Here is a 56213-nt window from a genome sequence, read left to right on the forward strand (position 1 = left end):
CATATCAGGACCTCACGAATGAAGCTATTCTTATCTGTTTGAAAAACTTTCACCAGTTCAACCTGTCCTAGGATGCACTGCTTATGCAGACTGCTGTATGGGCCCTCTCAAAGGCAGATGAAGGATATCTCGGTGACAGCTTTTGTTGCCCTAATATAGAGGTCTGTGGCTGGGAGGCACTTGAAAGGTATCAGTGGGTTATTTTTAATCTCTGCAGACTGTTCTTAATAAAAAATCATTTGTAAGGAGACAGGAATGGCTTTATTTCTAACCATGCTCCGGGACACCTCAGTGCCAAGCTTATCTCCTAAACACATACAAAGACTTTAAATTGAATACATTCTGTGATAAAGGCAACATAAATGACTTGTGTACCTTCCCAAAACACCTTTTCCTTTATCGATCTCATTTGAGTGACCATTGAAAGACTGAGTTAAGGAGGAATTGCCATTGATTTGTTATTTTCTTCCATTTGTATCCATTCTACTCAATGGCAGATCTCTCACAGGATGGCTTGCAAAAGAGCACTTCCTTAAAGGAATGATTCCTGCAGGTGAGACATACAGAGGCTATCTTCGATACCTACCTTAACCTGCATAGAAAAGCTTTGTTGCAATAACGTGGAAACCTTCTGAGCTCTCACTGTAATCTTCAGCGAGTCAAATTCCATTTTATCTATTGTTTGAAGTAATAAGCTTTGAGAAATTTGAAGCAGGCACTACAAATTACTGTTGCCTTTTGTAGGAGAGCAGTATCAAGTACCAAGCAGTCTTGTGGCTTTTCTTTTTAACTGACTGAAAGCAAAGGTGCTGAGGCACTAACGAGCTGACCGCTGCTCTTCCCCCTGCCACGTGGTCCCAATGAATGTGTATGTCCTCTGGGAACGGGATGAACTCGTGCTGGTAAGGCACTTCATACCATTTAAACGTTTTGATAGGATGAAATGTGTCAAATTTACCTTAATGCTCTATGCTCAACTTGCAGCAACTCTGTTTAGCCTTTGCAAACCTCGCAGCGGGTCTCCTAAACAAGAGGGGCCTCCTAAAAACCGTAGTGCTAAGGGAAAATGCTAAGCGCGAGTTGCGTCCGAGCAGCGGCTTGTAGCAGGAGCGCGCGGTGCACGCTCGTGCTCCTTGGCACGGCCAACCCGACGCTGCCTGCTGTTGCAAAGCGACTGTGGTCCGATATTCCGCTGCACGAGGCGGCCGGCAGGAGCGCCCCGACGGCTGCGGGCGGCACGCGGCGCTGCCGGGCGGGAAGCGCTGAGGTGATGCTCCGGAGGGCGCGGAGTCCAGGGTCTCCCCCTTGTCCCTACGCTACCTAAAAGGCAGGTGCTGGCATTGAACGAGGACGGGTAAATAATTAAATAAAGCATACACGTCCCCGCCGTGAAGCGAAGCCTGCGAGTGACCTGAAGAGGAGCTCCGTTTTGTAGCTTTAACGTGCGATTCGGGTAGCGCTTTGTAACGCCAGAGTAATTAGTAAGACGGTCACTGGTGTTTGCAGTCCTTTGTCCCTGAGGAGTTCACTGCGTTTTAGCATTGCACCAGAAGGAGGGATTTCTTGTTAGGTGTGGTACCCTTTGGCTTTTGATTCTTTCTTTTTTCCTCCTCCAATTGTTTCTTCTTCATCTTTTTTTTCTTTCGTTGCGTTATTTTTTCGAGTGCTGCTCTTCTGTTGTATTTACAAAGTGCTGTTCGGCAGTTAACTCGTTTTGCTTTTATTTTTTCTCTTGCAGAGTAACAGTCAAGATTTGCACTATGAGTAACCAGAAATATAAGGAGAACCGGTAAGGTTTGCTTTCCTTCGACAGCTCAGTTTTGTGATGACAGTTAAGCAGAGCTTCCCTTTGCTAGGATCAAACAGATCCTTATCAGTTTAAAATGCAACACTTAGCAGCAGTTAGTGGATTTATCTTATTAAATTGTCTAGCCCCTGTTAATAATGTTTTCACGACTGATCTTACCTTGCATATTTGCAAAAAAGAAAATAACGGCAGTACTGCTGGTAGTTCTTAACAACTGCAGCATACAAATACTTGCCACGGCGTTTAGAAACCGTGAGCCCATGTCATTTTGTAGCAGGGGGGGTCCCACACGGGAACATTAGTCGTGTAGGTTTTCTGGTGTGTTGGGGGAAATTGAGATGCTAAACTCTTCCAATTCAGTCTCTGCTTTTCCACAGCTGTTGTCCCACAGGTGCTGGGTTGGTCCTGTAAATCCATTTTACATTCTAGTAGTAGGCAATAAAATGATTAGTGATGTAGGACATCTCTGACTTCTACGCCTTACTTTTAGATTAATAGTGTTGCTCTGAAGAATAAAGAAAAAAACAGGGTAAACTTCTTTGTGTATTTTCCATTACTTTTACTTTTATTTATTTGTAGAGTAACAGCAGTGTATTGCAGACAAATGTTGACACTGGTGTTCAAAATCTGTCCTTATTCTGACACTGTAATAAAATAACCAAAATACACATCTCATTACATAAGTGTTTTAATTGTGAAGATACAATTGCTTGTTTAGTGCAACTCACGTGCTGTGTCAGACACGCTTTACCTTCTCAACTGACACGCTGGAGGTAGGGAATAGTGTTACTTTAGCTCTTTCTGTTGATCCTTCCAAAGCACGCTGTTTCCTGCATTAATTTCATCTTCCTGCTTTCTCTGCTATTGTGATTTCATGAAAAAAATGCTTTTCCAGGCAGAAACTAATGCAGGTCCAAAAATCCCCAACCCGCAGATCCTATTCAAACTGATGGGTGAGAAACAAAAAATGCTACAATTTCCCCAATTTCTCATGATTAGATATAATTATCTGCAATAATACACATAGCATTCATAGACTTTCAAAAGCCACCAATGATATCTGATGACAGTAAATTTATTGCATTTATAACAAGCGTTTTGTTTTGTTTTTAAAGCACAAGTAGTATTTCTTTGCATCTTTTATTGTTTCATTTGATGTACGACCCTTTCTCTGTAGGTGAGGGTGATGTCTATGATTGGATGCAGAAGCATCTAGTAACTGAAGGTCTATGTGGGTGTCTTTTCAAAAACTAGGAAAACATTAGTGAGCAATTATCAAATAAACCACTTCCAGTATAAAAAGGAGCAGTACCTGAATCCATGGATTCTCATACAGTGTATTTCAGGCATCCTTCTATAAATATATGCTCAAAGCATGGAAGTGGGTATTTCAAGCCTTGGCAGTAAAAGCAGAAGGGCTGGAAGTTACTTTCTACCGTGCAGAGATCAATATAAAGAAAGGTGATTCAATATTAGAATTAATTTGTTTGTATGAGGGCTGCTCCAAAAGCAATGCCTCCTATTTTGTGATGTCAGCCCGTGACATTGGGGTGGATGTTAGTGCTATGGTGGTAAAGGCTGAACCTTCCCACCAATATCCCATTACATTTTGTTGCTGTGTGACAGATGGCAGCAGAGGGGCAGTCTGACAAAATGGCGTCTGCCATGAAAGTGCGTATGAGGCAAAGGTGTGCAATTGAATTCCTCCATGCAGAGAAAATGGCACCCATCGTTCCTCATCACTGCTTGCTGAACGTTTATGGAGACCAAACAGTGGATGTTTGTGAGTGCAGTGAGGCAGCGGGTGGTGCGTTCCAGCAGTGGCACAGTGACAGTCTGTCACCTCTTCTGATGTGGACTGTTATGAGCGCAGCATACAGGCTTTTGTTTATTGCTGGTGAAAATGCTTAGCTAATGGTGGTGACTGTGTTGAAAAAGAAGTGTTTTGTAGCTGAGATTTTTTTCTATCAGATCGGATTATTGTGCTCTTGTATCTGTTGTATTTTCCCTTAAAATAAATAGGAGGCATTACTTTTGGATCAGCCTACATTAAATGACTTTTAACATGTGCAGAAATCTTAAGTGCGAGCAAAATTATCCTTCCTTAATTTCTTCATTTTTCATCTCTTCGAATTCCATTCCAAGGCTGTGACAGAAAACAGGGAGAAGGATTTAGTGTCAAATACATCCATTTCATTTTTGAAATGTCTACAGTGTGTGTTACGCTGCATCTAGAAATGTAAGATTAACCACGTCTGGTTAAAGTAATGCACACACATTTCTGACAACGGTTTTCTTCATGTTAATAAGTAGGAAATGGTCTCATAGAGGAGGTGCTTTTAATGAGTTAAGGAAGAGAATCAACAAGGTGCTCTGTTAGTTTTATGGGTTTGTACACTGCACACAGTGTAGTGAAGGTTGGGGCCTGTGAAATATTGACTTAAATACCCAAACAAACTGTTTTGCAAGAATGTGATCACATGATAATTACAAATGGAAATCAGAACATGCACGTGACCCCAGATTATGAAAATTCCATTAGGCCTAACAAAAATAAACAATGTTTAATCTTATATATAAGCAAGCAGCCATTGTTCCTTCATCCAGATGGATTATTTTGATTCATACCTTGACGTGTGAGTGAATTGAGATTCAGAGTCCTATTGAGGTACTGGAAATGGGGGGGTGAAAAAAAAAAGAAAAGAAAGGTGTTATTAGGAAGCTAATTTTAAAATAAAACCATGATGTGTGACCTGTTGCTGAAACATAAATATGGAATTATGGAATCTCTGTCCTAGTAGTTTTTTATCTGTGGTTGTTCTAAGGAGATATTAATGTTCCTAAAGCAGAATTGGAAAGGTGATGAAAATAAGTTCTGAGCCATTTTGGCAGTGTGCGCTGTGGTACTGAGCAGAAGTATGTGAAGTTACTGTTGAACTGAATGTAGCATACGTGTCTTAATAAAGGGCCACACACATCAGCTGAACTTCTCAGAGCTCTTAGACTGAGTTCAGCAGATCTGCGGTGCCAGCTTCCAAGACTTGTGTGAGCATCTCAGACCCCACACTGCATGGTGTGCTGCGTTCATATCCCTGACTGCACCCTAAGTGAAATACTAAGCGCTGTAGAAATATCTTTAGGCTTTCTGTGCCGAAGACAGATCTCCACCAGTGTCTGTTAATAGAGGTCACTTTGCCAATGTGTGGGAAATTGGTAATCACAGACTGACCCTCTGATTAACCAGCTGAGGTGAGTGTTGGGTCAGCTGTGGGAGCACAGGTGAAGGTAATTCCAGTGTGCTCCCAGAAGAGGTGGAGCCTGACTCCACCACTCCTAGACTTCATTTAAGGGCTGACCACCACAATAACAGCATCTCTTTTGGAGATCATTCCTTCATGGAGTTTTGGTACCGGCCTCTGCATTTTCCATCTAGATTGAAGGCATCAGAATTGGTGAGTCTTTCCTGATTTATAACCTTTTGAATATCTGTTACCATCTTTGTATCATTCAACCTTACAGCTAACTTGCTCTGATAAGCATTTAGAGTGATGCTATATGGGTTCATATTGTCAAATATGAAGTTGATATTCCTTACTGTGGTGCTGAACAAATTTTCATTGTCCACCTGGAAATTGTTTGCAATGTAGCATATGTTATCTCTTATGTATATCTAGCAGCTCATAACTTTGGAGTCATAGTGTGGAAGTTCAAACTTCCATTGCAGAGTACAGCTCACCAGATTAGAGCAATTACACAATGCAGTGTTTCTTGATAGACCTCCATTCCTCTGCTGTCTTCTTTAGAAACCCAGCTCACAAATGTGTTAGCATGTTAAGCTCCGTGTTGCCTAACAAGTAATTTACTTACATTTTAACAGTTTAGCCTGAAAAAACGCCATCTTGCTATTATGCGTTATTAACAGATGTAGATTAATTTAGATGATGTTAGATAACTGTAGTGGAAATGCTTGGTCAGGGCCTGAAGCAGTGATTGAGCACCTGGTGGGAGGCAGGGTCAATCCAGGGGTACTCAGGTGCATGCAATTCTCCTGAGTGACTGGAAGGGCTGGAGCCAGGATCCACCCCTTCCCAGACCTCATTTCAGGGGTGGCAGCAGAAGTGAGGGAGTCTTGTTAGAGATCCCTGTGTACCTGAGGCCTTCAGAAGGTAGGCAGATTCTTTCCTTTGTTTCTGTGTCCAGGACTGACTTTTTTGAGTGTATCCTCACTTGCTGCAGTCTAAGACTTGGCTACTATTGCTGTTGTTGCTGCAGTTTTCATCACATTACAGTGTTAGAATAATGGTTTGTTTATTTTTAAAGTATAGTTATTGTTGTGTTTTTTCCCTGCAAAGTTAATCTCATTACCTCTGACATCCAGTCTGCACTCTATTTCGGCTTCACCACACTCGTTAACAGCTTTACAGGTGTAAAAGCCTCCATCAAATGGACTGGGTTTCCGAATCTCCAAGGTCAGCACACCCTGTTTACTGAACATGCGGTATTTGGCATCCCCAGAGAGATCCACTTTGTTTTTGTACCAGAATATCTTTGGCTGAGGGACACAAAAGAAGAATTTTAAGAAAGGAGGCAGAGAATGAAACTTACTGCTGGTCTAACAATGTTAGTTTAGCCATCAAAAGTGTATGTGTTGTAAGGGCTGTCCACTGCGCGGCAACATTGTTTTTCAAGAAGCCCCTGCTCATTCCAAGTACAGACTCGTGAAGCTAATAAGTCAAGTGTTAAGAATATTCTTTTACTCTCAGATAGCATGTAGAATGCGTAGCTCTGTATCACAAGTTAGTGTAACTTAAAAAACCCTGCACTGGCTACAAATCCATTCCTTCAAGGATTATTTCACTGAGTGTATTAGTGTATTTTCAGTGCTTCAGGTACCTTACAAAAAGTGAATCAAACTGCAGAGATTATCAGAGTGGAATTATAGAATGTGGCCCACATGGGATGACTTGTTTAAAACTGGGAAAGGATTTTCCAAACCACTTAGCACATCTTTAGCAATTTTAGTGTTCAAAATCAAGTTCCTGCTCAGCTGGTTGGTTTGGTAGCAATTGGAGTCGTTGTGTTTTGCTTCCAGTGTATTGTACTTTTGTAAATGAAATTTTTAAAATGAAAAACATCTGTAGGGGGCTTGTTTATTTCTCCACTGTTCTTGTTTATTTCTCCACTATGTGTATTGGTGAGCTTGATATAGACTTTAAAGTGCTTGATAACCTACAGTTTTTCAGAGTGGCAACTCTTGCGTTGACATCAGCTACTCTGAAAAATCCCTGTTGGTGAGTTTCATGTTAGGTATAGAGCTTTTCATTACAGTTAATTTGGGCAATGCTAGTTCAGGAACATATTTGGAAAAGCTGCTTCAAGAGTGTGAGTGTGCTGAAGGAGGAAGACTCTATCTTTTGGGCTAATGTGGAAGGAAGGTTCTAAAGCTTTGGTCTACTGTATTGAGCAGCTGTAAGATAGGAAGTGTTAAAATGTTACGTAATGAAGTAATACAGAAAGTCAAAAGGGTCAGATCACTGGGAGGGAACATCACTGCTAGCACTATAATTACATCATGGATGTAGCCTGAGGCAGCTGCAGGGAGATGGATTTAGTCTGTCTGCCCTTGCTCTCATTTCTTCTGTGCTGTTTTTGTCATTTTGCAGCTGCTTGTGTGACTGTGCTTCCTGAGTTAAACAAGCAGCGATCTGATGTGTTTTGCTTCATAGCTATCAAATCCTTGCACTGGCCTGAGAGATGGAGAAGAGGTGTAAATTAGCAGCCAAAAGGGGGAAGGAAAGGGGTCCTGCTTTTTTATTTTTTGTTGTTATTTAAATTTCTGACAAGATTACATCATACTGTGGTAAATTCCTTCACTGCAGTCAAAAAGTCTGTTTCCCGTTTTTGACAAGCCTTAATTTAACTCCTGGCTGGTACAGTTTTTACTTCTTGTTCCTGACTCAAACAAAAAACATTGTTTTGTTCTCTCTTCAGAGACTTCAACAAATATATTTAGGGTGAGAAAATATTCTCATGAGAGTTAAAACAAAAGCAAAACCTTCCGAATGGCAAGGTTAGCATAAAGCTGCAAGCCATTTTTTTCCCTTTCCTCTGTCTCCACTGCTGCATTGCCTACCTACTCATTTGCCCCATTCTACCTGTGCTTGCTTGTTCACTGGGTTTGGTGAACTGGGGGTGAGGCATAACAACTGCAAAATGACCAAGAAGTCAAAAAGATACTCCTGTAGATCTGGTTCTGTGTACAGCCATTAACTCTAGGGGGTGATAATTCAGGGACATGTACTTTTCCTTAATATAGTTACTTCAGTTATACTGAACTGGCATGAATTCCAAGGCAGCATCTTGGCTTGTATCTGTATCAATGATACTTGATGTATTCTGTACCTTGGGGATTCCTCTCACGGCACAGCTGAGCGTAGTGTTGTATCCTGCAATCACAGACCGGTTTACTAAAGGGTGGGTGAATTTAGGAGGTTCGGAGAAGTCGTGTTCTTTGTAACTAGGTGGCTTGTAAGTGGTGCCTGCAATTCAAGGAAACAAAACAGTAATAACTGCTTTCAGTTCCGGTGAGTACAACCTAACTGCCACATTACTGTCAGTGCCCTCAAATGACAGGTAAAATAATGATGCAGCAAGTTTTAACACTGAGTTTGATTGAAAACTCAATACTTTAGTTGAGAGGTTCTCCCAGTGATTGAATTCCTGCTTATGTTAAAAATGTGATAACCATGTCTGCAGTCTTCATCACGTAAATCTTTACTTTTTAACCCTGGAATATAAGTGTAACCCCACAGTTGTATTATTTTTCAGGAAAAATGTCTAAGTATTTTTTGCAAAATTATTCAGTTTGTACAGAAGTCTGCCTTGATAAAGGCTGTTGATGCTAAAATGCCTTGTAAGCGCTAGTTACTAAGTAATGAAAATACCTCTGGTTGTGCATCTAGTAGTATTACGTTTTTCATTTACAAATGTATTTCTGGTGCTCAGAAGCTTTTCTTATGTTTGTTTTAAAAACATAGTAGTAGTACATACAAACATAGTAGTAAATGTTACCTGCTTTTTGGATATAGGCAGGATTTTTGGTAGTTGCAGCAGTTTCGCTCAATCCACACAAATTTTCACTGAAGACCCGGAAGAAATACTCATTGCCCATAATCAGGTCTGACACTACGCAGTTTGTACGACGGTAGTGGTCATAAACAGTGTACCATTCCTGCAACAAAACTGCACTGTTTAGAAAGATACCTGTAAGAGGTCAGAATGGTATGGAGAGTGTATTTGCTAAAAGAAAAAGACTGGATATTAATGAATGTTAATGTTCTTTCCTGTGAAGATCAACTGATCTGATTTCTTCTCTTTTCTGGCTGGTGTAGTTGTATGAATATTTGCACTTTGGAAAAACAATAATGGCAACATGAAAAACCTCTTTACACTTTAGCCCTACTTGTATCTGGGAGCCTGATGAGAACACATCAACTTGATGGGGCCTTCCCTGAGAGAGGCATTTTCCAGTCTGCCTAACAAAACTGCTTGTCCCAGTACATTCCCTAAGATGCCCAGCACTGAGCTCCTCCCTCCCCTTCAGATTATCTCTGCATTGTTAAAAATGTGATTCAAAACACCTTCACAGCATCAGTTACCACCAGAGATGGGGCAGGCTATGTATGCTTCTCTTTTCCGCTTTGTGTTTTGGCTCCTTTTAGATTATATTCTTAAATGTTTATCTGCCTATGTCATACCATAGGACACCCTGGACACACAACTGAGGGTCATTAGTTTAGCTGTTTTCAATAAGTGTCTGTGTTCCTAAACAAGAAGGTGTTAAAGCTCCTTAGAAATGCAAGGACTCAGTGCAGCTTCTTACCATTGTCTTTTTGTCAGCTTTCTGGACTGTGTAGCCCAAGATCTGTGCATTACCATCATCTTGGGGTGGTGTCCACTCCAGGGCAGCATTAAATCCCCAAACATCTGCCAGTTTTATATTCTGAGGAGGGCCGGGTTTATCTGCAGAGGAGACATCAAAACAAAACAAAAACTTTAGCTTCTGCTTCAGGAGCTGAAAGTGTTGTCATTTCCTCCCATGCAGGGTAAAAATAGAGCTTGATAGCAATCTATAATTGTTCTGCAGCAGTACACTCCATTTATGTGAAGTTGAAACCATAAACAGGAAAGCTGGGAAGTTTTCAAATGCCCTCTTTAATACTTTCCTGGGATGCCTGGAGCCTACTGAAATGTATAGGCAACACAGTAGATGTTGGCAAGGTAAACTCTTCCTTACAGTTAAATAAGAATGTTATGATGAGTGTGATTGCTCTCTTTGCTACAGTTTTATTATGCACTTTATAACCTTATTCAGGTACAGTGAGAGTAAAAATAAGAAATAACCTGTGTTCCTGTTCACTAAGGAAAGCCAATCATTTGAGGCTGTCTGGGCAAGGAAGGGGTTCTAGCCAAGTAGGGTGAGGTGGTGCCAACAAGGACAAAGATCTAGTAAACTGATTCTAGTCCTGTGCTGAGAGTATCTGTCCAGCTGTTAGGAGTGTCAAGCAGACAAGACTGCTAGAGTTGTTTAATAGCAATAAATGATGTGAGATGTTCTGAGGAAAATAGATTAAAATTCTCTTTGCTCAGCTTATCGATGATTATCTGTGCCTTTTTGACTACATTGCTTTGTTCTGATGTTGGTGGGTTCTTACCTATGATTTGAATTGTTATTGCAACTGTATCTGTCATATTTTCAATTTGAAGAGTGACTTCATACGCTCCTGAGTGATGAAGTTCTGCCTTTCTAATGAAAAGGATTGTGTCCGTGTTGCTGTTCCGAATTCCCACATCTTTGGAGTCTAGAGTCTGACCATCTTTCGTCCAGCTTATTTTGGGTCTAGGTTTACCCTGAAGAGAAAGAATTAATTAATTTTTTTTTTTTTAGACTGTTATAGGTTTTTATTTTCACTTTTCTGGTTTATCTTCTAAGTCTAGAAACCCTAACTTAATATGCAAAGCTGCAAGAATTAGAGTTTCTAAATACTTTAAAAAAAATAATGCTTGTGCTGGTCTTGTCCTATTTTTCAGGCATCTGCTAAATAGTAGAAATCTTTGCTTGAGGAGTTAACTAGCTGTTTGTTCCTTCGCACTAACTTCCCTAAAAAAATTAATTCTCTATCCTGAGGCATTTTCAATATCTTTCAAATAATTTCTTTAAAAGTTATAATTTTGAGTTGTAAAACATATTGTATAATTGCTCCCACATGGCAAAAATTGTTTGTGTGACCATCAACCTAGACAAATTGTGGTGCCACACCTCAACACTGAAAAATGATTTTGTGAGTTTAGTGAGCCAGTGTGGTTTATGTTATTGTCACTCAGCCACCTGTGGGAAAACTTGTAGATAATAGTTCTCTAGAAGTTCTGAGTGATACTTTTACAGTATGTTTCCACAGCAGAAATCCCAATAAAGCATAAGTAGGCTATATCGTATTTATTAACTGCATTTGTAGTCAATCTAGCAGAAAAAATATATGTATTTTAAAGTTTCTGTCAGATTAATGTGGTGAAACAGTGAAGCACAGTGCTACAAATACTAGAAGTAGATCAAATGGCTGGGGAGAGAGAAAGTAAGACCATCTGGATCAGGAATTAGGTCAGCTTAGGCTGCCCTGGAACCAAAGCCCAAGGCACTAAAGATAGGACATGTATTGCTCTCCATCTCTAGAATGAGAGAGATCCTCTAGAAGGCTCTTCAAATCACAGCCTGGAATCTACATTGTAAGACTGTGTCTTAGGCTACCAAGGGAGTTTATGATAGTCAGGCTTACATACTGAAGTGCAGTCAGAATGAAAAGAAATATCTGTGCCTTCATATGCCTCTATTTTAGGTTTCTCTGCTACTTGCTCTGAAAGTCTGCACATCTAATTTGTGTAATATTTGGGGAAAAAAAGTAATGCTTTTATAAGAGGCAAGCAAAGATCTGTCCAATTTTACACTTGAAAAGCTTCTAAACAACCTAAACGTTGCTATTCTTTAAGGAACAGTCATGTATCTGGTTTCTGTATCATTTGATTTTGTATCATAGTTGATGTATTATTAACCCTGATGTGATCAGGGTTAATAGTGAACCTTGAATAAATAGTGGGTTTGGATCTTCCTTTTTCCCCATTGGTAACTGATTTTTTTGTTTGTTTGTTTTATATTTTCTGTCAAGGAGTATAGTCACATCAGAACTTTAGCACTGAAATATTAGGCATAAGGTTTTTTTGTCCACTTCCAGTATACTTTTGCCATACTTTTCTTATGCTTTCTTAGAATGTTCTTACCAAATACTAATAGGGAAAGAGACAGCTTCTCTCCTTCAGAAGGAAGCTATAGTAGAAATTCATGAGCAAGGCAAAGGAAAAAAATATATATCTGATCGTTGGTGACCCTGTCAAGTAAAGTCCTCTATTGTAGGGTAAATTTTAGAGGGAACGTTCACTTGTATGGAAGTAAATTTTCCATAGTTGTTTGGTTTTTTTTTAAGGTTTTGTTTGCTTAAGTGTCTAATTTGTCAAAACAAATACTTGGTTGGTTTTTCTGACTGAGTACAAGATTGAGTAGCTCTTCTTTGATTTAATAAGTTGAGCACAGAATCTGGTCCTAAATATCTTGGTAAAAATGATTACAAGAAATTGTAACATTGTAAGGTATCCTTTTTTGTTGGCTGACTGGAAGAGGTATCTCAATTATAAATTAAGCTTTGCAACTGCTGCTATTCTGGTGTGGTTGATCAGCTACTTTCATTATAGGTCTTTCTGAGTGGTAACCATAGATTACAAGCATTCACAGTGTTGGTTTTCATATACTCTTGTATTTATAGGCTGTGAAAAACATAAACAGATAGAAAACACGTTTCTAATACCTATCTCAGAGGGTTGTATTTCTGTAATGTGTTATAGGTAATCTGAGACAACAGTGAGTGATAAAGGAGATAAATAGTGCACAGAGTTGCTTCAGAGGGAGTCTACTGATAGTGAAGAACAAATTTAAGTGCTTTCTCATGTTTATATTCACATATAAATGATTCACAAGGAGTTATAATATCGTACACACTAGGAACATGCAATACCCCTTCAATCATTTGCCCACATAGCTGAGTTTGGTATAAGAATATGCTGACTCCCCTCTTTTCTGCAGAAATCCCACCTGCCTGTTGCATAAGTAGGGCATAGGTTAGTAATAATATTGCATGTGTGTTTTTTTTTTTTTCTTATCTACTTTCTTATCTAAAGTTTGGGTAGAATTGGGAATAGAATTCAGCTCAGGATACCATGGCAACATATTTGATAGAAATACAGTGTTAAATGAGTAAGAAGTGGCCACAGAAGTCAGGCAGTTTTGACAGAGTTGTGAAAAAAAAATATAATAGAAGATACTGGCTTACGCTTTGTCTGGGTACTGTCGTACTGTCCTATTGTGTTCCATGGTTCATGGTCTTATAACTAATGCTCTTTGTAATTTGAAGGTTGTAATTATATCTATTTATATTTTTCCTCACTAAACAACGTTCAATGGAAAGGACTTTTAAAAAATAGAAATAGCAAAGTGTGATTTTTTGCTATGCTTTTTCTGAAAGATGCCCAGTTCTGAGTGCCCTAAGAAGTTTTAAAGTATTAGGAGTTGTCTAATAGTTCTTAATGGCTGAATGGCTGAAAACAACTTTTTTAATTAAGAAAATCCCATTTTTCTTCATTTCAGACATTAAAGCAGCAAATTTATCAGTTTAATTGTTTTTTATGAGTTTAAACAAACTTACATAACTGAAGAGTGGTTAACAAGAAAGGGCTTTACAATTACAGTAGTTAACTTTTCTTCTCCAAGAGGAAGGATTATGAAAAATAAACAAAATCAACTAGGACTTTAAAAGCAAACAAAGAAAAACAAATGAAAAACCCTTCTGATAGTAGGGTGATTTTTAATACTGCTCAACAAGTGGAGCAGTGGGAGCTTACATAAGGGAAACTACTTTAACGAAGTCACGATAAATACCTATGAGTAAATAGAGAACAGTACAAACCTGAAAAGGTATCATTATATTGATCGTCTCACCCACTTTCTTCACCAAAGTCTGTCTGAGATGGCGTGGCAGCCAGATTTTGGGACGTTCTGCAGTTAAGCAATAGTATCTTAATACAAAGCGTTCGATTATTTGAAATATTACTTATAGGGCAAATAGGACGAAATACTGAAGAGGGAGGGCTTGGATACTTGTAAGCATAAGAAAATGGTGTAGACTATTTTTACAGTTGCAGAGCAGGTAATTCTCTAAGCATTTTCAGATGTATTTGACTACAAGATACAGATCTAGTAGCAAATCTGTTATATATTTACAACAGTGCGGGTTGTGTTGATGGTAGAACTTCTGAGACAGTGTTGCATCCGGAATGACAGATTTGGGTGACCTCTGTTGGATGTGAGCCTTATGTGTGGACTTAGTTTCTTTGGAGAACTTTGTCATATAGTAGAAGTGACAGAACAATGGGTATATTTGATTGAAAATGTAATTATAGATGATGATTAATCTGTTGCTCTGTTGTTACTACAGCCCCTTGCAAACTGCCATTTGGAAATGTTTATGGATTTAGAAAGTAAAGCAATCAGTGAATTGCCTTTACCTCTCTATGGTAATTCAGTTACAGTACTTTGAGGTTCATAGCGTAGCACTCCTTCCTTTTCACTAACAAAGGAAGGACTGCAGTGCATGCTCTTTCTTCCAGCCCCCACTTTTCTAAGTTCTCCTTGTGTCCCTTTGTCTTTTCTCGGTCATTTTTAGAAGAGTATATTAGCCTACAGTTGGAGTACCTGTCATCATGTCCATTTAGTTTTGAGCTGCATCGCAGCTCTCATTTACACCGAGTCAGCTTGCTGTTAGTGAGACTCTGGCAGACACTTTGTGTGAGTCAAGGCTGAGCAATCCATTTTTAGCAGCTCTTGATATCTTTTGGACTCCAGTCAAGTGACTTGTAATCCTCTACTACTGGGTGATAAACATGGTGTTAATTAATAACCCAGAACAATCAAGTTCAGATAACTACTTTCATTTGAAGAGACCTTGCCTCAGTGAATGTGGTTGTTTTGCAGTAATGCAACAGCTTTCCTAGCAGAGAGCCAGATATTAAATGATGGTCCCTTAAATGCTGACAGTGACATTATCTGAGGTGAGAAATACATAGTTCTAAAGTTGGATTTTTTTTGTTTTAATAGCTATGCTTTAGAAATAGAAGAGCTGGACAGGATGGCAATATTCTCAGGTTCAGAAGGGTTTTAGCTCACAGTCAAACTGACAGAACTGTTTGGGTGTTATTTTCAGAAAGCAGCACAGCCTTGTCAGACCCAGGATTTTAATGCAATGTGTACAGTTGGAATTTTGACCATAGACAATAGATGAGTGAGACTTATTCAATCTAAATACTCACGCATGATTTCTTGAACAGTAATGGGCTCTTTGATTATTGCTGCTCCACTTTCACCAGCCAAGTTTATAGCCTTTACACGGAAATAAAGTTTGTCACCTGTGACCAGGTCTTTAATCAGTGCAGAAGTACGCTCAGTTAGGCCAGGAAGAGCTGGAGTCCATTCTGCAGCTGCAAGTACAGGATTTTTAGATTGTAATAGTTTATTGATTTTTCCAAACTGATGCCTTTTTTACAACTGAAAGAAAATTTGTATGGAGCTAACGCGAGTTCAACTTGCAATACCACGCTTAGAATGGAATGCACTGAATTGGAAGAGAACTCTCAATCTAAGGGTACGGGATCAACTTTGGGTAGTTTCCTCAGCATTCTGTTTCACAGAGCTCAGGGCAGTGAGGTTTCTCCACATTTATTTTCTTAGCAGAAGATGGGGGGAGCATTTTGGAAGTATTTTTAGCTAGAAAGTGAAGCCTCAATTTATTTTTCCCCAAGGTTTATTTTCTGTGGGTGTCCAAAACACAATAGTTTTTGCAATGCGTTCTTACTTTCTCATTTGATGCTGTAAAACAAAGTTTGTAGGGCCTACTAAGTTTCTTTAATGTCATAGAAATACTACCAATAAAATTATGCTTCTAGTGTAATGACTTCAGGATTCTGATATCTCATTAAAGACTAGAAATGAGTTCTGGGTAAATTAGATCGTCTTAAAGCCCTTGCTTGATAGTTGAGTTTCCTGTCAGAGAAAATTCCATGGCTGAAATTGTTAGTTGATTTTTATTTATTTTTAAATGAGTGTTGTTTTGTAGCATCATAATACAGTACACTGAATGTTGCAGATATGATGCGCTCATAGGTATTCCAAGAGGTAACAGTTACTTGCAAATATGACTAATTTCCTTACAATCGTGGTATTATGCTGGTTTTAGAGAATACACAATTTGAGTATGACAGAAGTATAAGAGCGACTATAGAACAACGCTGGTATTCTTGTTAGTACTTTATCATAGTTTATGATGCTTGTGAATATGACGATATGGTGGATGTGACTATCGTGGTTTTAGTGTCATGTCAGGTAAATCTGGTGGTAAATGCCAAGGATGTTAGTCGCAGGTTAGAGTTCAAATTTAGTGATACTGGATGCAGTTACTTGTTGTAATATTGCAGTGAAACAATTGCAACTGTAGTACTTTAATAATACTTATTTACCACTAGCTGGTAGTTTTGCTTACTTACATCCATCTTTGCAGTATTCCACTATGTAGCCATCTAATCCCCCTGCTCCAATCCGTTCAGGGGGTCTCCATTTCAGGGCAACAGTGGTGTCAGAAACATCCTCCACTGTGAAGTGTGTTGGTTCACTTGGAGGAGCTGTAAGGCAACATTTAGAAGTAAATTCTGAGAAACAGCAATGTTACTGTCAGAATTCAAAGGCTGTAGAAGTTATATCTGAACTATGTACTGCTATTTTAATAAATTGAATTTAGCTGAGGCTCAGCTGTAAAAATGCGACTACTAATACTTCATAATAGATGTGTGGCATAAGATTCCTGTAATGGGGAGAAGAACAAAAAGGTTCTTGTATGATAGCATAGAGACGTTTGTAATAATAGTTCCTGTGAAAGTAAAATAAATAAGAAAGAGAATTGTAAGCAATGCAGTCAAATAACCGACAGAAGTCCTCAGTGACATTTGGAAATCCAAATGCATACAATTCGTATGCTGTATTTTCATCCTGACTGTAATTAGACAAAATTCATCACCTGATAAATTTGACGTTACTTGTTTTGATCGAGAAGTGAAGAACATGATTAAAAGTTTTGACTACGTGTTTACTGAAACACTGTCTCTGCATCGCTCGTTTGTAACAGAGACATATCTGAAAAAAAATACTGGGCTGAAAAACCTGCAATTCGGTGACATACGGGTATTTTATGTATTTTCAGAACAGAAATCTCATAGTTCAGAATGACCACTGGCTAGATTCAATCTTTTAAATATGTTTCTTATCTACTAATCATTAGTGGAGAACCCCAAATTGTGAATACGCACAAATGCTGCTACCAAATCATTGATTCCAAAAAGCAAATGGAAAGATAACTTCAAAATAACATTTGCGACTACTGGAAGGAACATAGCATTTAGTATGCATGGAATAAAAGCAATCATTAAGAATTAAAGAAATTTGACACACTCTGCATAGGTATATATTCTAATCTAAACCTTTTGAATAAACTCGAGAGATTTTACATATTAAAAGATTCTTGATAGATAAATACAGCATTATAAATTGTGCAACGGATTTAAACTGATCTTAATTCCTGAAGTAACTGCAATAATAATACAGTTTCCTCTCTGTAGTTATGTCAAAATTTTTCGTATTCATATGGAATCAAGGACTGTGAACCAGAAACAGGAGATGAAGGCAGCTGGGAGCATACAAAACCACAGTGTACCCCCACCAGAACCTCAAACCTCTTTTCTGAAGCAGTAAGTGTGAGCTTTATCCTTAATCAAGTAGAACTCTACCTATCCCATGAAAACTTTGGACCTTTTTTTTCAGTAGCTCCGCTTGATGGTTTTTTGTTGCCTTCTTTTCTTGCAGACCAGTTGTTTTGTATTTGGAATCCAGAATTAAAAGACCCTTCTTGCAGTACATCCTTTCCTTCTGACCCCTTCACTGCATCATCTGCTTTTGCATTATTTCCTTCAGCAGGTTGTCCCCCTTCACTGATATTAGAAGATTTAGCAACTCTTGTCATTTTAATGTCCAGCTAGTTGTATTTTTGTGGCTCTTCTTTCTAAAGCTTTTAGCAGGGAGGCTTTCTGTGGACTCTCTTAGTTTGTTCTGGCTCAGAGGTTGCAGGAGACACTGTCTTGCTGCGATGGGGTGGATTATTTATAGAAAATCGTTTCCCTAAATATTTTCTTAATCAGCTATCCTTTTTGGCTGCAGAAGGGGCCAGGATTAAGGGAGGACTGGATGGGATACTGTGATATTTGCACCCATAAGGCAGCAGGGGAAGTTGAGAGGGTTGGGCAAATTTCTGTCAATTAGCTCTCCTCCTTTCCAGATCCAGTTTGACTCTCACACTTCTAATTATAACAACTAAATGTTCATCAGCAGTTTCATGAAACTGGAACCTCAGTGCTTTGCAGGAAGGGAAATGAGAGAATGGAGGAGAGGAAGATGACAAAGGAAAAAAGCTGATTAAGTATAGAATAGCTTTTTCCTAACACATTCTTTTTTAGCGTAAGGACGGCTGAAGAGAAGAGGTGAAAATTGTTCTGTCCTCTTTTTTTTTTTTTTTCCTGGAAATAGCAGAGTGTGCTAGAACTCACCAATTGGCATGAAGGGTTGTGAGGCAGGGCTTGGCCGGGACATGCCAATAGAATTCACAGCATAAATCCGCATCTCATAAACTACGCCTTCAATCATTCGCTTGGCTTCATAGGTTAGCTCTTTTAAAAGGTCAAAATTCAGCCTCATCCATCGGTAGCTCTTCTTCTTCTTTCTCTCTAAAATATAGCCTGGAAGGGACATCTTTTATGATATAAAAGAACTACAAATGATTGTTTTACATGCAGGAAGAAAAAACATTTTTTTTTTTCTATGACATAAAGAGACAAACATTACTACATATAACTGAGTTGTGTGAAGCTCTGGTATTTCTCTTATTTTTCCTTTTTTATTACTGTCCTTCAGTCTGACGTTCTTATTTGAAAAGTTATGCTTTCCACAATACAACTCACTTAGAATTGTCTGTCAGTTATTAGGCTTAAGTATGTTTCGCATGCTATACGCTAATTTAGTCAATGTTACCAGGGTTACTTAGGTGTGTGTGAAATAGTAAATCATTGCTGGTGAAAGGTGTGGTCATTCTATCCTGCCATTGGAGAAATATGTGAGACTCAGGAGTCAAACAGAAAACCCTTTTCTTGAAGGAGAGATTGCCTTGAAATGTGTAAAAACGAGTTAAAAACTAATTTATTTCATTCTTCAGCAATCTTGAATAACAGCATCAATAGCAATGCAAAATGTTAATAGGAAGAATATTCAATATTTCCCTTAACTTATTTCATCTCTTTAAAAAGCAAAGTGGCAGAATTTCAGAATGTCTGAAATTGAGTCATATCTCAGCTTCGGCCCTACAGTGGAGTGAATCCTGGCCATGCACAGCTTCCTCTCAGCCTGTCCCCATAGTAGAGGTGTTCCAGCCCTTCTCTGGACCCACTCCAAGAGATCAGTGTCAGCTGTTTCTTTATACCTAGTTACATTTAATTTCTTCTCTTGTCTGTATTGCAGGTGGTGCTTGGTTGTGATCCATGTAGTCTTCTTTTAAACTGATTTTGTTTAGAAACCTAATGATCTTACAGCTATGGAGTGAATATAGAAAATATGCTGAGTAGCGATTTATACATACTGTGTATGAATATGTATTTTATGTGGATTTCTACCTATTTCTACAAAGCATATGTCTGTAACTGTGGCCAGCTACAATAGTATAGGGATATATCAAATTGTGAAGATTTGTGGATTGAGCTCCAGTCCATAGTGTTCACAAAATTTACGGCTATCAAACTTGCAGATGCCTCTTTGGTATACCTGAGGAGTATGATTCTCACAGGGCCTGAAGGGAGATGGAGAATGATAGGCATAATAAGCACAGGCATCCTGCATCAGTAACCTTTCCTTTTAATGTTAGATTGCAAGACAAGCATGGGAGTTTACAGGATGTTTTGTGAAATGAGTGGTGAAAGCTCCTTTGAGGTGACAGGTTGTATGACCATTTCTAATGACAAAAGTTACTCCTGGCATACTTCTTTTCAGTGGCTTTTTAAACAAAGTCAAATGCTGTAAGCAAAAAACCTATAACATAGGTGTTCTTGCTTTTACTCCCTTCATCCATGTCTGCAAAACTGGGAGAAGTTTTGGCAGCTCAGTTTCATTATTCAATAGGTATAATTTGCTGTTGGAACCAAGGAACTTGCATGCATTGGAATTGCAATAAAAATAAATAAACAAAAAGAGAAAAAGACCCTACTGGTTTCTGTTGGTGACATTTGATAAGGCAGTTTATGTTCCCAAATGTACAGAATGTGTGACAGATAAAGATACTGTTTTAGCAATACAGAAATGAGACCCCCATGAAAAGTGTGTAACGATGAGAAGAGGGTGTTAATTTCTGTATCTGTTAGGTGCAGAGTGTGTAGGATGTAAAAGAAATCTGTAACAATATGGAGACAGATGAGAATGTGTACGTCTTTTTCTCCTGTCTTTTAAATTTGCTTTTTTTAGGTTTCTTTGAATGACCATTGAACAGTGCTCTTCATTAAACAAATCGCTACATTTGGAGTCCAGGGCAATGTTCTTCCCTAGGACTGACCAAGATTCTTCCTTGTTTTCCTTTTGAGGATCACAGGGTGTCTTGTCTAACAAACACCATGAACTATAGAGAGCTTACCATGGAACTGATGATATTCTTGATGGTGACAGGTGTTTTTTTGTTTGGTTGGGTGGTTTTTTTTTTGTTTTTTTTTTGTTTTTTTTTGCTGCATGATGATTTTGGCCTCTGGATTTTAGTACACATTTTAAAACTGTTGAAGAGATTGGATTGTGTTTGTGACTCATGGTGTTTAGCTGTATATAAAGTAGAATTAAGTAGTTCTTTATTAAAAGAAAAACAAAACAAAAAAAACCCAAAACACATGTTTTGCATAAGAGCTTGAGGCTTCTAGAACTGATGACTAACGCAGCCACAGCTCTGCTCTGTTGTTCCTAAGGAAATCCAATGGTCCGTATACTAACTGTTAATTTCAGTCTTGAAATTGAAATGGTGCTGCTTTTAGTGTCACCTTCTACTTGGCTAACTTGTCAAAATATTTCTCTGATTCAAACAGCACAGGTAGGGGGCACCATCACCCTGATATTGAAGGGCCAGTTTACAGATGGGTTTGTAGGGTTGCTTTATTACAGAGTGTCCTAGGTTCAGCCTTCCTGGTATGAATGAATGAAATCCTTCTGCATCATTTTAAAGGAGCAGAGAAAAAAGTATATAGGTGAGACTGCCAGGGGACTTTGTATTTCAGTGCTTCTTACCAAGTACTGGTTGCCCACCGTCATATGTAGGAGGTTGCCACTGCACAGTGCAGTAATCTTCTCCAATGTTACTGATCTTGGGAGCTTCTGGAGGGTCAGGAACATCTGTAAGTGTCAGAGTGCATGGGAGTTGTTACTGTTTCTGTTTTACAAATCAATTCAATATTTTAACATTTTTTTTCCTCATACTGTAAGACTAAATCTGAAGAAATTGGTCATCCTGAGGAATTTTCAAATAGTATCAGAGACATAAGATATTTTTTTTCCTCATCACTGTGGTGCTTTGAAAGTGATTATTGCATTCTTTCACTTACCAATAACTTTGACTGTGATATCAGCCTTATCTTCTCCCACTGGATTCTTAACTATAACTCTGTATACTCCTTCATCCTCCTTTTCAGCTCCTTCAATGATGAAGACACAGTGGTCTTCATGTTTCTCCACACGAACTCTGCCTTCAGATTCAAATAGAAGCTGTGGGCAGTGAAAGTAAAAGGTAAAATCAGTGTGACATGTGCCAGGGGCAGCCTAATGAGCCTGTATGTAAGTTAGTGAAAATTCAAAAGATAATGTGAAATCCTTTTTGTATATAGAGAAAATAGAGGCAAAGTATCTCAAACTAATTAACTATAGGTAAAATTGAACCTAAAAGCTTTCTGGGTGGTTAGGATTCATTGCTAGTTATGCACACACGATTGTGTTTCAAAGATGTTACAAAGTACTATGAATTCCTGGTTGGGATAATAGCAATCTAAAGTTTCATGGATAACAGGTGGGTAGAATGTAAATTGAAGGTGATTTGCAAATTCTTTCTAGTGTATGAACAAACATTCTGGTTCAACAGTATATTGGATAACATGGATTTGAACAATTTGCTTCTAAAAACATTGCCATTTTTTTGCTACTGTTAATGGCATCAGTGTGATTTTTTTTGTCACTCAGGAATGCCATATGGGATGACTTTCTGCTCTCCTCAGAGCGATGAGGTCTAAATGTGACCACAAGAACTTTGCTTTGCATTTATTACACTCTCCGTACTTCACGTGCCCACATCTGTAGACAGTAAACAAGAAACTTTACAAAGCGTATGTGCCTATCCAGTGAATAGCACAGAAGAATCTTAACATAAAAACATAAAATATAAAATATAAATAAAAATATAAATATATATGAGGAAACCTTTTGGGGGAAAAAAGAAGGATAAACATTCAAAAAATGGATTGAAAAGAGTTTTGAGCAATGTGACAGATTCCTTGTAATTAAGCCACTGTATGATGGTAATTAGAGATTTTCTTGATCAGCATCTAACTCTAAAATCACTAGATCTGTTTTGCTTGACCAAAGAGTTTGGTTATTGCCATTGTGAGGCAGAATGATGGGTGGTTGTGCTATTTACTTCACCAGTTTTAAAATCTACTGACTTAAATTTTGTTTTCTTCTAAACTGGACCACTGAAGTGGAAAACATTAGGCATGTTTCCGTGTCTGCATTAATAAGGGAACTCACCTTACTATCAGTACTTAAATCACTGCTGTCTTCTGAGGGTGTTGTAGAATCTTCATTGCTTTGAACAAGTTCACCTTTCTAAATAAGCAAAGAAACCACAGAAAGATAAATATTTCTGAGCAGAACAGGGAAGCTGTTTCTGCAAGACAGGAGAAGAGTCCATAGGTACGCTGGGGTGCTTGAACATAAAGGTGTGAGAAATGTAAAGAGCAAAGTGAGAGAGCAAACCAAACTGGGAAGGAAATCAGTATGTGTGAAACTAAGAAGCAGAAAAGGAAATGGGTATGTCAGACTGCAGTGATTTAGAGGAAGGATAAGTCAGCAAAACCAAACCTACGGCTTCATAAACAAAGATGCGTGACGTTCCCGGAGCAGAATTTTAACTGATCATAAATTAGTGCATGTCCTGTGGTAATAGTTATAATGACCAAAATTTAGTAGTGGAATAGTAAGTCTGTATAAACATTTTAACAGTCTGAAATACGGTCAGGACTGTAATACACCATCAGATGTATTCTGAAGCTGTTAAATTGTCTGTTCAGAATTTTATTAGCTAGCATATGCTAATACAGCATTCACATCAAGCCCAGCTCCCTTTATTTGTGTTTTGGGACTTCACACCTTAGAATTAGTAATGTGTATGGTCTGTCTGTTACCCAGTCGTCATTTTGTGAGAGAAACCTTCATTTCATCAAAGAAACCTGTGAGTGAGGGAATCAGGAAAATTGCCCTCGGTTTATTAAAAAAAAAAAAAAAAAAAAGAGAGATGAATGGCTTTTTGTTAGGGTCTGTAGTAATTCTGTAGTGCAGAAGCGAGACCTGAGTTGAACTAAATTTCCCACTCTTAAATAATGGTACAAAACTGAGAAGATACCAGTTGTATCAGTTGTTTGTTTTTTTCATGCTACCTTTGGAACATGTAGCGATGCTGTAGAATATTATGTAATTCTTTTTGTACTAGTTATAGCTTAGGAGCACACAGATGGTGAGGGGTGTGGATGTTCTGAGACAGCCATAGAAGATGCTCACTTAGACTCTGGTATCAAGATTCTAATCTTTGATGTTTTGCAGTTCCTCTGATTAGGCAAACAGCAAGTGTTTTCTGTTTTTATTATACCAAATACTTCACAGACTGTAGAAGAATCATTTAGACTATGAAAAAGAAACTGTCACCTGCAGAACATTTCCATGCTGTTAGATAAGATCATGTTTCAGTGGTCATTAGTTTCACAGAGTCATAGAATTGTTTGAGCTGGAAGGGACCTTTGAAGTCACCTAGTCCAACTCCCCTGCAATGAACAGGGACACCTACAGCTAGATCAGGTGCTCAGAGTCCCATCCAGCCTGACCTTGAGTGCTTCCAGGGATGGGGCATCTGCCATCTCTCTGGGCAACCTGCTCCAGTGCCTCACCACCCCTACTGTAAAAAACGTCTTCAAATACAATCTACATTTCCTCTCTTTTAGTTTGAAACCATTTCCCCTTGTTCTGTCATAACAGACTGTGCTAAAGAGTCTGTCCCCTTCTTTCTTATAGCCCTTCTTTAACTTTCTCTGTTTTTCTCCGAGATTGATAATGTAAATCTGTGTGATATCCTTCTATCTGCATTCATGTACGCATCTGCTCATAGTGTATACAAAACCTACTTTTGGTTGGAAGAGGAAATGATTCATAGAACAATTCAAGATGACTCCTGCAAAACTAGCTAACTTGAAGAGTTGTATTGCAGCTATTTAGTTTTTTCTTCACAAGTTTAAAAAAACAACAACAAACAACAAATAAAGGAGCATCAAAATACTTATTTGTAGAAACTTTAATTCAAACAAAGGCTTGAGAAAGAAAATAAATCTCCTGCTGTGACTTCCTTGCCTCAGCTATTGTGTTAGATTACCTTGCTGTATTACACTGTAGTTGTTGAATGCATTACCTTGTTCACTTTCTGCCAGATGACAGTAGGTGTTGGATCTCCTGATATGGGAACATCCAATCTCAGTTTGTTCCCAGCCACCACAACAATAGTGTCAGGGGATTGGCCCAGACAGTCCAGGTGGATTTTGGGAGGCTCTTTATGAAAGGGGAAAAAAAAAAAATATGGTTTGAGTGTTGCATATGAGAAAGGAGGTCAGTACTCATGCCTTACATTAAAAATGAAAATACAGTTTCCTTTGCTGTTGAAAACGTAATTAGTTGTATATGAGTAGTGAATGTTCTTACCTTCTCTTGGTACAAAATCAATCTTGACCTCTGGAGAGGAAAAAAATAAAAGGTGGAGTTAGGAAAAAATAGGTCAGAAAACAGAATTTTTGTACCATCTCCATCTAGCAAGTAATTAAAAAAATATTAATCATTGCATTATCAGAGTGCTTATTACAGATCAATGTAAATAAACTGCAAAACAGGCTCTTTAAAACAACATGCTAATTATAACAAAAATAACAGAGAAAATATAATGCAACAATCTGATGGTAGGTCAGTCTTGTAGGAAGGAGATTCTCCACACTCCTTCCTGACTGAACCATGATTAGTGTCATCTTTTTATCCCTGTGGAATTCCTGTTGCAGGTCCTAAAGTAACTTACCCAAAAACTGAAGCTTGGCAGAAAGGTTGTAAGCAAATCCTTGAGGGATGAAGGAATAGTCAGCCTCATCATCTGGTGTAACGTCCTCAATAGTTAGCTTATGGATCCTGGAAGCATGAAGAAATGTCACTCCCTTACATTACCTTTCTGGCAAAAATGGGGCTATCCCAGGAGACAAGGTGCAAATGATAAGATTACTGTTTGTTCTCCTCTTTCCCTAACATCAAATTGAGCTACCAGGGCTGTGTACTGCTCTGCTTTCAGTATCTGGGTAAACCATCTCAGCACAGTGTCCGAGTGGACTCATCTTCTCAAAGTAAATGCAGAGTCTACTCTGAATAGAGGAAGTGGCTTCTAATCTTTTTTTTTTCTGGCCCTTTACCCTTAGAAGAGCAGTTCTATCACTGCTGACTTATTTCATTTGATCAAGACTGTAATTACAATGAACTGTAAAAAACAAGGTAAAAATTGACATTCCATCCCTTTATTAATGAAATCTTGGAACAGAATGCAGGAAGGGAGTAACAAGGAAGAATTTACCCTAATGCATAGTATTTATGATTTTATGAATCTTGCTCTTGATTTCCAGTAAGAGTTAGACTGCTCAGGCACTTAGGCACAGAATGGTGCAACTGTGTATGTTCTAATGTTTTCACATATAGAGACCACTGTTTTTTTTCTGAAAGGTCTTGTAAGTGCTGTATTCATCTGTCTAAACACTATTGCTGATTTTTAAAGTTACTAAGAATGCGTTTTCTAAACAATTTCAACAGCAAGGAAATGTGATACCTAAATGAAAACTGAAAATGAGTTCTACTGATACCATAAATACGAAATGTACCAACAGCTTACCAAACAAGTTAGTGACTATATGTTTACTGCACACGAAAAGGTTTTAACTTTTTCCTCCTAGCTGTAGCCAGGGTGAAGTCTTGTTTTATATTCCTTTCCCCACTGAGATAATAATTTCTGTGGGTTATAGTGTAATACTGAAACCTGTATATGCTTTCTGAAAGGTGACAAACCTGCCAATATGGGAGATCTTTATCCTTTCATCTGGCACCACCTCCTTTCCATTTTTCAACCAGATTCCTTTCACATTTTCATCAGAAACTTCACACTTGAAGACTGCCTGGTCACGTGCTTTCACTGTCAGATCCGCAATGCTCTGGTAAACTTCCAGCTTTTTCTCTGATTTTGTGAGAATAAGCAATACGCACATCAACAAATAAGAAAAGCTCTCATATGGCTCTACTGAGTACAAAAAACTAGGGCTGTTCGTGAAAAGGTGAAATATGAAGGGAAATCCACAGCATGAGGGGCCTTAACAGGACTGATAGCTAAGCACCTGTTAGTATGAGAGTGTCTGTTTCATCTTGCATGTAAGTCTGAGTTCTCCCTGAGGTCTCTTCTCTATTATCAAACCTTATACAACTGCTGAAGTACTTCCCCCCCCCCCCCCTTCTACCCTCCATGGTTTGAGGCTTTTCCTACCCCTCTCCACTATCCTTGGAAGGTTACCTTTAGCCTGTTTTCACTTTTCAGCTTCTGTAATATTATCTGCACTTACCTTGTACGATTAGTTCAGCAACCGATACCCCACCGTTTGTCTTCACTGTGTAGTGTCCACTGTCCTCCTTGGTTGACTCATTAATAATTAGGTACTGCTTTTTTCCATCTTTCTTAAATCTGTATTTGAATGTTTCTTCCCGTGTCAGCTCAACTCCATCCTTCTCCCTGCAATCCCAAACAATGTTGAGTCATTTTTCTATGGGTGGAAGAGGTGAGTGAGAGTCAGCTCAGTGTTGAAAGTCACAAGATAAATCCAATCGTTATAAAATTTAAAGTTAGCAAAAAAGAGACAATTTCACAAATGCTAGCAGAACCAGAACTACTAGGGAACAGAATGCTACTAGCTTGACCATTCATGTTTGCTGGTTATTTGACTTCTGTTCCAAGAGAGTTCACTCATAGGGAATTCCTTGTTTTGTATTATCCATGTGCTGTAGGTACATAACAGTATATTAAATGCTGTAGAAAATACAGCGATGAATAAACACCTTAATAGCAGTGAAAGTACAACCTTAAAAGCTCTGCTATGAGGTAATCAGAACTTAATTTTCCTGATGTGAGTTGTAGTTATTATAATTTAATCATTTCTGGGCATCGGTAAAAGGAAAAAAAAAAAAAAAAAAACCAAAAAAAAAAAAAAAAAGGATAAAAGGATGATTTTTAAATAAGGATATATTTGAAATTTTGATAGTTCTTTCCACTCAGGGATGCTGCAGTATATTTAAGACATTCTAAATAAAGCTTCATGATGCAGCCTGAGAGGAAATCTAATTATTGTAATTTCCAGTCATCGTCATCATGAAGGGAAACAAGCAGAGAGGATTCAAGCTGTTTAGTCAAGGTCACACAAAAATACGTAAGACTTTTTAAAGCTGTCCTGTTCCTAATCCTAAATAACATCAGCTCCATAAAGCTAACATGGAATTTCTTCAACTTTCTTCTTTTGTAGCTTTTTCTTTTTCATCTTTATTTGAAAATATTCATAGAACTTGAATACCTATGCAGTATGTAAAGTGTTTTTGTTATGCTTTTAGTATAACAAGAAGTTGCTTTATGTCTTGTGTTGTTGTGTTTTTTTTGTTTGTTTGTTTTGTTTTGCCAGCTACTCAGATTAACATGTGCTCATAGGATAGAAAATTGCAGTGCAGGTACATTAGAACACACTGTATCTGATCTCTAAGTAGATGTATACAATCTGTGTGTCAGTCTGCTGAAGCAAATCACAGACTGAAGCCTTGAGCAGATGCACAAATCCTGCAGTTTGTTGTATGGAAGTACCTACTGAAACCTCCTTTCAAAATATGCAGCTTATCCCCTCCTAACAGTTCTTTAGAGCACAGCTTATTGGAACCTACAGTTGCAGCAGAAAACCACAGCTTTCCAAATCACAGGGCTACAATAATAGGAAGAAGGACACAACGTGTTTCATGTGGTTGTTATAGGCAGTATGTAGTGTTATGTCAGGATAATATTCTTTGCTTGCTGACTGCCAAGAGCCTGAGGTCACCTGCATGGTGTTTTCCTGAGCTGATGGTCTTGTGTATGCAGTTAGTTCTGGAGGAAATGCAATACTGTAATGTATAAATCTTTGCTGAACTCTGAGAATGTACTGTAACCCAGAAACTCCACATGCTGCTGTGACAAAAACAGGCACACACACTGGTCAGTGTTTCAAAGATGAATTTTTCATTTAGTTTGGTTGTGTTTTTTGATATGTGGCTCATTAAAGCTCTCTCAGTGCTCTATTCTAGCCCTTTAGAAAGAATGAGGTCACTTGAAATCTTGTCTAAATAATGAAAATAGAATGTTTGCATTGAACAATGTCCTAAAACCCCATGATGAGAATAGTAAGTATTTTTATCTTTTGATTTAGGGGTGCACTGAAAATAGTGGAATGACAAAACTATAAACCTTGAAAGAGAGCCTGATTTAAAATATTATACAGATGCAGTGGAAAAGGAAAAACTTTTTATAAAGTGCTATTACAGCCCATTGGCAACAAGCAATGAAGCAGTAATGTTAACTGATAATTGAGGTGTAAGAGGAAGATTCTATAGAACAGTGGAAGTGTTGGTTAAAAGACCACCATAAATTACTTGCAGTGACAGAGAAACTACGTAGTAGTGGGGGCACAGATTTATTGCTATTATGACTTCGCTATAGTTTGTTTTCATTGGAGATCTTTGCTCCAGCATTCAGTCATGGAAAATCCAAGTCAAAATTATGTATTTCATTACATCTTTTTCTTCAAGAATTTTATTCCTCCATCTGAAGTTTAGAAATAACTACACTGTAGTATTTTGTAAGAATAACATGAAATCTTGCAGATGATTGTTGTGAGAACATTCTTTCCTGTTTACTAGAAGAGGCTTGTGTGATGAGTTCTCTAATCCGTAGTCTGATGGCAATGCTAGAGGCCTCTTAAATCTTGTGCAAGTCACATATTTCCTTGTTCATGTGCTTGTGACTTCATCTCCTAGGTTTAAAGGAGGATATAAGAGCTGTAACAGGTTCCCTTAGTTACTGTCTGTTACTTTGCTTAAACTGTTGAGCATTTCCCTGACAGGATGTGGAACTGGAGTTCTTTCTCCATACCATGTTTTATGTTTTTCCTGGACTTTTCTTTCTCTTGTCTTTGTTGCCAAAGAGCATTGACTGAACCTCATGTAAAAACAGTGAAGTGTAGTGTAAATGACTAACTGCTGTTTTCTGTTGCTATGCATTGAAGAGTTTCTCTGACCACTTGCTGCATTTCAGGCAGACAGCTGCTCCTTTGCCCTTGTCACACCAAATGCCCATCCCACTGATAACAGCTCTGCAAGATGTATGGGAGTTGTTCAAAGGCACAGGATCAAAGTGTGGCAGCTGCACTGTGCTCTGAGGGACAGATATGGTTGTCTCCATCTCCTGTGACTAGGCATCTGTAAACACTTCCTGAACAATAGCGTGTGTGCCTGTGCTTGTGGTTTTAATAGTGAAATGCTTATGTTGTAACAGCTCTTGGGCTCTATTTAAATTCTATGTTCCTTCCTTTGGGAGAGAAGATGAGCAAAAGCACTTTTCAGGAATGTTATGGGTGTTATGGGAACATTTGATAACCATGTGCTTGAAGCTGTTAACAAGCACAAGAGAATTTCATCTGGTAGAGAAATGAAGTGAGAACAGTGTGCATAAGGCCTGGTATGTGAGAACTGCCTGCTGTGTCTGCTTGAGCATTACAAACCTCCCAGCTTCCCCTCAGCTGGAATGTCCAGCCAAGTGGACTCTATGGCCACAATGTTTGTCATCTTAATCCCACTTGTTGCTTATGCGTAATGACCGGCTTTGCAGGATCACCACAATGAATATGTTAAAATCAGTCAATGACCTTCCCTCTCTGTGGCAGCAGACTCTGACTTTTTACTGATGTGAAAAAATCTAATTGCAACTGAGAAGTTCAGAGCTCATCCCAATACAGATCTGATTAATCTGCGCAGTAGTTAGATATTGCTGTCAAGCATTTAGAAAACTTCAAAAGTAATGGCTTGGTAGAGTCAGTAGCATCCTGTAGGTGCAGAAAAAGAAATTCTAGAGACTATAAAATGTATACACTTAATTTGTTGCCTGTTACTTTCTGGCCTCTCAATTCCACCTCAGTGTATGAAATATAGGACAATGTCATATATATATATATATATATATGTATATAATATATATATTTTATATATATATATATATTTCTTTTTCTTCTGAGATCAGTGTTGTAGAATGTCTTCATTCTTTTTATCCCACAGCTCTTCTCCAAAAACACTGATTCTTTTGTTTTTATGTTTACTGTTTTTTGTAGTTGTTGTTTTATGTTTCTTTCTTTCCTCTTCCCTTACCATTTCACAGTAGCTCCTTCCTCAGACACTTCACACTCAAACTCCACTCTCTCTCCAACCATCACCATTTGATCCTCCAGGGGGTGAGTGATCAGGATTGGGGGCTCTGGAAATGAAGAGGCCTTTATTTAAACAGTGTTATGAGAGACTGAACACCACAGGTAAATTTCAGTCACTCTGCAGGAAGAACCTGTGGCAGAATAAAAAGCGATACCCTCTGTGCTGGATCATGCTATCAATGTAATCAGATGATCTCTTGATACTTGGTTATTGAGACAAAATGCAAACACAAGATTAATCAGTTTTCGTATATATTTTGAAGTTCTAAGCTGGGTATGTTAGTTTTCTGTACTACCTGATCGTCTTATGAAGACTGAGGCACATATTTCTCTTGAGTAGAATCCTAATTATTAAAGCAAGTTTCTACCCCCTATTGTTGGTAAACATGGATAATTTCCAAATGAGAATTAATGATAATTATTGTGCTCTTTCTGTGTGCTTTCACAGATGCAGCTACTGGGGAAGTCTTTCTTTATTTAACTTTAAGAAAAATACTTGCTTTAATAGAGCTCAGATTTTGCTCATATGTTTATGAATTTCTTTTGAGATTAACACGCCTGAGAATAAAGAAAATTGACAATAATTTGATGTTAAATGTTAGGGGGGGAATCTATTTTATTTGCAGTTGCTCACCTTTTACAAATAATTCTGTGAAGCTCTTCTCCTCACCTACCACACACTCATAGGCTGCATCATCAGCCAGAGAGCAGTGGTTTATGGTCAATATTCTCTTATTCCCAATGGCCTCAAAAATGTATCTGAAAAAAAGAATGTAAGTGTAATTATCAGAGAATTTCTCCTCTGGACTCAATTGGTGTCTTCCTCTGCTAGGCAGAGAAGAAAGCTCCACGCTTTTTCTCATGTCAGTGGCAAGATATGTAAAGACTTAAATCCTGTATCCCTGTCCTAGCACAGTGAATGGAACTAATGGAACTAAACTGACACATACAAACCCCTGTGAATGCGGTTGGTATGCTGGTTAGTCTGGATGCTTTTCTAATGCAGCCTTATAGCAGATGTGACTACTATTAAAATTACTTGTCACTGCTCTAGCACCAAACCATTGGAATTAGGTTTTGCAAACAAGCTACAGTGAAGTATATCCCATATCATACAAAAGTCATTTTGAACTGTGGATGCACAAACAGCAGAGCATAATCAGAGGACTTACTTGCTAGGTAGGTAGATGTGAGTATCCCATTCCACATGTAGAAATATAGAGCGCAGGGAAGAAAAGAAACAGCCATGAGAACAGTAAACTGGCCCCAAGTTTATGTAATATGTAGATTTCTTTACAGCTCCTTATCTTATTTCTCCCTACTTTATTCACATCTTTTTAAGAATAACGTCTGTTTTCCACTTTGTCCATGCTACAGCCCATTTCTTACACTGTTTCCTGTACTTCTAGTTTACCTGCCGCTCACTTGGATCTCCTGTCCGTTCTTCAGCCATTTCACATCAGCATCTGGATTGGCAACTTCAACCATTAATTTAATCTTTTGCCCTTTGTCCACTTGATAAGCAGGATCCAGTTTCTTGAGGAATGCTAAGATGCATAATGATTTAAAAAAAATACGCACACATTTATAAATATAACCACTATTATTGCATCTCTGTCAGGAAAACAAACATTTATTTCCTTCCCTTTTGTTTAGAGTCATCCTAAACCTTCTCCACCTTCTCTACTTTCTGCATCCATGTTTTCATTTTTTACAGTTTCCTTTTGTCTGTTCTTGTGCTGCCTATAGGATGAAAGCATGCATTATAAGGTAGAACATTTCAAATAGTTGTAAATATGTATTTCAGCATATCCTAAGGGGAGTTATAGGGAAGTGTGCCTGTAGGAGGATGATAAGAATCTTATCAGTACTAAGTTAAATTGCCTTTCCTTATCTGCTTCAGACTTTTAAGACTAATGATTTAAAATTAATTAATACTTGATAAGACTAGAAAAGTCTCAAGAATCCCAAATGTATCGCACTTCAAATGTTTTTAAGAAACCTTCCCAATGGAAATTAAGTTGTTTAAATGTATCACTGATGTCTGACATACTGACTAGTTTATGGGTTGTTTTTGATTTGTACTCAAGATAAAGGTAAGGGTCTGAGCAGAAGAAACTTGTAGAATGAGAAGGTTCAAAATACCCAGAGTTTCAGAGTAGACCAGAGCCCTGGGCACAGCTCTGATCTTTGCTTATCAATATTTTACATATCAAGACCATGAAACAATTGGAAAAGGAAACTGTATCTCACTCATATTGCTCATGCTCTTCTATCTGGCTGCTGTCCAGTTGATATATGAAGAACTCCGAAATAAGAATATACTGACATGTATTTGGAAGAAATACAGTTTGCCAACCTGTACTTTTTTTCTCTTCCTTCTTAATGCGTTTGAGGCGTTTCAGCATCCCACGCAAATCTGTGATACCATACTGAAAAGCAATTTTCTCATATTCAGAAGGAGGAGCTTTCCTCAGGATTTCCCAGACATCAACATCAGCTTGTGAATCACTTTTTCCATCTCCTCTGCAAAAAAGGATGAAGCCATTTCTTAATAGATAGTCCATATTTAGTATATTATCATCAAAAATAAAGAAATGGAGTAGGTTAGTTTTACTTAAATATATTTATTTGTGGTGATTAAAGTTCAAATGCTGTCCTGAAGGATTTACTGTCCAATAGCCAAGACAGGTAAATCTTAATTTCCCGTACCAGTAGGTAATTGAAACACAAGGAAACTTACTGCTCTATGATGACTATACACAAAACACATGGCAACGCAAATGGATATCCTGAGAAAGAAGGCTGTTGGTTTGTTTCCACAAGAAACAACCAGTTTTCTCAGGATGTTTTTCCTGTTTGCTAATTCAGCCAGATCATTAAAATACCTTATTATTTAATGCAAAGGCAGTGTTGCATAGTGGTAAATGGGACAATATTTACAGTGGTATTTTATGATTTAACTAGAGAACTGGTGATTACAGAAGTGTTTGATTTAGCAAAACCAACCGAAAATGAGGTTCTGAGACATTGGAAAATTATTATTTTGTTTGTTTGTTTGTTTTTTTCCCCTGTCATATATATATATACATATATATATTTTTATTTATTATTATTCAAAAATTCACAAATAGAAAAAGGAATTGGTGTAACCAATGGTATCTTACCGATTTGCAGTGCGCAAGAAACTGCTGAACTCAGGAACGATGAAGAGAAGTGTTCGGAAAAGCATGCAGCATCCCGATAGGCAAGAAAGAGGGCATAATGCATTAATACAAGCGAGCTATAAATGTAATCTTCACCTTTAGCCCAACATGCCTGTTTTTCAGTAGCAGGGAGATGAAGGTACTTATGCAAAAACTCTGAAAAAGCCTTAAGAAAAATGCTGTTCCCTAGTGATGTGAAATTCTCTCACTTGCTTTGTACTGTTCCACTCTGCATTCTAAGTTAGAAGTGTAAGCAATTCTGCTTGTTCCTAATGATGGCAAATGACCTTACAGGGATGTAAGTATCTCTAATTTGCTCTGTCTTCTTGGATCTGTTGCCTGCCACTGTGTGATAAACAGAGAATGGATGGAAGTAGTAATGTTTTCTTTACTTTTCCTGAACTTCTTGTGGTGGCTGTTTCTGATGTTACCAGGAGCAAGCAGATTCCACTGCAGCAGAGCATGCTCATTTAGCAAAGTCACGTACAGTGGTAAACCCCAGCATGCAGACCACTTATGCAGCAGGCAGTGTTGAGAAAAGTGGAGGATTATGGAAGGATTATCTTTCTGTTATCCAATGGAGGGTTATTTCTTTCAGGAAAAGAACAGTCCCTTTAGTCTATGAGAAATATTACTACTTAAAAAAGCATGACTGTAGTTAGTCTAGGCCATAGGTGTAACCAAACGTTTCTAACAGTGTTGTGACTGACCAAAAGGGTTTTATTTGTAACAAGAATATGATGTTTATTAAAGAACCACAGTCAGTGCTTAGCATTTCCAGCTTTATAGTTCTTGAACAGGTGAAGGGAGACAATGGACAAAGGATTTCAGCTCAGTGAATGCAAGCTGAAGTATGGCATGCAATGTATTTTATCAGTGGAGTGGTTTAGCACTCACTGAGCACTAAGTCCTCACTAGCACTCACTGGACTGATAGCATATCTGAAGTTTGGACTCCTTGGAATTTTAATTTTTGATATATATATATATTTGTAATATTAAGGAAAAAAATGGAGAGGAACAAAAGCATAAAGCTAAGGGGATGTTTGATCTTGTTTTTGTGAAACTAATGTGTCAGTCTTGTTCAGTGGCAGTGGCTGCAATTCTTAGTGAGCTCTCATGGTGTTCATGAGAGATTTCTTTTTAATGAAATTCTGCTCTTCTTGTGGGTTATCCTTGACAGTTGTTCATACTGACTTGACAAATGTGTGTACTGTCAAAAAGCTTGAATAAACATGAATAAGGTGTGGTTGTGAAGGAAAGGATGTTTTTCTCTGTTAAAAAAGTGCTTATAAAAGTTTAGTAAAGAAGCATGATCACATATTTTACTTGAAATCTCATTACGACTCTATATGTTCCATTTGAAAATTTGTCAGTCATGTATTTATGTGAACTGAAAACAGTGTTGATTTTTTTTATTTTTTATGATCTTAAGACCTCTTCTCAAACTCCTTTATCACACCTGAAAGCACAGCTGGATATTCATTGCTATTCAGAGCACTTGTTTAAGCCAATATATCAAAATGCATACAATTGTTTGCCATCACTCAAGTCAGTGCTGCACAGCAATCCCTTCCCTGTGCCCTGGTTTCAGTCAACATGGTGTTAATAGTGCACTGAGGATTTGGTTGTCGCTTAGCAATGGGTGTGTGCCCTGGGGCCACTCTGTGGGGAAGAGGAGGCACTGCTGGAGGCAGTGGGCAGGAACTGCAGGTTGGACATGGCTGGCTGAATATATCTCACTATTGAAGAGACCTCCTTAATTTTTTGCTTTGACTTTTCTGTTACTCAGTGTCATCCCATTTTCAGATCTGGCAGTACTGCTTAGTTGCATGGAAGTGGAAATGAAAGAAATAGATGTACTTCTAACTACTAGTATTTACAGTAATTAGAGGAGAAAGCTTATAACTTTCACGTACATAACAAAATGGCACTAAAAGTTAATTGTTATCATTTGTGTAGTGTTGAACTGGGTTTTCAAAAAGAAAAAAAATAAAATCCATTCTCTGCCTATAGCCAAATATGCTATATCACTATTTTGTTTATTGAAACATTCTTTTTGATTCCAGAAAGACATAGGCTGTACTCTTTCACTATCCGTAAGAACTAAGTGGTGTATGAAAAGTAACTGAGAATTTGGACTCTCAATGTTTCTCCCACCCTTAAGTTACTCTCTCTGATTTTGGGGATCCTTATCAAGGGTGATCACCTCATAGGTTAGCTATGCACTTAGGAGCGTTAAGATGGAGCTTAGTGGATCTGCTGTAAATGGAATATGCAGCTGATATGTTTTAAACATATGTGGAAGGGTTAAAAATAGTTTTGTACATCCCAGAGATGGTTCTTTCCTATCCCATTACTGTCAACTGAATGGACCCTGTCAGCTGTCACCTCCTTCAAGGTCTCTGCTCACTTTCCCATTTAATAGTTCTATGACAGCTGTTCCCTTCCTCTTCCCAGTGACCTCTCCTTGGCCCATGACATCTGTATGTCAACACCAGTTAATTAAATTACAGCGATAGGAGATATAATATTATAAGAAGCTCTTCCTATTATAGAGGGAACATGGATTGAGGGCACTTGTAAAAAGGGAGGAACAAAGCGGAAGTGATAGGAAGAACGTTCTTCAGTTCTTTTTGACTCTGCATAGCTCTTTGAAAGTTCCTCAGCATTAGGTCCTTTTTACCTGTCCTATTCTAATGAAAATCACTTTCATTCCATGGTAAGTTTGTATGCCTTTCAGTTCTTCTTTAGCATAGGAGCAGTCTTCAGCAAAGTCTGAAGGACTCACAGATTGCTTCTAAAGCAACTGTGAAGAACAGCTAGGAACAGTGAATGCATCAGTGTGCTTAAATTACCAAAACGCTGAATTTTGACCTTTCCTGTAACACACAAAGGGTCACAAACACTGATAGAATGCAGTGCCATTATTTTAGTGTAACAAATATTGAATAGTTAAATAATCAAATCGAACATTGCTGGAAATACCGGTGATATTTGCTACTTTTTAGAGTTCTGTGTTTGCTCAAAAGAAATTAGGAACACATAATTTTTTTTATGTTGGCCTCTATTTATTCAAAACTTTTAAAAAAAGATCACTGATTTTTTTTTTCTCTCTCTTTTTTTTTTTTTTTTTTTTTTTTTTTTTTTTTTCTCTCTCTTCTTTTTTCATGTAGAAGTTAGAATGTGTGCACATCTACCATGTTTGAGCTCTCAGTTTTGGTTACTGCAGTTATTCAGAAAGTATATTTTCCTTACTTTAAAATTAAAAAAAAAAAGGAATTCACTTTTTGTCTCATACTTTTCTGGGGCTCAAGATGAAACAAGAATCTTTGATATCAATATCAGATAAAGGAAGTTTGGTTGTTGTAGTTTCTTCTTCCAGTTGACCCCTTCGAGGGTTCTGGTCATGGTGTTACTGCAAAACCAGAATACACTTCTAGTTGGATATATTACAGAGGTCATACATAATGTGAGGCTTGCTTTGGCCAAGCTAGCTATAATGCTATTGAGGCTTTATTGCTTTCCAGAGTCATCTTACTTCAGATGTCTGCTTGATTTAATTCTGTGTTCTTTTTGAAGTTAGAATGCTTCTCATAAGTAGAGATAGGAACACCTGAACAGAAACTGACCTTCACAAGTTCACTAAGTCATGGACTGTGAAAAGTGATATTGACTATGTATATTTGCAAAACATGAGTCTTGTGACAAATACTTATAGTAACTTCATGAGACAGAAAGTGGGAGTGACCATGGACAGTAATCAGAAATAAGCATGCCAATAGTAATGGATGATAATGAGCAGTGGAAACTTTACCTGAAATAGAATTATTTTGTAATGGAGAAATCTGTACATTTTTTGAATAAGTGACTTTAGTAGTATATTCACTGTACATGTTTAATGATGAGTACAGTAAAACTTGAGAGCATATTTGATTGGCACTAGCGTGTAGATCTGGCAGATGGTGTGGGATCAACAAAGAACTTCCCATTTTTAGTTGCTATAATAATAGGAATTCAAAGCAACAGCTTATTGAGAAAAAATTGTATGTTCAAGTGCTGTTTACATATGATTATAAAAGGAAATATTGGTGAAGAACAAAGGATGGGAAAATACACTGGTTTGAATTGAGTGGCCTACCCTTAATTTCTACTGACTGTTTAAAAGGCAGGTGATAATATTACTTCATTCTATCTAGTTTTTGTCACGTTATATACCTAAGATAAAAATGCATGCATTGTTTCAAACTAAATGTTACCTATATTCAGTGTCAGCCATGCATTTATAATCAAAAGAAGAAGAAATCTTACTCTCTGTTGCCAACAGTGGAATCCAAAACATCCAGATTACAAAGGCGATAAAAACACAAGCGGGGAGGTTGTGAAGACAGTTGTGCCAAAGAAGGATGATAGTGTGAAGAAAAAGTTCACAAAGAAAAGAAAGTAAAAATGAGACATTAGACTTAAAATCAAAATAGTAACATATGCTGTATAATATGTATGCAACATGGAATTTCTCTATATAGTAAATAGGTATAATGTGTCTAATACATAGTTGTACAGTGTAATAATAACAGTAACATTAAATATTTAATAAAAATGCTTCTCTTCCTGGCTCTTTCCTGTCATGTTATTGTAAAAACTTAGGACAGGAGGTTCTTAGTAAGGCAGCCTTGTAGATATGTATTGTAATTTTAGTTTTTGAAGTGAAAAGTGCTGGCAGAAACAAGCCCTGGTCCCAGGCTTTTCTTGGGCAGGGGGCAGGAGGGGAATTTTTTTTTTTTTTTTTTTTCCCCCCTTTAATGTAAGCCCAGCAAAAACGCAGCAAATCTTCATTATTTGTGGTAGCTGCCACAATTACCTGTCATCTTTCCTTTAGCCAGAGCTGCTTTAGAAAATCTACACGGATTCTAAGCTTAGGAAACTTCTGTTTACTCTACATCTGATGTTGTCCGAGTTATTCCACACAAGCTGATTATTTTATACCTCTGAAATTAATGAATTTTTTACTCACCTCTTTTTGAGTAGGGAGCTAAAATTCAACTCTCCAGATTCGTCAAGTCCCTCGGTGCTGTGTAGTAGCAGAAAAACTGAATTAGTTTCAGAAGGAAATGGAAACAGAGTTTTGAATTTGCTCTGATGTGGCAGATGACTTAATTAGGTGCTCTGCCTGTACTGACTTTCATGCAGGTCTAAGAAATTTACTGATTATAAGGAGAATTGTACAAGTTATTTGGGTGGTCCTATTAATATGGAATGTGTTTGCTTTCCTAGAGATGTTTCAGAAGCTTTCCCTTTTACTCACTAGTGCTTTTAGAAAGCTGTAGCTTCAGGAATATGGGTATTTTTTATAGTATGGACCTGTACAGAACCAGCTTTTCTATAGATGAAAATGACAATTATTTTTGCTATTATACCAACTTTTTTTTAATTATTATTATTTAATCTCCTTGTGATTCCGGAGTTCATTGTAAAGAAAAAAGTATCACATCATTTGTGCTTGGGAGAGCAAAAGTAAGAACTCTGTCATCTGACTCACGTTGGGTTTTAAATGGCTCAAGAAATACCATGACATAATGTTGTGATGAACAGATTTATGAGGAAAAGAATTTGGCGATGCCATCTCACAGCATCACGTGATCTTTAATTAACGTATATGCAGAAATTACTCTTTCAGATGAACTTGTGATAGTAGAAATAACGGTGACTCTGATAACACACTGTGCTGGTTACATCAGAAAAAATCAGTGTCTGTAGGCATGTAGACAGAATGTAAGGGGAACTTGATCTGACATGAACAGGTATAAAAATATGTAAGAAAATGGCCTCAGCAGATAAACCATGGGCATTTTACTGGTGATAAAGGTAGAAGGGAAGGGAGTGCTAGGTTTTTGGTTGTTTGTTTTTGCTGCTGACAATGCAAGGTTGGCAGGAAAAAAATAACAATTCACAAATGGTTTTATTTTGAATCACTGCTGTTTTAAATAAGCTGTGAGAAGAGAACTTTCTATTAAGAAAGTACCATTTTTTACTTCTGTGATTACTTTCAAGATAGTACATTAGTAGAAAGGATAATTTTCTTGTTATAACATTCAAGCAAGGAAGTGTATTTCTGGCCACTTTGTTCCCTGCTTTGAGCAGATTTTCAATTATTGCAGGCATAAAATATATACAGAAATTGCTGTTATAACATCAGATTTGAAAAGGCTTCTCGTGATCAAATATTCAGGAAAGCCGAATCTAGAGGCGGGCGGAGAATTAGTCATGTTATTACTTCCAAGATGGGAATTACAATCAGATTTCCAGGAAAGCCCAGCAATCAGTGTTTAACTTTTCTTTAAAGGTATGGCTTTAATAATTGCTTTAGCATGCATAGTTAAATGTCATTTTAAACTGTTTAAATTGGTGTAGAAGACATCAAGACCAAAAGAGTTAGGATAGGCAATTTAATGATAATTAGGGTGGAGAGTGTGGCAGGAAACGATAGTTTTGTGCACATATGAGTTGTTAAGTTTAGTTACGAAAATTTTGGTTAGGGTATGATCAGTCCAGAGGGAATGATGTAGAACAGAAGGGCAGGTGTGCACATGATTTGAAGTCTGTGTGAAGATACAACTTTACAAACACATGCTGTTTTTTGTTTTTTTTTTATGAATCTGCCTCTCACTGAAGTATCAAACTACAGTTTTCAATATCTTATGCCACTACTTACTGTTATACATTCTAGAGTCCTGTAGCACTAAATACTATAAACCATTATTTATTGGGAAATTAAGTGTTTGTAATTGAAAGTGAATCCAGTTCTGTGTTGTTGTTTTTCTTTAATCCTTTTCTTGATCAGAGAGAGACAGTTCATTGTTAGGCTTTAATTTATCTGCTGACACAGTCAGAGACTACCTGAGAAAGGCTGAAGTCATCCGTCTGCCCCCTCCTGCCAGGCTCCTGAGTGAGGGTATTGAACACAGAGCTTCAGATTTCAATAGTTCTGTTTTATATTTGGCTTCCTTCTTAAAGAGGGAGCTAAAAATCTGAGCAGCCTGAAGCTGCTCACGTACTCACTCCCAAATAATTCTGAAATAATTCTTTTAATGCTGCTAGCAAGAAGAGAAACTCTTGAAAGCCTAATTCCACTACAGTGAAATTAACACAGTGCAGCTGTGCACTTAATGTTCTCTGAGGCATCACTGCAAGGCTGGTCAGCTACTTATAGCTGCATTTGACTGTAGATAAGTTCTGCAAGCCTTTTTTAGTTCTTTGTCATAGAATGTAAAATCTGATGTAAAATCTCACACAAAAATAGCACTTGTATGGAAAGCTTCAAGAAGTTGCCACGGTTAATTTTTCCCGTATGTTAGAGAACTTGATGTCTTTTGGAGTGTTCTTGGTCTAATAATTTAGTAAAAATACATTTAAAAAAACTAAAATGGAAACCAACTTGCACAAAGGTAGAAGAAATACTTAGCAATGAAAAAACAGATGTGTTAATGCTAAAATTCATAAAATGTTAGACATTATCAATTGCATAAAAGCATAGAAAGAAGAATGCTTAAGCAAAGCATAATGGTTATGCTAGTACAAGGTCTAAATTATTTAAATGATTCCTAGATGTTATTTAGTATTATAATAGTAGAAATGTTTTAATAGACATCCCCATCTTGGTGCTTGTTGGCAATTAAAAGCTTTGCTTTTAATTAATCTTTGTCTAGGAAAGTAATGAATTCTCCATGGAAATATAATCCAATCTGTGCAGGTTTCTATTGTACATACTCACGTGCGTCGGAAGGCAGCACGAATATCCATTTCTCCACTTACTGGTGCCTCTAATGTGACAAAGAGCGACAAACAAGAGTGGGATGACAAGTCAAAATAATGCAAAAATACTGTGCTATTTACAAAGCCTTTCAGTTAGTCATTTTATTCAGAAGTTTTTACATTGTAAATTGTGATCAGTCATCTACTGGAGGATTGAAGCAGTGGTTTAAGCACATGATTGTCACTGATTTGCTTTCAACATGCGGTGTTTAATGTGTGGTTTAATTCTGTCTATGCTCCATAATTGTCTGCAGCATGACAAATTCTCTTCCCTCTTGTTTGTTAATTCCTCTGATGGTAAAGTTTATTTCAATGCTAGCTTTGCAGATTATTTTGAAACTCCAATGAGAAAACTATTGGAAAAGAATTGTCTATTATTATTATTATTCACTCCCTGAAAGCAAAGGTAAATTCCTGGCAATAGGTAATGATGTATAGAAACTGCACATAGGATATTGCATAGAATTAACCTGTTTACTCTCCTGAAATCGGCAAAAAGCCATAGAGCAGTTGGGCTGCTTTGTACCTTGCTGTGTACTGTCTTTAAGAGCATTCCAGTTTTGACTTGAGTGACATTCAAGTTTTCCTTCTAATGCTCTATACCTCTGCCAACCCATACCAATTCTCATCAATAGGCCTATGTAATTGTGAGCTCTTCAGATCTATTCTTCAGATGTTTGTCTAGTTACTGCTTTGTGCCAGAAGGATCTGTTGATGAACAAACAGGAAGAAAAAAAAATACAAGTAAGAAAGAAGGTGGCAGGAGTTCGTCTTACCATTGACTGTCAGGTTGAAACTGGAACTGTCAAACTTGTCCTTGGTAGACACCTCACATCTGTACCCTCCTGCAAAAGTCATGTTTGCTTCTATGATTTCCATTTCAAATGTGTACACCTAGAACAGAGACCAGTGGTACGTTTTGCAAGTTAGAGAATGAAATGCTGAGGGAGGGAGAGAGAACACAGCATTTAAGACACAAAAGCAAATAGAGAAGTGATGAAATATTTTCATTTCCTTTTAGAATTACAAATGTCCTGAGTGTGTTACACATTACATCATAAAAATTACATACACATCATAAAAATTACATATTCCTATTTCAGCAAGAGCAGCAAAAGAGTATGATTGGTACAGGTCTGTAAGTGACTGTAATGTTATATTAGCAAACTATACTGACACACTGGTGTATGCAGTCATTACATATGGTAACTTCTTGTACGTTAGAAACAGCAGTAGAGCTTTCATTAAACAAATACAGCCTCTATCCAAAAGGTATGAAGTACATTTAAAAATTCAGCAAAACTAGTGCCTCTTTTACTTGTGAACAAGTCTGTCCTGTTCCATCCAGGAGAGGGTGATAGTGCTTCGTTTAGCACATGGGATAAGAAGCCATGGCTTAGGCTCTCTTATGTTCCTCATGCGTATCCCCGAACATTTTTGTGGAAGAGATTGCTTATCTACTTAAATTAGTCTAGAGAAAAGTAAATTCCAACATAAATAGCTGTATGCTTAATCTGTATAGAAATATGACAGATCATGTGTAAATATCTGTCTGATTTATTGTTTTCTCTTAAATATAATCAGAATTTATTACTTGAGAGGAAGGTAGAACATTATGCATAAGAATACTTTTCCAGTCCTCTATATATTTTTTCATTTCATCGTAGATAAAGTAAATAAGAGTCTGGATGTAGTGCTTGTCTCATGTCTGCATAGTCAAAACATAGAGCTGCAGGCATAAATATAACATTGTGTGAAGCCTTGGGTACCTCAGTATTAAAACATTTCTAGATAATTGTGTATTTTCTCCACATTAAAATCAATATGTAGGAGGCTGAGAATCTTATGCTATCAGTTGTACCTTATTGTTTCTGTCATAGTTGTCATGCAGCTGGAGATGTTTCCCCACTTTGCTTGCCAGGTCCATCCACTTTCCTTTGAACCATTTCACTGATGGTTTCTTCAGCAGGCTCTCACCTGCAACTATGGCAGTGAAAGTGATGTTTCCACCTTGTAAGGCAAGTAGGATAAAATGAGATTATGAGCAATGTTTTGTTTAGTATATCTTTTAGGTCACTGCAGTAATCCCTTGGTGGAGAGCTAAGCAATCAGGCAGCAGATGCAGTCTGCAACCACTTGACTTAGATTTTGTACTCACCAACAGTAACTTCTCCATCCTGAGGACGTGTCACAAAGAGCCCGATAGGGTCTACAGGCTCTTCTGGTTGAGTCTCAGCAGGTGGAACTGCATCAAACACAAGAATTACTAATTAGGACTTCCTGTATCGGCTCCTGTTACAGCCTATACAATAAATTTAAGTCGTTTAAAAATGTCTCAGTATATTTCTTCTATCTCTGAGGTTCGTTGTTCTGTCATCTAATACTAGCCCTCTCCTGGTGTCTACCTCACTGCAAGGATTTCCTGTCCTAGTTCTTCCCTTCTGCTAATGTACCACGCTTAAAATAACAGTAGTAGTTCTTTATTACCTTCTGGGTTTTGGTTGCTTTCTACTGGTGGAGCAGGCAACTCTGAGGCAGCTGGGGCAGGAGAAGCTTCAGCAGGAGCAACTGGCTCACTCTTTTCTGCAAAGGAATGTAAACCTAAATTACAGAATGCTTTTTTCTGAATAAATCTTCTAAATTTTCTGGAACTTAGAAGATTTGCTGCTAGGAGAAGGTGCCTACTGACAGCTGGATGTTAATGTTGGGAAAGAACTGGTATATGAACTTCTAAATTTTACATTCCTGATAGGCAGAAACTTGTCAGCTGGCGATTAGTGCCACTGTTAGCCTCAGTTATAGGAAAAAATAGAAAAGGTAGTGAAAAGTGATGCAGTTTCAATTGTTCTGAAGACTTTTTTTTTTTTTTTTTTTTTTTTTTTTTTTTTTTTTTTGTGAGATTTCACTTCATTCTGTGTGTGAATGTAAACAAATGCTCTAAACACAGCAGATCTGGTAGTTTGGGAGAAGATCTACACACTATTTACAGTCAGTACAGAGAAAGTATTTTAAAATTCCCTGTATCATTTGCTCCTCTGGAAATTTGTCCCCTCCATTAAAAAAAGTCATCTTACACACAAATTTAGGCAAGTTCATTTCGGGAAGTAGAGAAGGTAGAAATATTTGAACATAGAGATATTTGAAGAATGAGCAACTATGACAGAGGAAGGGAGGTAGAATTTTCTTGAACTGATTTAATTGCTGAAATATTTTTTCCCCCCTAGGTAGCAAAGAAACTTCCAAAGGGCATTGCTTACCCCTCACTTAAGTCTCATGTGCAGTTTTTGCTGTGTTTTTTCACCAGAGGTATCTGGCAATGTTATGCCAGAGAATAATTTGAGTGGCTCCTCTGAAACAAAGGGAAGTGGTTGTGTCTGGACAGGTGAGGAGACAGTTTCCAGTTTTGATAATGAAAAGCTAAGTTGTTATTGCTTGTGAAAATAACAATGACTAATCCAGTTAGTTATTCCTTACACTTAAATCTTACTAAGGTCTGAAAAACGAGACCATACCTGAGAGATGCTTTTATAACTTTGATGTGTAACTATTTAGAAAAGGCTTATTTTGAGGCATCAGTATATAAGAAATATAGGGAAGTTGTCTCATTTTTGGCATCCTGATGTCTCTTTTACCAATTTCTGTTTGTAAAAGGCATAGATATTTTAGACCACAATTGCGATTCCAAATTCAGTGATGCTGCTATTTGAGACTGTCTACATGTAGCATGTTCTGTCTGGAACTTACCTAAAAGATAGTGAGAACAACACAATTAGTGTAATATTTACCTTTTCATTTTGTCAGTGGGAAAGCCAGCAAGAACATGCTGCCACATGCTCTGACAACTCTTAAATTGTCCTAATCCATATTAGGATTACCCTTTTTCATAATCCTTCATGCACTGTTGTTGGAACAGGATACCCTATCTTCTGTTAAATATTTGTGAGCATCTTTTCAGCTGACCAGAAGAACTCACTAACATCATAAGTGCCACTTCTTATTTATTTATTGTAACAAAAGTAAAAGAAAAATTATAAAAAAGTGAAATACTAGAAGTGCTGAATGGAGACTAAAAGTTTTGGAGGAAAAAAAAGCTTTTGAAAGTGAATTGTAAAGAAGCACATTGAGATTTTCCTCTGCCATCTCAACTGTGTGGACTTCTGTCATCAAAAATGGGTGCCTTAGCCACAGGAAAGGTGTTACTTTGCTTAATATTGAGTATGTTTTAGAAACCTTACTGAAGCTTCAAATCACGTGGCAAAACAGATGTCTTGCTGGTAGAGTAATTTTACTTTTTTAAGTTAATTTCTATGGGCCTCATTTACAAATTTTGAACGTGAGCCTGGGAAGTACTGATGGAATAGAATTGCTTAGGAAACACTGTACCTGGTTCTTTGACCTTCAGTTCAAATTTGACCTTGGAAGTTCCAGCTATTACAGCATATGTTACATCATCTTCTTTTCCTACGTTATTGATTGTCAGTGAATGCTTTTTTCCTTCTGCCTTGATAATGTATTTCTCACTGGCAGTAATTTCTGTGCCAGCTCGCTGCCATTTCACCTTGATGCCGGGTTTTTCAGTCTCTGCTTCAAACACAGCTGTGCTTCCGGCTGTCACCTCTGTCGTCTTCGGCTTCTTGGTAAAGGCAGAGGCTAAAAAAAGAGAGAAGGCTCACTAAAATCTGTTTTGCAATTGTGGCATATCTGGTGTAGTCAGCTGTTGTGGCTGCAACAGCTGTCTCCTTTCTCTCCCATCTGCCCATGCAAGATATAAATTATAGTGCTTTCCACGGAGACGCTGTAGAATTGTCTCTGTGTTTACTGTGCTGCTTACACTCTGATTTATGCATTAAATGTTTCTTGTGTATAATTAGTTATCTTTTTTATTGACTTACTCTTTCATAACCATGCTTTTATATAATATTATTAATTCTATCATATTTGGTTATATCTGATACCTCTGCTGCAAAGTACCTGTTGCTTTACTACTTGGACAACAGCAGTAACTTTCCTAAACACTAGAATAATAGTTAGCCTTAAGCTTTTGATTTTACTTTATATTAAAAACAAACAAACAAACAAAAAAAACAACAAAAAAACGTAGCATGTAAGGATATATTCTTAAAGAAGCTGTTCATACTTGTTTTCAAACAGGTGCTTTAGTTAGCATAAATGCTATGCTACTAATAATACCATCTGCACAAAATCTCTATTCCTGTGCCATATGCTAGACTGTGTAACTTAACTGACCTCAGTAGGGTTACACCTGCAAAGATTTCATCTGATGCTGTTTGGGCTGCTGTCATAATACTGGGCATTCATCTGGCATTGCTTTGCAAAGAATTTAAAGATGCTTAAGTATCAAGTAAAGTGACTTGCAAATAACACCAGAATTTAGGTTGGAATATATTTTGCTTTCCTTTGTTATGTGAAGTCCTAAAATATGTTGTTTGTTGTTTTGTTTTTTTTTTTTCACCTTCTGTTTTCTTTCATTCTCTAATTTCATGAGCAAACAAATCTATTTTTTGCCCTGAGCCTACAGTATCTTCAAATGAGCTCCTTTTGTATTCTGCATGAGTGTGAAGTTTACAGTGGGAATGGAATATCCCTGCATGCATTTACTTGATTTCATGCCTGCAACTGATATTATTGCCCTTAAAATAATATAGTACTATAAAGATAGTAGTGCTCTATACTTTAGCATAGTACTTAGATGCTTGTTATCAATTGCACATCCTTTTGAATAGAGTACTGCACTGCAGTAAATATTGCCTCACCAGAGTGTACCTTGATGCGGTCTATCACTGTGACTTGATGTGCAAGTGCTATTGTAGGTAGCAACTCTAATGCAAGGAATTGGGAAAATGATTAAAGTTGTCCATGCAGCCACCCAATGCAGAGCCAAGTGAGTTCTGGGACTCACTCCTGAAACACTCCAGCTAACCACTAGCTGGCTTCTCTCCCCGTGACTCTAGAGATATGGTGGTAAATTGGCCTTTTCTTCCCTCCATGTGCTATCACCATCACTGTTCTATTTAAGCACAAAAGAATCTATAAATATATTAATTACCGAACAGCAGTGTGGCCTGCAAATGTTCCTCTCTCCAAATGTTTCAAGACATGCTTGCTTAGGTGGCTCAAGAACAACAACAAAAATTGCTGGACAGAACTATATGCACAGTGAAAAATCTCCACAGCCACAGCATATCTCTGACTTGAGGAAAATCCAAATACTTAGGTGGAAGTTTACAAGTAATTCTCCCTGTTTGTTTTTTTTGTTTGTTTTTTTTTTTTCTTTTGTTTTTTTGTTTGTTTGTTTTTGTTTTGTTTTTTTCTTTCTTTCTTTTCCCTGCCAAAACTCTAATTGATTTGGATTCCTGCTTGAAATGATTGTGCATATTTCCATTGAAGCATATAATTGGAAAGTACCAAGAACTTCCGTGATAAGAACCATTCCTGAGAACCCACATTTTCACAGATAAAGGAGATTAAGAGCCTTTTTTTTTTTTTTTTTTCAACATATTTTCAGTGGGTGAATGACTGCGCCTAAAGCAGTGTCTTTCTGTATATGCTCCTCTGTTCCCTTTCATTTTCTGCTGTTACTTGCATGCAAAGGATAGGAATGTAGGGCTGAAGATTTTAAAATAAATTAATCTGTTGCAGAAGAGAAACTGCTGGACAAGCATGTGCTGGGAATTCCATCCTTTCCCATTTGTGGGGGCAATGGGCAGCTTAGCAAAAGAAGGCAAAGTGAGAGATCAGCTCTGCTCAGTCTCCTTCCCAATGTCTGCTACTTTGGGTAACAAATGTATCTGACTTCCAGATACTTTTTTCCCATCGTGCAATCATAGCAGTCTGATCTGTTTCCTTAGCAGGAATGACTCCAAATGTCACAATTCAAAGCTTGTCCATCCTGAGAGCATTGCTTTTTCCTGCTTTTGTCAAAAGCACGTTCCTCGCTTGGAAATCTCTCTCACTTCAACATTTGGCTTCTACCCAGCTATGTCTCTACATTTCGTGTATCATTTGCTATTCAAAACACTCTTGAACACTACCACCACAAGTCTGTGGAAAATCCAGTAGCTGTGACACCTCTCATGTGATGTTGTGGAATGTCTACACCTCTTGTGCCTGTCAGGCCCTGACAGATCTCAGGCACTGTCACATGCTTACCCAGACTGCAGACAAGCATGCTATGAGGAGACACTGAGTTGGAGCATGTGATAACTTAATAGCCAACTCCTCTGCCTCCTGTTTTTTCATTTCCCTGCTTCCATGAGATTCTAACCCACACAGCACAAAGGGAGAGAGTGGAGACATTTATCTTAATAATGCAGGAAAAGGGGAAGAGATGCATATGAGTTACCAGAGCTGTTTGTTTTGTTTTGTTTTGTTTTTCCCAGGAACTGTTGAAGGAAAGGTGCTGTGTATGTTTGTGTGGGGTTTGTTTGTTTCATTGTTGTGTGTGTGGGGGAGGCAAGTAATGGAGCTGGAATTGCTTTAGGAAATTAACCTTCCTCTTCATCTCTCATATTCCAGACTTTCCTACAATTCTAGTGTCATAATGTGGAGAACTTCATGTAACTTCTTTAAACAGCAAATTTCTACTCATGGCAGAATAGAAAGTATGCTCTTTAGTCTGAAGTAGTCTTGCAGAAATTTTTTATACCTTATGCTGCTCCTACTACAACTTGCTCATGGCAGCAATCATTTAGGAGTTCTGTAACAACTGAATAGGGCTCTGGACACATCTATCATACAATTATCTATGTCGTAGGATCATTAAAGTTGGAAAAAACCTCTAAAATCATCTAGTCTGGATAGTCCATCCCTACCATGCACACTAAATGGTGCTCCCAAGTGTCACATCTACACATTTGTCCAAAAACTCCAGGGACAGTGACTTCACCACCTCCCTGAGCAGCCTGTTCCAATATTTGGTCACTCTTCTGGAAATTAACTGTTCCTAATATCCAACCTGAACTTCCTATGGTTTGAGGCCATTACCTTTCATCATATCACTGGTCCACCCTCCTCCCTCACCACAACCTCCTTTCAGGGAGTTGTAGAGAGCAATAGGGTCTCCCCTGAGTCTCTTCTTCTCCAAATTAAACAGTTTCAGTTTCCTCAGCTGCTCCTCATAAGACTTGTGCTGCTGACTCTTCACCAGCTTTGTTGCACCTCTCTAGACACCCTTCAGGGCCTCAATGTCTTTCTTGTAATAAGGGACCTAAAACTGAACACAGCAGTCGAGGTGCGGCCTCACCAGTGCCGAGTGGGAAAGCTCCCTTTCTGAATTGATTCCTTTTCTGAAATCAAAGTAGTGTGGATTTCACAAAAGCGGTTTTATCTAGATGGAGTGATGAAGGAGTGCCATCCTGTTCTGGTTTTTGTTTTTAAATTTCATCTTGCTTTTCAAATCAGTAGCTCTGACTTCAACTTTTAATCACAGGTGATGGAGGAGAGAAAGTTAAGCACTTAAGGAAAACGTGTTAGAATGAGCCTTTGAAATAATACTTCTGCCATTCTGAAATAAAATCTGTTGAAGATGTGAACATTTTAGGAGAACCTAGTGCATGTGGCTGAATGCACAGGATGCAAACTGTAGCAGAAATCCAGGACCAGAACTAGAAAAAATAGAAATTTTCTCTCACAGAACTGATGAGATCTCTTACTTTACATTTTGCTTAATTGATATCCAGATTTTTATATGGGCAACATATGGATTGATTATTAAAAGATAGATAGCATTAGCTTTTGGAGTTTCCCTAATTTGTTAAGGCTTCATGTTGAAAATGTATCTTTGTTTTAGTGCCTACACTTGGCATCAAGTTTTCCTTTTATACCATTTGTTCTTTCATTGAGATAAAAGCCAAACTGTGAATAAACAGACTTCAGTAATGGAGCTCGTAAATTCCTCGCAGAGGAACTATATAAAGATGCTGTGCATTCCTCGGTCAGGACCTAAGTGGCTTCTTGCAATTACAACCTTAATCATTCCTTGATCCAAAAGCTATTGAGCTACTCAATCTTATCATTCCTTGCCTACTTCAGCAGCTGAGACTGTAAATTCCTGTAATATGAGCAACAGGCAAGGAATAGTTTCACTAACCAGTCGCCTCTCTCTCTATGCACTCATCACACTTGCTGTAAAATGGGAATAATAATATTTATCTTGCTTTGAACCTTGAATTAAAAAAAAAATAAAATAGTTCTATGTAAATTGATGCTGATTTTTGAATTCCTGTAGCACACAGAAGTTCATTATTGTGGACTAATATTTTAACACCGAGCAGTGCTTTACTTTGCTAGGTTCTTAAAAATGTAGGAGGAGGAGCTAGGTTCCAACTAAAATTCTACAGGCAGCTCTTCATGATGCAATATTGTATATTATTATGGAATGACATAAATCTATCCATATTTATAGCCAAAGTGTTTTTAGACCTTTGATAAAATTTCCTAGTCTGAGCTTCAAAGTTTGGACTCCTCGACCTATAAAAAGCATGAATAAAACTTGATTCATTTTCAGAGAAGGTAAGTAATGCCAGAATTCTCTTCTTCCTAATTTGGTAATGCACACCTTTCCCATTAACTTCAATTTATCTGCTACATTTTGTATTAAAAGTTCAGCTGTTTCCTTTTAATGTCACAACATAATGTTAGGGAAATGGTTTGGGTGGTTTTTTAACCTTTGTAAATTTTCATAGCAATGAAAAGAAGACCTAAACTTTCCAAAAGGTCAGCATTTGAGCAGAGATCAACTATGGAGTGTTTGAGATGTAGAGAAAAGAACATAATGTTTCTGCAGTGAAACTGTGCAAAAAGTAATGTTTTTCAATATTTGATAGTTTGCTCTGGCAGATTTTTTGAATGCTGTTGCTTTAGAGGAAAGTGCCACCATTGCTTTTAGTGCTGCATAAAGAAGTGGGACTGAGCCTCATCCTGAAGTGTTACACCTAGACAATTTAAAGTAAAATAACATCACTTGGGAAGTCCAATTCACTTTTTGTTTGTTTGTTTGTTTGTTTATCTGTTTATACATGTTGAGAGGCTTCTTAGAACAGCAAAATAGAGCCAGAATATCCTTGATCATTCCCTGGCATGAAGCATTTTCCCTTACCTGTGTGTGAGATGCCCTAATTTCATTAATAAAAGCTAAAGATCTCTTAGGTTTCTTCAATAGTCTAACTTAATGATATATAAAAGACAGAAATCATGACTTGTTCAAGTACGAACTGTTAGGTGCTTATCCAGCCCTCTTAAGATTATGCTTGATATTATCTCATCTCGAGTTGTATAAACAGCATGAAATAGAAAACCAAAGGGATTAATGTCACTTAGGAGAAAGAGAAAATCCTCCCAAGAAGTTATGAGGCATGTGATTGTTTCTGTCTCGGTCAGAGTGGGTAATAAGAGCTTTTCCTCCCCTGCTGTGGTAATCGCTTTGTTCACAAGAGCTGTGGAGGAGTGGTGATGTTAGACACCTGTTAGATTTCTTTCCTCTGGAAAAGTAAACTGGAGCAAAGTTTATCTTCATTGTTAGCTAGCAAAGGTGAGCATGTTCACAGGCAGAGAAGTTGCTTCTCAGCCTCAGAGGCTGAAAATGATCATTTATAGACCTGATGCCTAGAAAATTACCTTGTCAATTGGCCTAACCTGCCATATTTCTTTTTGCTAACTTTAGACGCTTTGATGAATCTCAAAAGTCAGGTGGCTTTAAGAACAGAATATGATTATGAATATCTCTTTTGTTTGTTTGTTTTTTGTTTTCTTTTGCAGTTGCTGAACTTTTACAAGCGTATATTTTCAAGGTTTCCACTATAGTTACAATGTCTAGTATGTACTTATTTTTGTATAAGTTCCCACTTGATTTCAGAAATTGCATCTTGCAGAATATCAAGGGAAGTTATAGAGATAGCATTGAGGTACTAGTGACACTGATGCCACCTTAGAGTTGTACTGAGGGAACATAAAGAATCCTCTTGAAATTGATCATGCTTTAGATTTCAGCATTTCTGAATGAGGGATGCAGATTAGGTTTGTGCTCTGGCAGTGGCCAATTCCATATATTCTGAACAAAATGGAAGTATTTAACAACTGTAAGCTCATTTATTCTTGTGAGCACAACAGATTTTCCCACTGACCAGTCTAACGTGAGTTTTGATGCCTGTTCAGTCCTTTGCAAAGTACAAAGGCCTACATTAATATGTATTAACAGTTATTATTAGGTAATTCTGAAAACTGTGTGTTACTAAAACAGCATCTATCTTGTACATTGAAGTCATAGTGGTGCTCTGTATACCAGTATCAATGAAATAAGTACCTTGCTCTAAAGGAGAAGAGTTTTGGATTTAGATCATGTTTTTCCAGCCCTACTATTGGGTAGTATACTTATCAAGTGATAGTAACTTCAGTTTTTGACATCTTTTTGTTCCAGACTTAGGAGTGTTTTGTTTTCACAACTGAGATCTCTCTCTACTTGTACTGGAGCTGAACTGTCCCTGCCTCTGCTCCCCAGGCTTTCTTCCTCCTTCTCTGACAGACAGATTAATTGTGCCTTACCATATACATTCCCTTCTTTCCCATCTACATGGGCAGCTTCTGAATGATTTCCTATTTCTCAGTTTTGAATTAGGAATGTCCTAAATCTGATTTATTTTTTTTTCCTGATGTTTTTCTAGTGGAGTAGAACTGGACTTTGTTCTGACTTTGACTTTCTGAAAATGGCTGGTTATCTTCTGATGATGAAAGAGGGTAAATGAAAGGAAACATATTCTTTAAAATACAGTGTCTCCTTTTTTCCTAATGCTCTTCTCTCACTGGCTGGAAGAATAAGAAAGAGTAAGCTCTGAGCCAGGTGCCATTTGCTTTCATTTCCACAAAGATTTCACAACAAATAACATCAACATTTGTCAATTACGCTTCCTGGAAAGTATCAGGATTAAAAAATAATAATAAAAAAAAAAGAAACTGGGAGACTTTTATACTGCCCAGTTGCCCAAGAGAGAGACAAGATTTTTTTTCACAGCCTGAGGGTTACTGGGAGAAGAAATAATAAATGAAACTGAGTATCAAAGTATTAAACCTCTATTCTCTATTTGTCCAAAGTCTTTGGAGCTAACTCTTTGACTGAGGGTTGCCAAATTAGTTACAGATTTCTCTACAAGAAAACACATCATGATTATGAATTTATAAAATATAATCTCTTTTTTCTCTCTTTACCCTCCCCCCCCAAGCTCCTTTTTTTTTTCTTTTTTTTCTTTTTTCTTTTTTTTCTTTTTTTTTCTTTTTTCTTTTTTTTCTTTTTTTTCTTTTTTTTTCTTTTTTCTTTTTTTTCTTTTTTTTCTTTTTTTTCTTTTTTCTTTTTTTTTCTTTTTTTCTTTTTCTTTTTCCTGGCATACAAAAGCTACTCAGAAATTTTCTCTTTCAGTCTCTTCCCAGACTGTGTTTGTCAGTCATGATTCTTACCTGCTTTCTTTGCAGGCTCTGGCATCTTCACTTTCTGATGAAGCTCCCAGTTGAATCTAGAGTCTAGAAAGCAGAGTCCAAGCTAAACAGAAACAAGAGTGCAGGGCTTTTGAGACCCCCAAAAGAAACACTCGGTGGAAGCCCCCATCCTGCTCCTCCCACTTGAATCTCCAGTGTTGTCAACTACAGCATTTTATCAATAGCAGAGCAAGCTTGACAGGCTACATCAGCTGGGATAAATATAGCCAAGTTCCAGGAGCCAGAGAACTCAAACCACCTAAGGCTGGCTACCCCTGATCTATTCATGCAAACCACGCATGGTCTGATGCTGCACGTGCTTCCCTTACATATTTCATAAAGAATTCCTACACTGCCATGTTTATAGCACAGGATCTGGTAATTACATACTGCAAGTGTATAGCTACTTGCAGTCTTGCTACTTTGCTATTGTTTTAGTTGAGTCAGAACCAAACAGCCTTTCACAGAGCTTTTTTCTTTATCTAAGACTGTAGAACTAAATGCAGACTTCCTTGAAAGAACTTTTTCAGACATCTATACTTTACTGACATTTGCAGTCACAACTAGGAAATGTGACAGTACTTGGATAGTTTCAGTCCTCGCTCCCCATCCACCCACTTGATCTGCAGTATGTGTTACTTGAAAGTTTAGCATTTTTCTCCTTTTTTAAAGCACTATTTCTAAACACTTCTGGAAGTTTTAATTCTGCTCAAAACAAAACAAAAAAGGACAGATCAGCAGAAATTTCACCAGGGTATTGTTCTCATGTTTCCATTTCGTGCTTCAGCTTTTACTTCTTATTTATTCATCTAGCAAAACAGCAACCGTCAACAGACATCCCTGTGCTATCTTGGTGGTGTGTCTATTCTCTGTCACTATTGCCTGCCTCATTTTTACTTTTCATGGAAACTCTGTAGGCCAGGTATTTAGCACATTTTAGCTGGCACTGGTACTGAAAAGAAAAAGATTAAAAAATAAACAACACCACAATGTGGTTTTCAGTTTTTACATCTGTAAAAATCTCTGTCTGAAGGTTCTCAGCTTTTGGCAGGAAGTGCAGAGTAGACAAGTGTGCATATATAGCACATCGTTCACTGTATTTCGTGTTTGTTCTTCACATCTGACTCTCTGGGTAGGCTGATAGGGCAAACAAGAAGCAGGAAATGACTGCTGCTGCTCCTCTCCTCATTTTGGGCCAAGTACTTCCTCCCCTTCCCCTGAAGGAATTTTTTCATACTAGTAAGGATGATGAGCATGATGTGACCTATGTATATTTTCCATTGCTTCTGTTTCTAAGGGAGCAGAAATTATCATGATACAGTTTGACATACTGTCCTGTGCCTGAGGTGCTTCACTGGGAATCAGGGGATCTAGGCTATCAGCTTTGGCTTGAAGTCTTTCAAGGAACTTGAGTCCCACAGTATGAAAAATCCGTCTCTCAACTGGTGAAGGTCATTATTCTATCCTTTAATATTTTTCCCTATTAGAGAACTGGCATTAAACCTTTCTTTTCACCAGAGCTGATCCCCAGCATGCTGCTGGAATAACATCAAAATCCCTTCTGGAAAGAGGCCTGTCAGATACTGGAGGCGATGCGAGGCAGAACTAACATGAATAGGCAGAAGGAGAAAGAAAAAAGCTATGCAGATTATCTAGAGATGGACTGTGATCAAAGCCACATTTTTTCTCGACTAATTTGACTCCCTAGTATGTCCTTGAGATGATGTTTACAAGGGAAATTAGCGGTTACTTCTGCAAAACTTAAAT

At 37.7% G+C, this 56213-nt stretch overlaps 1 protein-coding gene across 1 annotated transcript; it reads right to left on the reverse strand.

The window, feature by feature from the left end:
- Positions 1 to 1069: 1069 nt before the first annotated feature.
- Positions 1070 to 54453, reverse strand: MYBPC3 (myosin binding protein C3). Its single transcript, XM_072338823.1, has 35 exons — positions 54429 to 54453; positions 46347 to 46613; positions 44451 to 44546; positions 44122 to 44208; positions 43825 to 43973; positions 42740 to 42857; positions 41923 to 41971; positions 41049 to 41093; positions 39166 to 39222; positions 38463 to 38465; positions 34114 to 34137; positions 33306 to 33472; positions 32361 to 32493; positions 32119 to 32121; positions 31581 to 31705; positions 30888 to 30993; positions 27023 to 27189; positions 26478 to 26643; positions 25453 to 25559; positions 25089 to 25118; positions 24802 to 24938; positions 22875 to 22952; positions 21683 to 21842; positions 21369 to 21473; positions 18611 to 18799; positions 16505 to 16639; positions 15275 to 15442; positions 13876 to 13964; positions 10522 to 10717; positions 9690 to 9829; positions 8879 to 9038; positions 8210 to 8346; positions 6173 to 6359; positions 2099 to 2232; positions 1070 to 1516 (listed from the first exon to the last, which is right to left on the reverse strand). The coding sequence occupies exons 1-35, from the start codon at positions 54451 to 54453 to the stop codon at positions 1070 to 1072; spliced, it is 4386 nt and encodes a 1461-aa protein (XP_072194924.1).
- Between the last annotated feature and the right edge of the window lie 1760 nt (positions 54454 to 56213).

Source organism: Excalfactoria chinensis, chromosome 5 (assembly GCF_039878825.1).
Source record: "Excalfactoria chinensis isolate bCotChi1 chromosome 5, bCotChi1.hap2, whole genome shotgun sequence".
Taxonomy (NCBI): domain Eukaryota; kingdom Metazoa; phylum Chordata; class Aves; order Galliformes; family Phasianidae; genus Excalfactoria; species Excalfactoria chinensis.

Excerpts from the sequence above, each read along its gene's own strand:
- MYBPC3 (XM_072338823.1), bottom strand. The coding sequence starts at position 54,453 with ATGCCAGAGCCTGCAAAGAAAGCAG. Across the intron at positions 18,800-21,368 it reads CGGTGGGCAACCAGTACTTG|GCTATATTTTAGAGAGAAAG; the intron begins GTAAGAAGCACT and ends TGTCCCTTCCAG. Across the intron at positions 6,360-8,209 it reads CCGTGAGAGGAATCCCCAAG|CCAAAGATATTCTGGTACAA; the intron begins GTACAGAATACA and ends TGTGTCCCTCAG.